This window comes from Lotus japonicus, chromosome 3 (genome assembly GCF_012489685.1).
Source record: "Lotus japonicus ecotype B-129 chromosome 3, LjGifu_v1.2".
Lineage (NCBI taxonomy): Eukaryota > Viridiplantae > Streptophyta > Magnoliopsida > Fabales > Fabaceae > Lotus > Lotus japonicus.
Window position 1 is genome coordinate 31,815,910 of NC_080043.1, and position 58,875 is coordinate 31,874,784.

The following is a 58,875-nucleotide window of genomic DNA, read 5'->3' on the forward strand; positions in this document are numbered from 1 at the left end:
CCCTGGTATTTCAAAACCCTAGAATCAACCGACAATGAAGACTTTTTCTATTCAGAGCTTCAAATGAAGATTCTACACGCTTACACCCATTTCTCTTGATGATTTCAATCTTTCGTCAGAAGGAAGTTTTCTATTCCGACATCCGATGCAAAAAGTAACTTATCGGGTAAAATAGTTTTACACCGACTTTGCATTAGTCAATTAAAATACTAGGGAACCTCTTTTGAGTTTTGGATTTATGTCGCCAAAACCTATCTTATAATTCACGGAGAATGAAGCCGGAAATATCAGATTCGCGAAACTTTCATTTTACCGCGTTTTGCCAACCTCTATATATAGCAAGAAAGGTGAGAAAAATCACAAAAACTCCTCCATTTTCTCTCCAAGGCCGCGAGCTCCATTGAAGGAAGAGGAAGAAGAGATTTACTTCATTTCTTGCTTGATCATCGATTAAACAGTTGCTACTTCAAGGTTTCGAGGTATAGTCGCTAATCCTTACCTCTGATCGCTTTTTCCATAGCTTTTCTCTATGTCTTTCTGTGCTCATAGTTTTGAGGTTTTTGCAAAACTATCCTGAATACTTCATTTTTGATTCTAAACATCTTCCCTACATTCTTCTGAGTATGTTTAGCTAATAATACTGCGCCGATTCTCGAAAAACTACCGTCGAGTTTCAATTCTGGTGAAAATACCCATTTTGGGGCAAAGCTTCGTCCTTTGGGCTGAAAACTATCGCCTTAGCTTAGAGCTAGTAGGATTAGTTGTCATAAACGTCGTTGGTGACGTCCCCATCCAATTTGTTTTTCGAAATTTCAGTTTTGAATTTCTGAGCTAAAAATCATGACCAAAATACCCCTGCGACAGTTTTTGATCCGATAATTTTTCCGAGTTTAGAATACCCTTAGTTACGGCTAATAATAACCTAGGAACCAAGTTTGATCGAAGAAAAATCGAGCTACCTAATTACCCAAAGTGGTCGAGCACCCTAGGGGGGAGGGAGGAAAATTCCTTTTTCGAAAACTTGTCCTTTCGCGCTAGATTATCGTACCTCGGAGTATGTATTACTTCGTGTAACCTTAGGGAGTATTGATTACTGAGTTTCTGATAGTTTTTGATGGAATTCTGTGGTTTTACTCTAAAGGTTCTTTTGAGGATTTCTCTGAAGAACAAGGAGCTGGTTGTGAAGGAACTTTCGAGGACAACCCTGGAGAATCTGCAGGTGAGGGCTACTCACTGAATCTTTAGTTAATGCTTATGGTCGATGCTTTCGACATTGATTTACTGTTTATGCACTTGTTTGTGGTTGATTGGAAAAATGTTTTCTGAGGCTTCGGCTGACAATGTAGATGATTCATCTACCGAATGTTTTTGAGATTGAATTACATGTTACGTGCTAAGTGGGTAACTTAGGATGTGTGATGCATGCTTTATATGCTAAGTGCTATGTGGTTATTTTAGAATATGTTGATATATGACATGTTGGTTGATGGTGCTAATTTAATTATGCCTTTCCAATGATATCTGTGATTCTGAGGAGTGAGAATAGCGGGCAGGTCATGCCGATTTTATTTTGAGAGTTTTGATGAGGTTTGATAGGACGAACGAGGATTCGGGCCTTGTTATGGTGTTTCATGGATCGAGACATTCTCTGGTGTCATTTGGGGATTAGGAGATCCCGAGAACTTATAATATTTGCGATAAGACTAAAAGGATATTATTTTGTAAAGAAAACTCATAAGACATTAAACAACCTCTAAATCTTCAAATAATGATAATACACTCGAAAGGAAGCTTAGGAGGCAAATCTTAGTTTTGGAAAGCGAGTAGTGTCGTCGGATCCCAAGTGTTGAGAATGTTAAGAAGTTTTGAGTATGTTGATACTCTTGTGCTCTGGGAGCAGTTTGTTTAGCCATCCAAGGGATGAGCCGAGAAGCTTCACTGAGGCGTGAGACCTTGTGAATGCGTGATACTTCACTGAGGCGGGAGACCTCGTGGAAAGCATGGATCTTCACTGAGGCGTGAGACCTCGTGAATAGCATGGAACTTCACTGAAGCGTGAGACTTCGTGCAAGTGTGTAAATTCACTGGGGCGTGAGACCCCGTGAAAGCATAAAACTTCATTGAGGCGTGAGACCTTGTGAATGCGTGAAACTTCACTGAAGCGTGAGACTTCGTGCAAGTGTGTAAATTCACTGGGGCGTGAGACCCCGTGAAAGCATAAAACTTCACTGAAGCGTGAGACTTTGTGAATGTGTGAGACTCCACTGAAGCGTGAGACTTCGTGAGAGCATTGATGACTCGAAGAGTTATCGTGAGTGGTTGCACTCATTTTATGATTATTGTATTTTGTCGCAGAATCGACATTTACCTTAGGGTATGCTTTTTAGAGACATTAAGTTAGCTAGAACACGTGGCGACATGTCGAGTGAGGTCGGAGACGTTGTTTGGCTAATCACATTGAATTCATGCATACATAGGAGGTTAATACACGGCGTGATACCGGACCTCGGTGAATTCCAAAATATCGTCGGATTCCAAAATGGTCATAAGACCCGGATTTCCGTGTAAGAGCGTTTGTAGACGACTCTTGTAGCAGACCGAAATGGCAGACCTACAGGTTACGGCTGATCTGACTACCGTTGTTGTTGGAGTAAGAGGCACGCGGGCAGAAATGGTCCCATCGTTGCTGGTGCTAGGATTGATCTGTTTGATGTCCATCCGTTCCGGAATGCATTTGGTTAACTGGGTTAACCGCCATATCATTTCATGCAACATGCATACTGACTTAGTTGCTGAGTGTGATTGATAATTGTTAATTCTATTTGATGCATGCTATTTGTTATTACTGTCGTTACATTCATGGTGGAATATGCAACCCTAGGATGTTATCCCTAGCTATAAGCCTAAGTGGCTATCCTATTATCTGTACCTATTGGGTTTAATATTTACATAATTCTTTGGAGTTGACCCTCGCGTTTGCTGTGTGTGTTTTGGCGGACTACGCCCTTTGTCAGATGTCCTTGGCGGGCTGGTTCACGACGGTTCACCCTTCGGGGGGAACTAGGGTTGGGATGCTGGAACAGGAGCGCATCGCGGTCGCAAGAGGAGGACGGATGGTGTACATAGACTAGGTCGTTCTGGATTTCGAATTCGGACGACGATCATGCTAGCATGTAGGACTGAGTGTTAGTGTGAGCTCCTCGAGATGAGATTAGTGTAGGAGTAGAGTCTTAGCTCTGAACATCATTTGTTTCTTTGGGGACAGGGTAGTTTCCCGCCTATAGCTTTTTTGTGTGGTTTCCTTACGGGAATCACAGAGAGTTGGTTGGACTTAGGAGGTCTTGTTTCAGGCCGATGGGTCAGTTCATTCTCAGTTTTGAGGGATGGTGTTGCAGACACTTACCTTTTTCTTTGGTTTGTACATATTGCCTACGGGCGTTACACGTTTCTTCTTTCCGTCACTGGAGGTTACTCGTGACGAGGTCGCTACTTACAGCGGGGGATGATATATATATATTGTATATTAGTTCTGTTGTCTTTCGCTTTTGGGTTTATTTATTTCAGTCTTGTTTATATTATCGACAAAAAAAAATATATTCACGTTTTTCCGCATTAAGTTTATTTTTGGTTACTAAAGTGACGCCACCGAAATCGGGGTGTTACAGAGATCTTATTTTGGGACTTAACTCACTTTTTGTGGGTTCGTACTACCACATAATATTTAAGACATTGATAGGTCCCGATGCACATTTTGCTCCAATGGTTTTAGATCTTACTTTACTTTTGGTTGGACCCTCAATACACAATATATTTACATTATTTATTTTGATTATAGTATTGAATGAGAGATAAACAAATATTATTTTATTTAAGATCTCCCTTTTAAGAGTAGCGAGCTAAGACACGAATCTTAGCTTTTGCTAAGATCTCATGCCATGTAGGATACCTCCAATGGTAAGATCTAATAAGATCCGGATCTTAATATAAGATCTCAATTGAAGATCTTCATTGGAGATGCTCTTATTGAAACAAGTTATTTTAGGTACAACACCTTAATCTGACTTAAGGTATCACAACAAGCACCATTTTTTTAAGTAAGCACATTATTTGTCTCAACGGAGTTCTCCCAAACCATTTCGTAAAAGAGTGCGGTCATGCTTCCCTTACGTGGCTCAATAGAGAAATGACTAGAGTCACTTTTTTTACATGTCATCAATTTGACTAGAAAATTTTTAATTGACATTTTTAGTCCAAAGACTTGCCTCAATTTCTCGTATTTAGCCCATACTTGTTTATAATTATTATTATTATGTAATTACATGGATTTTCGTTCCTTTTGCCGCATTTCACTCAAAGGGAGATAATAAATCAAGTTATTCGCATGGGCCATCTTGATCCTCTTCCTCGAGATCCCAGATGAGTAAACCCTAGAAGAGCCAATTATTCTCGGATGCACTAATATTCCCTTTTTTCTATGGTCTTACGACACGAAAATTGCTTAAATATGTTCGTATTGCTGGAAAAGCAAAAGGGTCAACCAATTATTGACTAAAACATAATGACATTGTTTAAGAAAATCAAACTTTTGTATGAACTACCTGAACACTAACATTTAATCTCTTATTCACTGTCAACTTTATGTTCATCTGAGTTCAATTTAGCAACCTCTAGAGTTCCCCCTTGAACCATCTAAATTTGGCACCCCACTCATTAGAAATGTCACCCCACTTACGGAAACTTAGTTTCCGAAATATTTCGGAAATAAGGTTTCCGAAGCATTTTTTCACTCAAAAGTGGGGTGTTACATGTATTTTGCACTACAAATCACGAATTAATTTCGGAATCTAAGATTCCGAAATACTTCAGAACTTGAAAATCCGAAAATTGAGGGTGTGAAATCTAATGGTTGGGGTGGCAAATCCAGCTCTCCATCTAAACCCCAAGTCCATAACCACCGAGCTCCCCCTCACTAGCCTAGTGTTGTTCACTTCTTCGTCTCATACATCAACAGCTCTGCGTTGTTCACATCACCTCCTCCAGCATTTGGGGCATCAATTTCGTTCCGTCTTTGTCAGAAGCACCCCCGTAACCAACGAATCCAGTGTCGCAACCATCGGTGCCATCAATAACGTTGCAATAACCTATTTCCTTCACTGAATCCTAAGCAAGCCGAACTGAAGTATCCATTAACCTAGAGCTCATCACTTCTATGAATCATAGTTCCTCAAACAACCACATCATGCGTTGAGCCTATACTGTTCTCAATCGGAGGACAACAAAAGTAGCAAAATCCTTGTACTCTTTTTTATCCCCTGCTATTTTTGTTTTAAATGTGCTTGCTAAATGGTATGAATAAGTTTGTGATGGCTTTGGGTGTGGTACTGTTTAATCAACTTTTATTTCTGATATGGATTTTAATGAAGTTTCATTTATTTTTTTGATAGGTAAATTTTAGTTGTTAGCAATGTTAGTAAATTATTAATCCTCAAGGTTCGAGCCCTGGACCTTTACCCTTCATCCTACCCCACCCTTATGTCCCTAGCTCTTACCACTTGAGCTATCCTTCAGGGATTATTATCCTAATTGGTGTGGATAGGTCTGTGATGGAGCTGCTTACGTTTTGCTATAGAAGATTGGATAGAGTGCTAATTTCTTGTGACATCCAATTGAAGTGTTTTCCTTCAAGTTGTGCATGTGTCTGGCTCAGAGAATGGTGGTGACCAAAAAAATGGTTATGAAGGAATCTCCAAGAAAGATCATGGTGAAGGGGATGACAGTGATTTGGGTGGGAGTAGTGATGACACAAACACAAATTCTTCAAATGATGAACACAAGAATGTATTATCTAACAACATATGAAATCCGAGGTTCGGAGTTTTGCAGTGATTTTGACGCATACACTTTTTATTGCGCTTATGCGAAAGGTGTTGGATTTGTGGTGATAAGAGATGTATGTGAATAAGATTCACAGGAGAAAATTGTTATGCGTCAACTTGTATGCCATAGAGAGGGGTTAAGGGAAAAAGAGGCACTTCATCACGGATAGGCAAAGAAACCATAGATCCCTAACTCGTACGAATTGTCAAGCAAATCTTCTGATACGCTTTAATTAACAGATGTTGAAATGGAAGGTGGTGTCGTTTGTGTCACACCCACAAACTAACCCCATCAAAATATATGCCTTTGATTGACTCTTACCTTGTGATGTGTGGAGGTGATAAAGCTCAAGTGGATATCCTTCACTCATTTGGTGTTAGAACATGTCATATCTTGGGTTATATGACGACACAAAAAGGGGGATTTTCAGGAGTTTATTTAAAAAAAAAGATACTTGGACAACAACAACAGGCAAAAACATTACATATTAAAGGTGGGGATGCTTGAATTGCCATAACTTATCTAAGAGCAAAGCATGATACAAATGCCATGTTTTATTTTTCAAATTACACAACCACCGCTGACGGCTGATTGAAAAAACTTTTATGGGCAGATGGTTGTAATAGAGCACACTTTCAATGCTTTGGTGATGTTCTTGCATTTGAAACCACATACGTGAAGACAAATATAACAATCCACTTGTTATATTTTCCGAATGTAATCATCATTTCTAGACAGTTGTATTTGCATGTGCTTTACTCATGGATGAGATTGTGGATACATACAAGTGGGCGTTGGAAACTTTCTTAGAAGCAATGTGCAATAAGCTCCCTAAATCTTGTGTCACAGATGGTGATGGTGCTATGAAGGAGGCCATCAAACAAGTTTTTTCGAATGCATCACATCGAATCTGTGTAAAATACTTGTACAAGAATGCATGTCGACAAGCCATTTATAAAAACACTTTGAGAAACACTTTATTCACATTTTACAATTGATGAGTTCGAGGAATATTGGATGAAAATGGTTTGTAAACACGGTCTTCATTTTCTTCTAATGAACCAACGGTTATGTAGTTGACTTTACTTTGTTTTCTTCTACCCCTAACACCCATGTGTTTCAACTAGAGAAAATATGTTTATTTTGATAACATATATTCTCATGGGGTGAAAATTTCATCAATTTGTACAATGATTGTTTGGAAAACTAGCAAGACTTGGGGAAACAACAGAGGGATGTAAAGACTAGTTTCCCTCCATGGTGATTTAAAGCAAGAGATCACCATGCTGCATCTTGAATGTCTAAGGGAAAAAGGTACAAACTATTTTGTCTCCAGATTGAAGTAACATGTGTCTATGGGTTGCTAAACAATGGTATATGAAATTTAAGCTTATCCACCTTTGTAAGAATTCTACCTTCCAAGCCTTATATTGAAGCACATTCGAATACCACTAGAAACATGAAGCGAGGAATTTCAAGTTACTGGTACTTGAGTTGAGAAGATCATGCAAATGATAATATGCTGATTTGTTGACAAATTGTTACCAAGGAAAAACCTTGAGACTTGCACATGATTGTCACCATGGTAGTGATTTACCTCACTTGAGTCATGTGGGAGATTTGTCAAGTAAGTCCCTCCCCAAGTGGCACCCACACTAATTTTAATTAAAAAAGAATTAATTGTTTAATGGGTTCATAGCCATGGGCCCATGGCCCATAGTTATAAATTAAAGAGAATAATACATTACATTAAGACAATGTGAATGAAAATAGAAAAAGATGAAGATAAGTCCACATATTCAAGTCCTTGAAGTGTTTCTCAGAACATCTTCAATGCAAGATTCTTAGTTCTTATTTTTATCTCTTATCCAAATTACTTTATTAGTTTATAAATTTTGTTTTATTACTTTATGAAAATAAAAAGTATAAATAATGTGGTTGGTGGGTCAAATGAATAGTGCTAAGAACTAATAACTCATGGTTTGAATAAAATTGTTTGAGAGTTGCTTAAGCACATGTGACAGTACGAGCCCACATGAATAGTGCTAAGAACTATGAATTAAGAGCTAGCATTAGAGATGCTCTTAGATAGTTGCTTGTGTGTAGGGTACCAAGCAATTATGATGAAAAAGAAACAAAACTTACAATGGATTGGGTCGAACGTTTGTTCGAGTTACAGTCACATTATTTCCCTCACTTATCCTCTTTTCCTTTTCTCTTTCTTTCTATCTATCCTTTTTCCACCTCTTTTCCACCAAAATTGAAGTGCTTAAAAAAAATCCATCACCGTACTCTAAACAAATATCAAAATGATCGTATCCTCTCACTTTCATTTCTCTGGAAATAAAAGTAAGTCCTATGTCAATATGAATTTAATATGACTACAATATCACACGGTCTAATTGCTACTAGTACATATATAAAGTTCCTACAATAGTCAAATTGTTAAAGCATCACTTAAAAATAACATATTCAACATACCAACAATACTTTTGAGTTTTCCTTTAAAATAATTACAACATATGTGGACTTGAAACACAGCGGAATGTAAAACACAAACTATAACTAGTAACATAAAAACCATTGCCAATCAACACATAAATTGACATGAAGAACGAAGAAAGGCACTCCACCTTGGATTAGTTTGGCTCTGAAGAATAATACATATTTTTCAGCTTTTACCTCCATTCTTGTGGCTCTTGTCTTCAATCAATTTTTGCTCCTCTAGCTTTGGAAATTCGTCTAAAGACTTCCAGAAATTTGAAATGCTCAGAATTGATTCCTTGAGCCTCAAGATTTGCACCAACCCATCGATATTGGAATGGTTTATTCCTTTTTTTCATCCCACCTTTTCATATCATCATGTACATCACCTGAGAGAGTTGCTTCTCTTACTACTTGATTATTGGATCCTTGGTCGCTCTCGGATGATACTTCCCTATTTCAGACAGAGCAATAAAATAGCAGAAGTTGTATCTCAAATATAAGCAATCAAATCAATATTGAAACAAAGCTTCATTATGAAGAATAAACATGCAATCATGAACTTCATAGGGAAATGAATAATCAGGACCTTGATTCAGAGTTATGGTTCAGATGGACCAAATATAAACCCAAAGGAAGGACTAATGTTCAACATATATTAAATGAATGATAGCCTTTTACTGAGCATGGATAACTTCTTAGGAAAACTTCAAAGGATATCATAAACAGCAAAAAGTTAATTTTAACATACAAATATTTTGTGGACGCAAAAGAAATGGGTTCAAACCTTAAAATGGGTTTATAACTCCTTCGCCGATCAGAAAAGCAGCGAGACCCGATCAAGATACCAGCCAGACCGAACCAGAAAGGCTGTGAAGTTAGAACGGCTCTAACTAGGGAAGGGAGTATGAAGAAGAGTCTACCAAATATCTAAAACCATAAACAAAGAGAAAGGGATGACCTCGTGAATGGAATAATGCTATTTGAAGAAATAAACTTAAAGTTCAAATGTGCAAAGTTTTTTATCCATTCTAGCAGTTGAAGCAGTTCAGTGTGTCCAACATACATGACCAGATTTATGAGGTTACATGCACAACTGTTTTACAGTTCCAATTCAGTACTGAAATTCTGCTTTGATAACAATATGAACAACCATTCATTTCGAATGCGCAAAATCTCAGACTATTATTACTTACATTTTCATCACCGCTGGAAACAACAGCATTCTTATCAGGCTCATGGTAGTGCTCTGCCTTTTTGTCAATTGGTTCATCATATATGAGATAAACTGTTGTATTCTTCACAGAGAAACTGTCCTCAAAAACAACCACCACCTTCACTTTGTTACCAGGTTCTATATTTGATACTACTTTCTGCCACTCCTCTTCATCGAAGGAGTCAAATGCATCTTTCTTATAGAGCTGAATGGTGTTTTTTGTGTAATTTATCAACATCACATTTTTAAGGCCTTCTGATGTGATTTTGTCTGGGGAAGAAGAATAAACAATGCACATTATTGCCCTCAAGTTGCGCCCATCCACTTGAGGGACTTTGAAAATCACAGAAGAACATTCACTATTGAATGTTAGCCAATCAGGATAGATGTTATTCGGAAGTAAACCAAACTCGATGGGAGACATTTTCTGTTCAATGAACATGCACACATATATAAAAAATAAAAATATTGAATATCTTGATACTAAAATTATTTAATTTAAATGTTAAACACATATTTTCCGTAAAACATAATTACCTATTTTCTTGTAAATTTAACTTGTACTCTATGCCATCTTCAGGAAATAAAAAAAAATTCATATTGTACTTAAAAATAGCAAGGGTCTCTTTGAACAGTTTATTTTTTAAAAATAGAAAATGAGAAAAAACTTGTTTGATATAGACTGCTTCAAAAAACTCTTCTTATAAATAGTTCTACTTAGAGTTTTTAAACTATAATCTCATAGCATCTCAGATGTTTTCAGTTTTTGTTCTTAGTTATCAAGTCACATTTCTTTACGCTTTGCAAAACATCTTGTTCAAACTTCAAACGGTTTTTCTTTTCTTCTTCTGTAAAACAAGTTTTATAAAATAGTATTTAAATGTACAAAACAGACAAAATCATACAAGCCCCAAGACTGTTACATATGCCCATTTGTAAGTACTAAGTATAAAGTTTTGATGTATAATTATTTTTTAATACCAATGTTAAAACATCAATTATCACAAGAGTTAATCTAAATTAAAAACTAATGTGATGTCTAACCAACTCTCAAGGTGGTGGTGTGTGTGTAAAGGCTAGCATTTCTCATACTTAAAACATTAATAAGGCAGCCCTAGTTCCATATACTTACTTTAATCAGGTAAAGGTGGTGTGTGTGTAAAGTGGAGAGAGAACCTGTAAAATGCTTTCTTTAAGAGTATCAGCAACACTGCAGTTCATTCCCATTTGTATCAGAAGAGATGTCAATGATTTTTTTGACCTTGAAATGCGAACTTGGTTGTGCCAATCAACTAAAGTGGACTTATTGGCTGAGACTTGAGATGTGCTTGGGGTTGCTTCTAATTCCCCACAAATTGTGGTATTTAAGGTATCCAAAATCCTCTCTATACTTTGATTCAGCTGAACATCTGAGTCACACTTCACCCATAGGCGTTGAAGCTTCTGAATATCTTTTAGAGCATATAATAGACCATAGAAACTACTGTTCTGTTCATCCAATAGATCAAGACATGACATACCCACAACAGATGTTTGAACTTGGGATAAAGCATTATTAGCTGGAGACAGCCAAGACTGTATAATTGAAGGAAATACATCTCGTGAGAATCCTTCATAGCCGCACAGAGATATATATCCAATGCTTTTTGATCTCACTACAGCAAAGGGAACTCTTGTTATACCAGTGTTATCTGCAACCAAGGTGGTTAAAGATACCATTTGTTCCATATCCTCTTCCAACTTGTCAATTTTTGAACACCCAGACAAAATGAGTGTTTTTAATGACTTCAACTTATAGATGCTTCTTGGAAGTTGACGAAGGCTTGTACAATTTTTCAAGTTTATAAGAAGCAGTTCATTGAGATTTCCAATAGTATGAGAAATCGAAGACAAACTAGTACAATCTTTCAGTACTAACTTTTCAAGATTTGGTAAGTTTGAAAAGTCTGGAGTTTGTCTTAAGTTTGGAGAATGACTAAGATTGAGAAATTTCAGCTTCATCAGCATCTGGCACAAAGAGATTTGAAAACCTATGTTAGAGAAAGCAGCGAAAATAGACGAAAAAGAAAAAATATCACCCAAAAGTCGGTTTAAAATGTCCATGTAAGATATGTAATCTTCAAACTCTATCTTTTAAAGAATATAAAAAAGAAACCTGAGACTTCTTCCAAACTTGTACCAGATTGGAATATTTGAAGTCGATGGCAACTAAACTTTGTTGATGGAAGTCTGCTGGTGTATATTTTAAAGGAAATCTATGCCAGCAAAGCCATCTAAGATCTCTTGAAAGATACTTATAATCTCCATCAAGTTGTGCGCCAGCAAGTTGAAGCAATCTAAGTTTATCCATCTTCCCAAATGCTTTGGCATCCAAATTATAAGTTGTATCCATTTCTGGACACTTCAAAGTCAGTCCCTGAACATCCACTGTTCTCTATGAGACAAAATCAACAGAAAAAAAATGAATCACAAATTGTAGGTAAATGGTAATTACAAATCTACTAGAGTAACTGACTACAACAGTAAGGTTTGAAGCCCATAATCTATTACTAGGAACCATGTAGCACAAAATGATTCACAAGCAAAGATCATTTTCACAGTTATTGAGATAAACAAGACAAGCAACTGAATGTTGGTAACAACTGAACTCATTTAGCAATCTGACTTTAGATAGTTTAGAAACAAAAACAATAGATGAAATAAGTTCTTACAGTGTATTTTGATAATACACGCTGCACATCCTCATAACACCATAATCTACTAGGCTCCTTGCCTCCTTCTGCTGATCTCTTGCGGACAATATCTCTTCCCATGTCTCGTAGCAAATCATGCATTCCGATCTTGTTCTTCCTATCAATAGTTACAAGGCATTGTTGTACGAGGACACTTATTCCAATTTCTGCAAAATTCCCACAGTCATTTAATATCTCAACCACATCATTTTGGTCCATCCCAATAAAGAAGAAAGCCATATCAAGGAATATTTCTTTAATATCATCATCACTTAAACCATCAAAACTTATTCTAAGCTTCTCCATCACTTCATTATTGGGAATCATTTTGAGTTTCTCCAGTACACTCTTCCACTCTGTTATCCTCCTCCTAGTCAACAAAAAGGACCCAATTACTTGAAGAGCTAGCGGCAACCCCCCGCAGTATTTAACTACATCGCTAGAAAGATTGGCAAAACCATCTTCAGGACTTGGTTGTTTAAATGCATGCCAACTAAACAGCTCAAGAGATTCCTTGTCGTTCATTTCTTTTATTCTATATACAATTTCAACTCCAAGCTCCTTTTTAACAATATTTACATCTCTTGTTGTGATGATAATTCTACTTCCTTGGCCAAACCAGTCACGACTTCCACACAAAGCACTTAGTTGGTCCAACTTATTGACATCATCGAGCACAGGAAATATTTTCTTTTGGCTAAGTCTTCTCTTCAATTCCTCTCTTCCTGATTCAACATTATCTATCTTTATCTTGGTTTTTTTGTAGATATCAGAAAGAAGCTTCTGTTGTAAAGTAACTAAGCCATTATTTTGTTCGCAAACTTCCCTAACATTTAGGAGGAAGCTCTTTGCCTCAAAATCACGACGAATTTGATTATACACGGCTTTGGCAATGGTTGTTTTACCCAACCCTCCCATTCCCCATATCCCAAGTAGTAGAGGATCTGTGGATCGTTGGCTTTTCAATAGTTGAATGACATCTTGAATGCGGGCTTCTACCCCCACTGGGTGCTCAGCAACAAATAAGTCTGTCTTGCCTAGCAAATCGGTAACATCTTCAACTACTTTCATGATATCCTCACTTTCATTTCTGTAAATTATGAACCAAAATATGAATCTAGAACAAGTATGGATAAACAAATATATTTCCATTTTACAACCTGTGGTGGTGTCAAAGAAGAGGAAAATTAATTGTGAAAAAATGACAGTTCCGCGTGTATCCTTGTGAACATTGTTTTTAAAACGTTAAATTCTGTCAATAAAACTACCGTGTAAACGATAGTCAATACTTAAGTGGCTTAAAAGATAATGAAACATATGTTTGATAAAAGATTAAACAGTACAATCCAAAAGCGGCCAGATCAGCCTTCCCTGAAGGTAACATTGTCGCTGTTACAAAATTGCACAGCAGACACCGGAAAACATAAGTTAAAAACTTAGAAACCAGCCTGATACTTCTCAGCTGCATGTCCCACTATCTCTTCAATCTCCAATGCATTCTTAGCCAAATCTACCTTTGGCCTTTAACTTAGAAAACTTTCAGGAAATCTTCTTTAGCCTTTAGCTGGAAAAACTCATGAATAAATTTTTCGTAAGATTGGAGATAAAGCGTGAAGATACTTGATCAGTTGATCCTTGACTAGTTTTGATGGAAACCCCCCCGACCATCAATTGTAAACCAAGACCTGCTTCCAAGGAGAAAAAGATGATGGCGGTGGGATAAATATGGAAGTGAATGCAGAGTATGGAAAAGACTTTCACAAACGCCCAACTATTTGGATGCATCTAGGATGGCGTGACATTAAGGACATGAAGGATAGAGCATCCGAAGGAAGAAAAGAGAAGTTCAACATGCAATTTGCCAAATATAGTCTTGTACATAAAAATGAAGTCAATAGCTTCCTCGGCCGGTTTGCCTACGCAAAGGTTGAACAAGTTTTTAGGTTGAACAAGTTTTTAGGTTGGCGTTGACTTAGGAGAAGTGTGAGATGAAGAAAAGTGGAGAACCTCTTTCTTCACCCACCAGTAAAAGATGGGTGGGGAAGGGGCAACAATCTTAGATTAGTTGGTCACCTTTTTGGCAGGATGTTTGGGCATGGTGGATCCTGTAGTGGTCAACATTTATAAATATTACAAGAACAAGAACAACACCCAAAGAGCAGTGTGACACCATATAACCCTCTCAACCTAAACTATCTAATCCACGATATGTTTAGTTGAATAAACACAAACCAAGGCACAACATACAAAGAGCAAAACACAACACCTTCACCAAACTCATGACATAAACCCCTATACAAGGTACATCCCAAAAACATAAAAAGGCATTTGAGTAGACCAGTAGAACACATAAAAATGGCAGTGGCAGCATAATGATAGGATTAGCATCAAAAGAGAGGCAAAAGACAACTTTGCTCCGACAGGGGACTAAATTCCGCCGACGATATTAGAGGGACCAAAAAACTTAGTTAACCCTTTTCTTTATTGGATGGCGAATTTCACGCACCATATGTGAGAGTGAGATTCTTCAAAACCATTTAAATTTGTTCACACTAAGTTTATCTTCTTCTTCGATCGAGGTTCTTGTACTAAGATTTTCAAACTCCTTTCCAAAATCACCTGTCTGATGACGTACATCTGAGGGATCTACCTCATAGAACACCGGAACAACCACCAGCCCTGTGGTTCTGCGATGTTTCATTATTTCATACAACTCTAGCATACACCATTTTGAATTAGCATATAATGTTTTGACAAAACCACGATACAAATTTTAGATTGACTGATAGCTCGCATTAGTGAGTATGAGACCCAATCTCCCCGTTCAATCTCATCATTGTCTCTGAAAACATAAATGCCAGCATTTTGGAGAGAGGCATAGAGATGTGAAATGAACTTTGCGCGACTGTCTTCTCCTCTAAAACTCAAAAACACATCGTACATCTTTCCCTAAAATTCGAAAATAAAATATCAAAGAGATCATAGATATAACGAAATTATGCTATTGACATAAAAATAAGGGAAGAAAAGCATACTTGGCGATGGTAGGCATGTCGGATAGCTTCCACTGGGTCGTCGAAGGTCTGCTGGTCCGTGATGATGCTCTCCATGTCGGAATCGGAGGGCTAAGGCTGCCAGTGAGTGTGGCGGAGACGGAAGTCGCGGAGAGAGTAGCTGTGCGGTGAGGGGAAGCAAATATGGGAACACAGAGATCATTGTGCAGCACTTTTTACAAGAGGGTCTCCACTTTCCAGTAAAGGCGCACTTTTTTATTCCTCTATTATTGACTTTGAGTGACTTTAACTCACCTCACCTTTTTGCTTTTGTCTTTAAGTGCAAATATAAAACAAAAGAAGAAACGACAAAAATTGCAAGAAAGATCCACTCCCAAGCATAGTCCAAAGCTTCAGTGCTCTTTTCTTTTTTCTGTAGTCGTTTGGCCAAATCTGCACTCTATTCAATCTGAGTTCATAATGTATGAGGTTCCTAGTCAACAAGGATCAGGCCAGTTGTTACACACTGTGAGAAATATTTCCCAAATATAAATTGGAAATATGTATATTGCTAATGGTTATAATATTTAAAGTTCGTGAGAATATCATTATGTTGGTAGTGGCCCAGCAGATGGCTAACAAGCCTGTTGGATTTGAACCCGCGACCTCCCTAAACGGTGCAAGCGTTGGAAGCCAAAAGAACCAACGCATTGGTTCTGATTATATTTCGAACATTAAATATATAATGGTTTCTAACCGTTAGTTTTTCAAGAGAATCTCTTCACCAAGGGATGTTAGTATATCTATATAAAGAGATACTTGAGCAAGGAAAATTAGACAAAATACATGTGCGAAATTGACATCTTTCTTACCAATTTCTCTTTCATTTTCTATATTCTAAATCATCCTTCTCTTCACTAATGCATGAGTGAAGTGAGGGAATCATATTTCCGTAAACTATTATCAAAGATACGCTTGGTGTGTTAGTGCAAACCACATCAAGGGATTCATAGTATCCTGAAGGGAATTCGCCGGTTTTCTCAATTGCATCCAATATATATTAATTGGTGGGGGCGAATTGAACCTAAAGGTTAGTGCTTAGGCACGCTTTGAATCTTCAAGTGCATCTGTCATCAACTTCATCAATTCAAGAGTTGCAGCATCTTCCCCAACACAGATTATTTCCCAACACACACTAGGATCAGGCATATTCAAATTGATTATGTTTTCTGCCCTTGGTGTAATTCAGAGTTAGAATCTACAGCACATTTATTGTTCACTTGTGCTTTTGCTTGGAAGGTGTGGGCTAAGGTACTTAATTGGTTTAACCTGTGTTTGGTGCTTGCTGATGATCCCAGTAATCACTTCTTGCAATTTGTGGAGAGCTGCTCAGTGTCAAAAAGGGGAGGCCTTTCTTCAGTTTGGTTAGCTGCTGTTGTGGCGCTTTGGAATGGGAGAAATGGCTTAATTTTTAGGGGGGAGGCTGCTGAAATTTCAGATTTGATGGACAAAATAAAATTAAAAGCTTGGAATTGGCTCCGGGCTAGACTGAAGGATTTTAATTACTCCCATTTTGAATGGTGCATTGAACCGCTGCAGTGCTTATCTTGACTCAATTTGCTGCTTACTGATGCCTGTTGGAATATTGTTATGTTTTGTTATTGTGTGCAACATAGGCTGGTTGATTTTGAAATCAAGTTGGATGGGTATCATGTTTTTTGGGACTTGGGAAGCTGCTCCGGGTAATATATTGTGTGATGGCTCGGTTTTTAGCTTTGGAAGTGCTTGGTTTTGGTTTTTCCAAGGCTTTGGGGGTATTTGAGGTTGGTGATTAAGGTGCAATGTGCCAGGCTTACTCTGCTACTTTGTGGAGATTGGTTTGAAGGCCTGTGATGGTCTCTTCTTTTTAGCAGTCTTGGAAAGTCTTAGGGGCTGTTGTGTTGTTGATGTATTCTGCTTATGTTGGTTTTTACTCCTTGGAAGTGTCGTTCTGATCTTAGTAAGATGTACTCTTTTTCCTTCACTAGGTTTTCCCAAGGGGGTTTTTCCTATTAAGGTTTTAATGAGGCTTCTTCCTTTGATCTCTCTTCCTTGGAGGGGTTGGGAGTGGGTTTGCATATGTTTCTGTCTATGCAATTTTTGTGCTGCTTTTTTCTTGTAATCATATTATATTTTCTTCCTCTTGTATTGGGTTGAAGTACCCCTTGTACTTCTATTCAATATATTTATTATATTGCCTATAAAAAAAAACTAGAACCTTCTTTTTTTTATTTTCTTCATTGTTAATTTTGTCTGTCTCTTCACTTATTGTATTACTCCCAAGCATAATCCAAAGCTTCAGTGCATTTTTCTTTTTATTTTTCCTATAGTCATCTTGTCAATTGATTTCCTTTCATAATTGTTTGTTTTGAACTACAAAACAATGAGGTAGTACTATTTTGAGAAGAGGAGGTGAACTTCGAAAAACTAAGCACAAAGTAATGAGTTTTGAGAAAGAAGACGAAATAACGTATGGTCTATTTTATTGGTCAATATTGTTCAAGGAGTGGATCTCCTTTACACCATGCAATAGCTAGGTACAAACTAATTTTCCCTAAGATACCTATTCCTTCTACAATTGGACTAACAGCTGCCCCTAACCACACTGTTAACTGTCGAACTTCCCTCCTAACTACTAACTTTTCTGTTTGTTTATTCTAGTGTACACCCTCCATAAGTCCTATTACATTTGTCCCTATCAGCATGTATATAATCTTAGCTCGAGTTTCATTTCATCTTACGGTCTTCACTTTATCTTTTCTCTCATTTATTGCATTTGAAATTTTCTAGAAATTTCAATCGAAGTTATACCTGAACTGTGTTTCAGAACATGATTCTCAGAAATCAAAGGATAAAATAGTAGGAGGATTAGCCCTGTTAATGGTGATTGTTTGTTTACTTTGTAGGGAATGACACTTTTAACATTTTCAGCTATTGTGCCTGGTCTAAAGCCTTCATGTGACGCTGATCGTTGCAGTCCAACGTCAGGACAAACTGCAGCTTGCTTTATAACACTCTACTTGATTGCTCTTGGAACTGGTGGTATCAAACCATGTGTCTCGTCTTTCGGTGCTGACCAATTTGATGACAATGATGAAATTGAGAGGAAAAACAAGAGCTCTTTCTTCAATTGGTTTTACTTCTCAATCAACATTGGCGCACTTATCGCTTCTATCACGACCCACTCTAGGTGCATGACCGGTGCACAGACTAGCAACAACCAAACTCTCTACTAGCCTGGCAAGCCTAAAGATAAGACCACACTATGGACGCATAAATCAAAGTATCAAGTTCTATTAAAATTTCGACAGAGTTTCCTTTGTATTTTCAACATCGACATCATCCAAATGATGAAAACCTGTCATAGCATATATCTAGGAACTTAATAGCCAGATATTACATCATAATAAAATAGCACCCATCATAGGATCCATCATAGGGTCTCAAGAGTACAAAGCAAACAAAACGCTAACATAGTGAGTTTAGTAATTACAACTCAAACAAGAAAACGACTCTCTATCCCTATGGCTGCGTCATACTAGAGTCGACCAAAAAGAACATAATAGCCACCGCACAATGGAGGCATACCAAAAACAAGTGATGACTCCTGGGTAACTCAGCAATCCCAGAAATCCGCTACACCGCTGCTTGTGAATCTAAAAAAAAATGGAAATAATAAAGGGGTAAGTCACAAAGACTTAGTGAGGCATAATAAATACAGTGCGCGGAAAAGAGAAGCACTTAAGGCACGATCATTAAAACCAGATCTTAGGCAAACCGTATATATACATAAGGGACTTTAAGTCAACATTCTCATGTACATTCTTATATTTCTGAAAGCTTAGTACGCTTTCCCACAAGCTTTTAATTCAAAAATAGAATAATAAAAATTGGGAAACAACTTCAACTTTCACCATTCAACAACAATCACCTCCATAAACTATATGCATATAGACCGCATTGTCTCTTCGTTGCGACAAACGGTGTGCTACTATAAAGCACGAATTTGCACAGTCACATTATCTCTTCGTTGTGACGAACGGTATTATACTATGACATAAAGTGCATAGGTCGTATTATCTCTTCGTTGCGACGAACGGTACATATGTCGCATTATCTCTTCGTTGCGACGAACGGTTAATATGCCGCATTATCTCTTCGTTGCGACGAACGGTTTCCCAAAACAGAATTCATCACTTATTTTCCGAACATAAGATTTAATAGAATATAGTTTTAGGTTCAGCTTAAATACCAAAAATATATATATTATGTACTAACATTCCAAACATCATTAAGCTTCATTTTCCTTCTCATGAATTTAATTTCTAAACTTTTACATAGTCATCACATCACATTCTTGAATCTTCTAAAATCCTTAAAAAAAAAACTTAAAGCTTAAATGTCACAACACATAGAGTAAAAAAAAAAAACATCACAAGTGATCAAAAGCCAAAGGTTTGCAGCAACAACAACAAAACTGAGCTTAGGCACCAATTAGTTCATGTGCTTCAAAACATGGTATAAAACTCATGGACATAAGATATAATATATGAAGAGCTTGAACTGAAAATATAGTTTTGTGCTTCTCCCATGAAAATTAAATGTAAAAACTTGCCACTTTATAAACTATACACTCACAACTATGAAGAGCAAGCTCAATCTCTTCCCGTGCCCTCCGCTGGACCAAGAAAAGCGCCTCCTTGTGAATCTAAGCATCAATAATGGGTAGCAAGGAGATTAGATAAAAACCACCAATTTATGAGACATAGGGTTTTAGAGAACTCATGAAAAAATCAAACTCTTGATTTTCTACTCTGCTATGACAGTACTCACTATCCACCCATGCTGCAAAAGTAAAATTCAGAGTTTTTGGGTTGTAGACTTTACCTCAAAGAACCCTAAAGAACCCAACTCAGAAGATGTGTAACCTTCAAATCACTCAATTTCCAAACTTAATCTATAATGGGTATCTGTGTTTTTGAGTTGATGATAGCACATAAATGATGAAGATGAAAGTATTAAAGGAGAAGAATGAGAATTTTGAGGTGAAGAAGAATGGAAACAGAAGGGGGAAGTGAGGTTTCGGGCACCAGAGAAAGAAAATAATGGGTATTCAACCCATTTCCCCTCCTTTACGTTGCTGTCTCTTTTTTCCCTTTTTTTATATATATATATATATTTTTTACCCTCATTTACTGAAACGGTGCGTTTCAGCTTCCTCTGTGTTAGTTTGGATTCAGATGAATGTTGGTTGGGGATGGGGTTTTGGAGTACCTGCAGTTGCAATGGTCATTGCAATTATATTTTTCTTCATCGGTAGTCAATGGTATAGAGTTCAACTTCCTGGAGGAAGCCCCCTTACCAGGATTTGTCAAGTTATAGTAGCAGCATCAAGGAAACCTAAAGTCCAAGTGCCGGAGAATGAGTCTCTTCTTTATGAGACAGCTGATGCAGAATCAAACATCATGGGTATTTGCATCTTTCATAAAATAAACTGGGATCAATCAATAATCATGATGGGTTAATATTCATACCTTTAAAGAAAAACTAATTATTCTTTCCGATGTACCAAAAAATAAACTAATCATGCGTGGGCTAGCTTCAGATTTGAGCCCAACACTTATTTTCTGTGTCGAGATAGTTAGTGTCGACTTCAACATTGAGGCTAAATGTACATTTGTGTAGGCTTTGACTACTTTAGCGCCGACTAATGTCCGACACTAATGAGACATTTTCTTGTAGTGCACTTATTCTCTCTTACTTTCATTTCACTAGAAATAAAAGGAAGCCTTGTGCCAATATGTATCCTCAATATGATTACAACTTTACACAGTCTAACTGCGAGTACACATATAAAGATCCTGTAATAGTTAAATTTTCAAGCATAGAAATTACAAATTCTACATACCAACAACACTTATGAGTTTATCAACGAAAGAAATACAGCATAAGTGGACTTGACACACAACGAAATGTAAAACACAAACAGTAACTACGGTGACATGAAAACCATAGCATGGACTTGATATGAAGATTTAAGGCACACCTTGGGTTAATTTGGCATGGAAGAACAGTGCCCGTTTTCAGCTTTTTCCTCCTTTTCTTGTTGCCCTTGTCTTCAATCAGTTTCTGCTCCTCTTGGTTTGCAAATTCTTCTAACAAGGGAAGCGAGTACAAAGAAGAGTCTACCAAATATCTAAAACCACAAACAAAGAGAAAGGGATGATTTCATGAATGGAATAATTCTACTAGAAAAAAAAAATGAAGTTCAAATGTGCAACATTTTAAATCATTCTAGAAGTTCATTGTGTCCAACATATATTACCAGATTTATGAGATAACTGACAACTGTTTCACAGTTCCAATTCAGTTCTTAAATCCTGCTAGAATGGCAATACAGAAAGAAAAAAAAATCATATAGAATGTGTATAAGTTTAGACTATTATTACTTACATTTGCATCACCACCAGAAATAACAACATTCTGATCTGGCTCATGGTAAGTTACTGTTTTTTTGCCAATTGGTTCATCATATATGAGATAAATTGTTGTCTTCTTCACAATGAAGCCGTTCTCAAAAACAACAACCACCTTCACTTTGTTACCTGGTTCTATATTTGATACTACTTTCTGCCACTCCTCTTCACTAAAGGAGTCTAATGCATCTTTCTTATAGAGCTGGATGGTGTTTTTTGTGCAATTTATCACCAACACATTTTTCAGGCCTACTGATGTGATTTTGTCTGGGGAAGAAGAATAGACAATGCACATGATTGTCTTCAAGTTACGCCCATCCACGTGAGGGACTTCAAAAGTTACAGAAGAACATTCACTTTTGAATGTTAACCAATCAGGATAGTTGTTGCTGGGAAGTAAACCCGACCCAATGGGAGACATTTTCTGTACAGTGAACATGCATATATAAATTTAAATTATTTAACACATTGATACTATAACTTATTTAAATTAATTACCAGATACATATTTTCCATATAAGATTATTAGGAAAATTGAATATCAAAACATGTGTTATGACTAAGGTGAATCTATTTCAAAATAAAAATGAGGAACTAAAGTCGGGTTTTTAAAAAAATGATGAACTGAAATGAACGATTTAAGAATTTTTGGGTCTAAAAATATACTTACCCCAAAAATTGGGAGTGAAAAATGGGGTTAACAAACTCTATTCAAATGGGAGCTAGGTTAGTTTTTTTTATCTCTAATTCCATATACTTAATATGTATAAAGCATAAACTCATATGTATGTCTAAATTTAAAAGCACATTATAAGGCAATGGTAGTGTGTGTAAAAAGGAGAGTTAACCTGTAAAATGATTTCTTTCAGAATATTGGTGAGGTTGCAGTTCATTCCCATTTGTATCAAAAGAGACGTCAAGGCATTGTTTGAGGCTGAAATGCGAACATGACTTGGACAATCAATGAAAGAAGAATTATTGTTTGAGACTTGAGATGTGCTTGGGGTATCTTCTAATTCGGCACAATTTGTGTATTTTAGTGTATCCAAAATTCTTTCTACACTTTGATTCAGCTGAACTTCTGAGTCACATTTCACCCAAAGGCGTTGAAGCTTCTCAAGACCTTTTAGAGCATATAATAGACCATAGAAACTGCTTTTCTGTTCATCCAAGAGATCAACACATGACATGCCCACAACAGATGTTTCAAATTGGGATAAAGTATTATTAGCTGGAGACATCCAAGACTGTATAATTGAAGGAAATACATCACGTGAGAATCCTTCATAGCCGCACAAAGAAATATATCCAATGCTTTTTAATCTCACTACAGCAAATGGAACTCTTATTATAGCAGTGTTATCTGCAACCAGGGTGGTTAAAGATACCATTTGTTCCATATCCTCTTCCAACTTGTCAATTTTTGAACACCCAGACAAAATGAGGGTTTTTAATGACTTCAACTTATAGATGCTTCTTGGAAGTTGACGAAGGCTTGTACAGTTTTTCAAATTTATAAGAAGCAGTTCATTGAGATTTCCAATAGAAGGAGAAATTGAAGACAAACTGGTACAATCTTTTAGTACTAACTTTTCAAGATTTGGTAAGTTTGAAAAGTCTGGAGTTTGTCTCAAGTTAGGAGAATGACTGAGATTGAGAAATTTCAGCTTCCTCAGCATCTGGCAGAAAGAAATTTGAAACGTATGTTAGAGAAAGCAGCACAGAAAAATATATGAAGAAAAAAAAAACATCATTCAAAACGTCGGCGGTTTAAAATGTGCATATAAGATATGTGTATTTCTCATTTTAGTCACTGCAATTAATACAGATATAATTGTTATCCCCCCAAGAAAAGAAACTATCAGTGTAGACCATATTTAACATCAAGAACAGTTTTCGTTTCCAGGATGAAAATGATGTTATTCATCTTAATACTAAATAATATCTTTTAGGAATAAAAATGATGGTCTGTACATTCGAAATTTTGAATGACAGGTTTCATCTTAATATTTATGAAACTATTTCAAAGATAGATATTTAAAATCAATGACTGTGAAAACATAATCATAATTTTGGCCTAGAACCCCAGTTTCCAACAAGCCTATCAAATTTCCAAATCATCGCATAACATTTGTTTATAGCGTAGTTAATAAAGTCGAAGTATTACACAGGACACTAAGATTTGTTGCATCAATATGCACTATTAGTATTCATACTCTATCTTTTAAAGAATATAAAAAAGAATTATAAATTGTACCTGGGACTTCTTCCAAACTTGTACCAGATTGGAATATTTGAAGTCAATGGCAACTAAACTTTGTTGATGAAAGTCTGCTGGTGTATATTTTAAAGGAAATCTATGCCAGCAAAGCCATCTGAGATCTCTTGAAAGATACTTATAATCTCCATCAAGTTGTGTGCCAGCAAGTTGAAGCAATCTAAGTTTATCCATCTTCTCGAAAGCTTTAGCATCCAAATTATAAGTTGTATCCTTTTCTGGAGACTTCAAGGTCAGTCCCTGAACATCCACTGCTCTCTGTGAAACAAAATCAACAGAAAAAATGAATCACATATCATAGGTAAATGGTCGTTACAAATCTACTAGAGTAACTGAATACAACTGTACGGTTTGAAGCCCATAATCTGTTACTGGGAACCATGCAGCACAAAAAGATTCACAAGAACACCATTTTCCTAATTATTGAGATAAACAAGACAAGCAACTGAATGTTGGTAAAAACTGGATTTACTTAGCAATCTGACTTTAGATAGATTAGAAACAAAAACCATAAATGCAATAAGTTCTTACAGCATATTTTGATAATACACGCCGCACATCCTCAAAATGCCATAATCTACTAGGCTCCTTGCCCCCTTCTGCTGATCTCTTGCGGACAATTTCTCTTCCCATGTCTCGTAGTAAATCATGCATTCCGATCCTGTTCTTCCTATCAATAGTTACAAGGCATTGTTGTACGAGGACACTTATTCCAATTTCTGCAAAATTCCCACAGTCATTTAATATCTCAATCACATCATTTTGGTCCATCCCAATAAAGAAGAAAGCTATATCAAGGAATATTTCTTTAATATCATCATCACTTAAACCATCAAAACTTATTCTAAGCTTCTCCATCACTTCATTATTGGGAATCATTTTTAGTTTCTCCAGTACACTCTTCCACTCTTTTATCCTCCTCCTAGTCAACAAAAAGGACCCAATTACTTGAAGAGCTAGCGGCAACCCCCCGCAGTATTTAACTACATCGCTAGAAAGATCAGCAAAACCATCTTCAGGACTTGGTTGCTTAAATGCATGCCAACTAAACAGCTCAAGAGATTCCTTGTCGTTCATTTCTTTTATTCTATATACAATTTCAACTCCAAATTCCTTTTTAACAATATTTACATCTCTTGTTGTGATGATAATTCTACTTCCTTGGCCAAACCATTCACGACTTCCACACAACGCACTTAGTTGGTCCAATTTATTGACATCGTCGAGCACAAGAAATATTTTCTTTTGGCTAAGTCTTCTCTTCAATTCCACTCTTCCTGATTCAACATTATCTATCTTTATCTTGGTTGTTTTGTAGATATCAGAAAGAAGCTTCTGTTGTAAAGTAACTAAGCCATCATTTTGTTCGCAAACTTCCCTAACATTTAGGAGGAAGCTCTTGGCCTCAAAATCACGACGAATTTTATTATACACGCCTTTGGCAATGGTTGTTTTACCCAATCCTCCCATCCCCCATATCCCAAGTAGTAGAGGATCTTTGGATTGTTGGCTTTTCAATAGTTGAATGACATCTTGAATGCGAGCTTCTACCCCCACTGGGTGCTCAGCAACAAATAAGTCTGTCTTGCCTAGCAAATCAGCAACATCTTCCACAACTTTCATGATATCCTCACTTTCATTTCTGTAAAATATGAGCCTAGAATAAGTACGCGCAAACAAATAAATTACCATTTTACGAACTGTGGTGATATCAAAAGAAGAGGATAATTAACTGAGAACACAAATGCACCTGCACGCGCGCACATATATAGTAAAATTTATTTAAGAAAATTAAACATTTTTTAGCAGTACCCAAGTATGCACCTATTAACTAGTTAAGAATTATCCCAGGACTGGTTGGTCATATTTGGCTCATCTGAGGTACTAGTGTGGAAAGAAGGCTAAGCTTCAATGTCAGCTGATAACTCCACGTTGAGGAGGGAGACAGATCATCCATGAGGAGCGGTCCTTTTCCTTAACAAGCGTTGATCATTATGAAGCATGACGAGGGTAGACCAGTCGAGAGGCAACAAAGGAAGGCCTACAACAGCGCCCATGATTAGGGTCAAAAGATCAAGAAGGCGACGCAATAAGGGACAAATAAGTATAGAATGTAATTAGGGAATGATTAGACTCTAACACTTAACATGGAAAGTGTTGCAGTCTGTTCAGTGCCTGTGGTAGAAGATGCTTGATCCTTGAAAGAAATTTAACCCACATACCATTCCTCTGTCTTGGCTGCCCTTCTTTATTCAGAGACTTGCGTCTCTTCATCGTCTTTGGTTGTTGATGGATCTTCCGATGCTTTCCCCACCGGGATCCAAGACTCACCCCATCACCTCTTCTTACAACCTCTGCTTCTAGATTAGGTCTTTGCATCTCAAAGGTTAAGCATTTCTCCGCCACTACTGTGGTCTCTGTCATCTCTGCTTTTTATTCTACTCGATGACCTTCTCTTGTATTTCCAAGACTTCATTTTTCCTTCGGCTTTCGTCCTCTCCAGAATCATGAACATATACTGGTGTGTCAGGATCCATTTATGGTTGGAATTTCTTCTGTAAAGCCTTCACAAAATCCCACCATTTTGCATTCTGGTTGCTTCTTTTCCAGAAATACCACCAGAAGAAAGCATCTCTCGTCAAACTAGTAATAGATTATATTTGTATTCTAAATTTCAAAATTATACTTTGATATTTATATATCAAATTTTATTTATTCATTTTAAATCTACAGGCAGTATGTGTAAATTTTCCCACACTAAGTACACAGATTCTAAATTAAAATTAAAGTACCTGGAATTTATGATGACAACACCTGCTACGCCACCAACTTCAAGAAGTGCTGTCCTCCAATTCCTCACACTGTCTTGTTCATCCACTGAGATTGTTGTTATAAGATCTTCAAAAGCTTTTCCAAACTGACCTGTCTGATGACGCACATCTGACGGATCTACCTCATAGAACACCGGAACAACCACCAGCCCTGTGGTTCTGCGATGTTTCATTATGTCAAGCAGCTCTAGCATACACCATTTTGAATTAGCATAATGTTTTGACAAAACCACTATAGAAATTCTAGATTTGCTGATAGCATCCATTAGTGAGTCTGAGACGATATCTCCCCGTTTAATCTCATCATCGTCTCTGAAAACATAAATCCCAGCATTTTGAAGAGAGGTATATAGATGTGAAATGAACTTTGCGCGACTGTCTTCTCCTCGAAAACTCAAAAACACATCGTAGATCTTTTCCTAAAATTGAAAAATAAAATATCAAAGGGCGCAGTGTTAACCAAAAAGAATTTATGCTATTGACGTAAAAATGAGGTTTGAGACTAGCATTTTTTTTTCAATTCACAACAAATTTCGAAGTTCTTATGATTATTAATCAATTAATTACGAAAGCAAATGTTACTACCAACTGACTCATAATATTCACCATGCTTCCTTTAGCATTTTTTTCCCTTTAAAAGCGGTGCTCTAACTTAGGCTATGTTTGGATTCGTAGGGAGTGGGGTATGGGATGAGACAAAATATTTTTATGTTCTGTTGTTTGGTAAGTTAATGAAGGATGAGATGGGATGGAAATGAGTGAGATAGATACCATCCCATTCCATTGAATCTCTTCATTTTAGTTCCCTCCTATTGTTTTTTTCTTCAATTGCTTTTTAGCATGTCTTGTTTTTTACATTTAAATGTCAAGTATATTATGATACTCTCTTGTTTTAAAACAAGGGTAATATAGGAATAAAAAGTTATAACTCATTCTGCTCCATTCACTATCCAAACAATGGAGTGGTAACTTTGTTCCGCTCCGTCATAAAATACCCAAACACTGGAATGAAATTTTTATTTCATTTGCCCCTGCTCGGAAACTCTGACGGCGTGGGAAATATTCCTATAAGAGTTTTGTCTGAGTGATGTCGATCGGTGAACTTGCTCGTCCCTGTTCAGTATCTCGGCAACCTAAACTTTCTAATTGAGCCGAGACGTCTAATTTGTTCGAAATCCCGTAACAGTTGTCCCTCAGCTTCGGTATCGAGCTTGTCGATGCCGAGCTAATATGCAATATCCGTAACAGAAGACCGTAAACATACTGCTCAGTTTGATTAGGAATAAAACTAATTGAACAATAATTCAGACTCAAAAGCATTCTCGGTTTTTCTATACAGAGATTGCTGGATAAATTAATTGAAACAAGGTGAAAAAATGGAATAAAATTAACAAGATAGAGGATATGATGTTGAAATTACCGTGTCGTTGATGATGTCAAAGAGGCTGGATCTACGGCGACGGCGATTGGGGTTACTTTGCCGGATAAAGTACTTCTGAGCATGACTTGCAACCTGCGTTGGAGTTCGCGTTTTGACGTAGTTCCTAGAAACTTCCCTCCAATCGCCTTTCTCAACTTGCTGCAATCCCACCAAGAACAGGTTGTGCTCTGCCTCCGTCCACGGTACCCCTGAACAACATCCAATGAATCGATTCAATCATCCACCAAAACCATAACACACACTTCATCTAGATTGAAAACGTACAAAAGCATGAAAATCCATGAGATTAATCAAACCTCGCTTGCGCTCACGGTCAAGGGGCTTGCCGGAGTTGGGAGGACCGGCATCGTCGTGGGAGAGGACATCTTTGTGGCTGTTGTTATTGTTGGCGTCTTGAGGATGCTCGTACTGTGAGAGGTTATTCATACTGACACTCTTCCTCACACCGGAGACGGCGGAGTCAACTCGGAGTCGGGGGAATCGGAGTTCGTACAAGTGAGTTTGTGACTCGGAGAAAGGAGAGTAAGAGAGGGGAAGAGTCGAAGACGGCGATGAGGTGGCAAACATGTGGAGATTAAAAAAAAACAATATCTGTATTTTGAATTTGAATTTTAACAGAAAATACGTGGATTTTGTGAGTGCTATTTGATACGTGGCATGCTAGCCTCGGTTCATTTGGCGCTGTTGTGGACTTATATGGCTTTTTCTTGGGTTGACTCATATTCCAAAGTCACATTTGTGAGATAGAAGAAAAGATGTTTTCCTCCATTGTAAAGTGAACAGAGAGAAGGGAAAACTCTGAGTTTGAGGCGAAGAAGAACAAGAAGAAGATGGTGGATAACGGTACAAATAAAAATAGTACACGTGGCATGCTCGGGTCGTTCTTGCGTTTCAGTTGACAATTTTCTTTGTTACATTTTCCTTTGTATTTTTGGTATAGATATTGTATTGTTATTGGGCTTAATGACTTTTTTAATCTCGTGGGCTTACCGAATTTGTACTATTGGATCAGGCGACCTATGATCCAAATGGGTCAAAACCTCATAATATATAAAGAGGACACCGCCCAAGCGGTGGGGGATCAAACACTTTTTACTCATTTTACAAATTTGTCATATTCTACTTTGGTTGTTTAATTGCTTAGCCCTGACCGGAGTTCTAGACCGGAACATTGGCGCCCACCGTGGGGCCGAGGAATTCAATCCTAGGCTTCAAACTCACTAAAAATGGTGAATCGATCTGGAGCAAACGGAAGGGACAATCATGTTAACCATGAAAATGTTCCGCCTGACATTTTGCAACAGATCATGGCTGATCTAACTGATCTTCGTCAACACAATCAACAACTGCAAACTCAACTTGCTGAAATTAATCAAGATCGGGGCTTGCATGAGGGCGATCGTAGAATGGCAGAGATGGTGGTAGATTTTCAACCGTTCACAGAAGACATTGCAAACTCAACCGTTCCAGATAACTTGAAGACTTTGGTCCTTGATTCTTATTATGGAGATTCTGACCCCAAGGATCATTTGGTGTATTTCAACACCAAAATGGTTATTGTGGGCACTTCAGATGCTCTGAAGTGTAAAATGCTTCCTTAAACACTTAAGAAGTCAGCCATGACTTGGTTTACAACGCTCCCACCGCGTTCAATTGCAGGGTTCATGGATTTATCGGCAAAATTTCTGTCCCAATTTTCAACTAGTCGCGCCCAGAAAGTGACTCCAGCAGCTTTGTTTAATTTTCAACAGAGGCATAATGAAAGCCTTCAATCCTTTATGGGGCGTTTCAATCAACTGTCAGTGCATTTGGAGGATAAAATGTCTGAAATCTGTATTGCAGCTTTTGAATTGGGCCTTCAATCAGGAAGTTTAAACAGTAGTTTGAGTCGTAAGCCCGTGGAGACAATGGCGGAGTTGCGAAGCAAGGTGCAAGGTTTCATTCGGGAGGAGCAAAGTGATCGCATAAAGAGAAACCGCAAGAGTGCAGCGGTTACTGGCCAACAACAACAGTCAGATTCGAAAAAGGCGGCGGTAAACGATCAGCGTTCGGGCGGAGCAATTACAAAAGGAGAGAGAAGTTACAATAATTCAAGTCGTTTCGATAACCGCTCTAATTTTCGAAATCGTGCTCAGCCCTATGGAAATCGTGGTTATGGACAATCGATGACGTGGACCAGAAACCAACAAGACAGGTCGACCCCACTTGCGGTTAATTTAACGGAAGCATTGCACATGTGTTTGGAGGCTAACACGATTCGTTTTCCTAAACAACCGAAACGCCCACCAGGCAACGTAGACAGAAGTAAATGGTGTGAGTACCACCGAATCGCGGGACACAATACAGACGATTGCTTTACCTTAAAGAAAGAAATTGAGGCTTTGATAAAGGCAGGTTACATGCGTCAACTGGATGGGCGAAAGGAGTCAGAGGGAGCTGAAACCTCAACGAAGCGTGATGACACAGGAAAGGAGATTGAAGAGTCTGAACCAAAGAAGCAAGCTAGAGGTGAAACTAAAGGGCGTATTCATTCTATATTTGGAGGATTTCGAGGAGGAGGTATGACTAATTCTTCAAGAAAAAGGTATGTTCATTCCATTAATGCTGTCTACGCAAATGATTGGGGAAACTGGGGAATCAATCAGCCCGATATTACATTTACTGTTAGAGATTTTGAGGGAGTTCAGCCTCATGAAGATGATCCCATTGTGGTGATGTTAAAAGTTGCTGATTATGAAATTGAGAGGGTACTGTTGGATCAAGGGAGTTCTGCAGATTTGATATATGGTGATGCATTTGAAAAGTTAGGGCTTACAGAAACTGATTTATTACCATATGATGGGGCACTAGTTGGTTTCTCAGGTGAGAAAGTATTTGTTAGAGGGTATGTGGAGCTGAATACCGTGTTTGGTGAAGGTAAAAATGAGAAAGCCTTTGCCATTAAGTTTCTTGTGGTACAGTGTACATCGCCGTATAATGTGCTTATTGGAAGACCATCGCTCAACAAACTTGGGGCGATTATTTCAACAAGACATTTAACAGTTAAGTATCCATTGGACAAGGGCGGAGTTGGAACTTTGAAGTCCGATTAAGTGGTTGCTAGGAGATGCTATTCCGACAGTTTCAAGCAGTATGGTCACATGGGGAAAAGAGTAGTGAAGGAGGGACATAGATTTTTTGGGGTTGATGTTGATCAAGATGAGGTTAGTCTGGACCCGAGAGATGGCTTTTCTGATTTCAAGATGACTCCAGAAGAGGAAACAAAGACAGTGAAAGTGGGCGAAAGGACTTTGAAAGTTGGGGTGAACTTAACTCCAATTCAGGAAAGCAGACTGGTGCAATTGTTAGCTGAGAACATGGACTTATTTGCTTGGAGTGCACGAGATCTTCCAGGGATTGATCCAGAGTTCATTTGCCACAAATTGGCATTGAATCCTGGTGTGAAGCCAATTGCTCAGTTGAAGCGTAAAATGGGCGAAGAGAAAGCACTGGCAGTGAAGACAGAAACTCACAAGTTAATTGATGCAGGTTTTATAAGGGAAGTGAAGTATCCTACTTGGTTGGCTAATGTTGTTATGGTCAAGAAGAGTAATGGAAAATGGCGAATGTGCACAGATTATACGGATTTAAACAAGCATTGTCCAAATGATTCATATCCACTGCCAAACATAGATAAGTTGGTGGATCGGGCTTCGGAATTTGGAATGTTGAGTTTGATGGATGCGTATTCGGGCTATCATCAAATTCGAATGTATGCGCCAGATGAAGAGAAAACAACATTTATGACAAACCAGGCAAATTATTGCTATCAAACCATGCCGTTTGGGCTTAAGAACGCAGGAGCAACTTATCAGCGATTGATGGACAGAGTCTTTGAAAAGCAAGTAGGGCGTAACATGGAAATATATGTGGATGATATGGTGGTCAAATCAGAGGAAATGGGTGGTCATTGTATGGATTTGGCTGAGGCTTTTGGAGAAATCAGGAAGCATAACATGCGTTTGAATCCGGAAAAATGCTCTTTTGGAATTCAGAGTGGAAAGTTTTTGGGCTTTATGATTACTCGAAGAGGAATTGAAGTTAATCTCGATAAGTGCAAAGCGATTCTAGAAATGCAGAGCCCAACATCAGTGAAAGAAGTACAGAAGTTAACAGGAAGAATTGCGGCTTTGTCACGATTTTTACCATGCTCAGGGAGTAAGGCGGCTCCATTCTTTCAGTGTTTGAGGAAGAACAAAGCTTTTCAATGGAAAGATGAGTGCGAGCAGGCTTTCCAAACTCTAAAGGAGCATCTAGCTAAGCCTCCTATATTGTCAAAACCAATTCCAGGTATTCCGTTGTCAATTTTCATTTCCATATCAGATAATGCTGTGAGTTCTGTCTTATTGCAAGAATGTATAGAGGAGTTGAGAATTATATATTTTGTGAGCCATGCTTTACAAGGGGCTGAGGCAAGATATCAAAAAATAGAAAAAGCTGCACTAGCCTTGATTATCACCGCCCGAAAGTTGAGGCATTATTTTCAAGGTTTTCAAATCAAAGTCAAAACTGACTTTCCCCTACGCCAAGTACTTCAAAAGCCTGATTTAGCAGGGCGTATGGTTTCTTGGGCTGTCGAGTTGTCAGAATTTGGTATAGTTTTTGAGAAGAAGGGACAAATAAAGGCACAAGGTTTAATAGATTTTGTAAATGAAATGTATCCAGAAGAAAGAATATCAGAAGAGGTGGAATGGTTTTTTTCTGTTGATGGTTCGTCAAATTTAAAAGAAAGTGGAGCTGGTATAGTTTTGGAGGGACCAGGCGGAGTAATTATTGAGCAATCTCTCAAGTTTGATTTCAAGGCGAGCAACAATCAAGTGGAATATGAAGCAATAATAGCAGGGGTGAGGCTTGCTTTGGAGATGAATGTACGCTGTATCGTTATAAAAACTGATTCTCAGCTTGTGGCAAATCAGATAAAGGGAAATTATCAGGCGAAGGATGTTCAGTTGGCTAAGTATTTGGTGAAGGTTCAAGAATTGTTGAAGCAGATGGACAAGTTTCAGGTAAATCATGTTCCAAGAGAGGAAAATACAAGGGCTAACATATTATCCAAACTAGCAAGCACAAAGAAACCAGGTAACAACAAGTCTGTGATTCAAGAGACTTTGAAGGGTCCAAGTGCGAAGGAGGATGATGTTGTGATGGCAACGGGCGGAGCAACTCTAGATTGGATGGATAGAATTCGAATGTGTCTGGAAGCGGATGGATCAGAGTTGGCTCTATTTTCGAAGGATCAGATTCGAGAGGCGAGTCGCTACACAATGATGGGTGGACAACTTTACAAAAGGGGCGTTGGAGTTCCATTGTTAAGATGTGTTAGTAAAGAGGATGCAGAAAGAATTATGTTTGAGGTACATGAGGAAGTCTGCGCCAGTCATATAGGGGGAAGATCTTTGGCTTCGAAGGTGTTGAGGGCAGGATTTTATTGGCCAACTTTAAAGGGCGATTGTATGGAATATGTTAAGAAATGTGAAAAGTGTCAAGTTTTTGCTGATCTTCATAAGGCGCCTCCCGAAGTCTTAAGTTCAATGAGTTCTTCGTGACCATTTGCGATGTGGGGCGTAGATATTTTGGGTCCATTCACTCCAGCGGGGGCACAGGTCAAGTTTGTTCTAGTGGCAGTGGATTATTTCACGAAATGGATTGAAGCAGAGTCAATGGCAAAGATCACAGCTGAAAAGGTTAAGAAATTTTATTGGAGGAAGATAATATGCAGATTTGGAGTGCCAGCAACCATTGTTTCTGATAATGGAACACAGTTTACAAGCAGGAAGGTCAGAGATTTTTGTGCAGAGATGGGGATTGAGAACAGGTTCGCCTCAGTGGAACACCCACAATCTAATGGGCAGGTGGAAGCAGCAAACAAGATGATTTTGAATGGCGTGAAGAAGAGATTGGGCGAAGCAAAGGGATTGTGGGCTGATGAATTGATCACAGTGGTTTGGGCTTACAACACAACACCCCAATCCACTACTGGAGAAACACCTTTCAAGCTTACTTACGGAGTTGATGCGATGATTCCAGTAGAGATACAAGACATGACTTTTCGAGTGGCTACATATGAGGAAAATCAGAATCGAGATAATGTTCTAGTGGATTTGAACTTGGCAGATGAGGTAAAAGCATAAGTTCGTTTAAGGGAGGTTGCAGTCAAACAAAGGTCGGAAAGGCGTTATAACACTCGAGTGGTGCCTAGGAGAATGAAAGTGGGCGATTTGGTATTACGCAGAAAGACAAAGAGTCCAGCTGATTCGAAGTTAACACCTAACTGGGAAGGTCCATATAGAATTCTGCGAGATTTGGGACAAGGGGCTTACCACTTGGAGGAGTTATCCGGGCGCAGGGTTCCAAGAGCATGGAACGCGCAACACTTGCGCTATTACTACAGTTAAAGTCGTGTTCTGTTTTCTTTCGTTTCAGCGTGTTTTATTTTGTTCAAAGACTACGTCGTGTTTATTTGTTTGGTGGTTCATGTATCTGTTTAAGTGCCAAGACTATGTGGTTGTTTAGTAAGACTCAGTAGCATGCACTCTTTTCTCTACCCATTAGGGAGAGTTTTTAACGAGGCATGATGTTAAATTTTAATGAAAAAACAGGTATGCACTCTTTTCTCTACCCCGGGCGGGAGAGTTTTTACCGAGGCATAACCTTTAAAAATTCCTTGAGTGCTTTGTTAGCATTTAAGTTACTTGTCAACTTAGGTCTATCAATTGGGCGATTCCAGACAATTGAGAAAGAGTAAGTCTCTTAAAACTAGAGCGTTTGGCCACGAATTCATAAGCAAAGCCTTAACTTGGATTAAGCTTGTCCAACTTAAGCACAAAGTCTCCAAGCGAGCAAATTTCTGTATCAGAACAAATTGCGCTTCTGATCCCTTTATTTTTTATTCAATTCAAAATTGCAAAGGCCTTATGAATTCAAAGAATAGTTGTTAAAGAAAAATCAATTTTTCTTGAAATAGAAAATTTTGATAAGCCCAGGGCTTCGAGTTTGGAAGAATTCGTTAATGCCTTTTTATAAAGTAGACAGATGGTTAAGACCAACTCTTTGCGGATAAACGAATCCAGACGAAAGGTATTTTCGCAGTAAATTATTTTCATATTCTCATACTATTGGTGCAGTACTTTAAGTTTAGAGAACACAATAACCTTTAAATTAGTAATTGAGTTATTGCCTTTTAAGAAGGAATGGGAAGATTTTAGATGAAGAGAGGTGATATTAAAGTATAGTGTAGGGATGACACTTAGATTTTAAACTCAAACTTTGTTGCATTAATATTAAAGGGGGGCGTTACATTTAAATTAAAGCGGGAGATGCAAGAAGTAAGAAAGCAAGAAACTAAGTCAACCATTTGGTATAAGACCAACGGGAACAAGACAACATTTCAACTTTTCTCAAGAAGGGGTCAATTGCTTTCCCCTTCGCCCTCTTTGTTGTTGTTGTTGTTGTTGTCCTTGTCTTCTTCTTCTTCTTCTTCCTGTTCTTCTTCTTCTTCTTCATCAAAGTTGGGCGTGACTAATTTTCCTTCAACAATCCTAGCATAAGGATCAATGCCTTCAGTCTTGATAGGCATGTCGGGATTGAGGAACAAGATTTGTTCTTTGCCTTTGTTGAAGCCAGTTTCAAGTTGGGACAGAATTGAGGTTTTCAGAGAGGCCGTTTCGGCAGTGAGGTCATCAACAGTCTTGTTCAAAGTTTGTTTTTCTGAGGCCAAGGAGTTCGCCTCTTCCTTCATTTTTTGTGTTTCTTCTTCTTTCGCATTTAGTAAGGCTTCATCTTCTTCCAGAGTCTTTTTCAATTTTTCAAGTTCTAAAGCCAGATCTGCGGCTTTCTTCTCGTTGGCCTTGTTAGATTTTTCTAACAACTTCATGGTGGACTTCAGTTTTTCATTCTCTTTTTCTTTATCTTCAAGTTTCTTAGCGCTAGAAAGCCCATCAAAGCTGTTGGACTCAATTTCTATCATTTTGGAAATAGCAGCAATTTCCAAGCTCTTAGTCATGACAGCTTGATAGGCCTCCTGAAGCCCAATTTTTCTTATCTTTTCCTTATCAGCTTCAAACACAAGGTTTGTTTCCACAAGGGAGTTGAAGTTGATTCGGGAATCCCATAAGGAGGTGACTTCCTCAGAAGTCATATCCTCAAACTCTTTCAGTTCGTACTTCCACGAGGGCGGTGGAGCGCTGGAAGAACCATACTGATTCGCCCCTTTGGCGGCGAATTTTTCCAGTGAAGTTTGTATGGTGATTTTCTCGGCGGACTTCTCAGAATTCTGATTTCTTTTTCTTCTTTTCTGGGCTGGATTCTTCTCAGTCTCAGAGTGACTCCCTTCAGGTTCGGTCAGGGACTTAGCAGGGGATTGCTTCTTCTTCAACGCCTGTTGCTCGTGGCGAAAGCGGAGAATGTCATCTTCGGAAAGGCGAGACATCTTCGCTGAAAAATGCAAAAGAAGAAAATTACAGTTAGGATTTTGCATAAATTTTTGGGCGAATCAAGTTAAGAAGAAATGTTCTTACCAACAAAATGGGCTAAGTTTCTTTTCTTGAATGCTTCATAGAAATCATAAAGGTTCAAGTGAATCGTGGACAAGAAATCAACTTCATATTTTTCATCAGGGCTGAGAGAGGATTCGGGAACTTTGTGGATAAGTTAGGGCTTATCAGTCCAATAGAAGGGGAATCGTGGGGTTCCATCGTCAAAGTAGAAAACATCTCTACTTTGTTCGGATTCTTTTAGTTTGAAAAACTTGGCCTTCCAGTGTTTAAAGTTGCTTCTAAAGAGGGTAAATACTCAGCGTCCCCTGGCAGAGGACAAGGAAATATATTCGCCCTTCACCTTCATTCCAGTAGTTTCAAAAAAGGAGAAAAACTTTTTGCAGGTTGGTATTATGCCTAGGCAGATGCATAATAATTCAAAGGCGCGAAGGTAAGCCCAACCATTAGCGGAAAGTTGGGTAGGGGCGATGTTCATTAAGGTTAGGCTGGAGCAGGTAAAGTCAGGAAGGGGAAGTTTGTATTCAAGGTCTTGGAACATAGTTTTAAAGAAGTAAGTGTGATTTTTACCATTCGGGTCAGGTTTACCGAAACAACAGGGTTCGTCAGGGGTGCAGGCAACTATATCTAAATGTGCGTCATTACCATCAGCCCTAAAATTATATTTGGTTATCAAATCCATCACTTTGGGGATAGTGCGGAAGTCGCTGTATCTAGTAGCAATTGTCCGCGAGATCCATAAGGAGTCAGCGGCTGGAGGCTCTTTACGTTTCTTAGGTGATTTACGAGGATTTTTTGCAACCATTTTTTAGAGCAAGGTTTCCTGAAAATTAAGAGGAAATGGGGTTTGTCAGGTAGGTGTTTTCTATGAGTAAGTGGTGAAGTAGGTTGGGTAAACAAGTTCTAAGTTTTGGGGAAAATTATTTATCTTCAGAAAGTGATAGGGTGATTTTAAGTTTAAACAGAGGAAGGGCTTAAGAGAAACGGGAGTAGACAGGATATGAAAAATAGAGAAAAATAGAAAAGATGAATAAAAGTTGAGGGGAAGAAGAGATTACCAGGAAGAGAGATGACAAGATCTGGAAGGAGATGGGAAGTGTTTCTGGTGAAATTCCCAGAAATTCTTCAAGCACTTGAGGCAAGGCAGCGAATGTTCTTTGGAGGTATAGAGAAAATTACTGGGGAATAAGAAGAGTAGAGGATGGTAAGAAAAAGGTTTTTAGGGTCAAGCTTTATAGCGTGGTGAAGAGCAGGCGCGTCGATTCACCCTATAATAGAGGTTGTAAGTTCCAAGACGTGTCTCTTGATGGTCCATCAATTTTTACCTACGAAACGTTTTCTAGAGATGAATGGGTGTGTAGAGTTTAAGTTAAATAATTATTACTTTTGTGCTGTTTGATAAAGAAATGTCAGTGGGAATTAAATGCTGAGTGGATATGGGTTTTGGGGAATTGTCAGGCGCCGTTTCATCATGAGGTGTAGTTGATAGTTTCAAGTTTCAAAATATTTGCATATCTTGTTTGTAATTCTGACAGGAATATGATAGTGAAGTGACGGGAAAAGATCTCAGTCAGAGTTTTGAAAAAGAGAGCAGGTGAAGTAACTGCGATAATCGACAAGGGCGAAGCTTCTTTTGCTTATTGAAAAAGGCGAGGCTTCCTTTGCTTGTTACAAGGGCGAAGTTTATGTCGTTTATTATGTGTCATCTTTTGCATGTAACAGTTATCTAAGTTTAATGTTGTTAGCTTTATATGTTAAGGGGCGCTGAGTATTGTATTTTGGGCTTACTTAAAAGACACGCTGCACCTTAAAAGGGATTTTAAGATTAGGTGTCTTGTGGGCTTGTGTACTGTTATTGGGCTAATGACTTTTTGTAATCTCGTGGGCTTACCGAATTTGTACTATTGGGTCAGGCGACCCATGACCCAAACGGGTCAAAACCTCATAATATATAAAGAGGACACCGCCCAAGCGGTGGGGGATCCAACACTTTTTACTCATTTTGCTACTTTGTCATATTCTACTTTGGTTGTTTAATTGCTTAGCCCTGACCGGAGTTCTAGACCGGAACAAATATTCATTATTGATGGAGTCTTGTTTACCACAACTTTTTCTGGTTGAAATTGATTTGAACAAGGATGGATATGTTTACAAATCAATTACACCTACGATTAGATGACATATGAAGAAGTTATATGATATATAATGTAATAGAGAATGCCGAGAGATAAAGAAGAAAAATGAGTGGAAATAAATAGAAAAAGTGAGATGTACCAAAACTTTTTGGCTTAATACATCAGAAGGTCCCTGAAATTGTAAAGGGAATCAATTCCAGGGCTTGAAAATTTTTCGCATCAAATTGGGTCTCTAAGAAAAATTTTTAATTCAATTAAGGACAAAGTGTGTCTGATGCTGAAGTGTAGCCTACTCAGCTTTTCCACGCGGCATTTTAATTTTTTTTTAATTGAAAAATTCCAAAACTTAATTTATGTGGCTTTTATCTTTTTTCTTTAATTAGAAACTAATGTTATTTATTTATTTTTAATTCCATCTCATTTCAATAAAAATAAAACCTATTCTAATTAAACCTTAAAACTAAACCTAACTAACCTAATCTGGAAGGGGAAAAAGCTGCAAGAGAAGGAAGAAGAACGCAGAAGAGAAGGAAGAAGGGAAGGAGAGTGATCCCGCCACCACCGTCGCTGGCTTCTACCTCGACATCAACGCCTCCTCCTCCGATCTCCACCACCACTGAGTAAGATTATGGATTCTGGGTTTCGATTCCATTGTTCCAAACCCTTCTCCTCTTCTCTTTCTCCTTCTCTCTCTTACTCGTGTTCGCTTTCTCTCTCTAGAGCAAAGCTTCATCGTCGTCGCATCCATGAACATTCCTTCGACAATCAGAATTTATGAATAATTAGTGATGCTTTTGGTTTGATTCTGGGTTGGTGGTTTTTGCAGGTGGGGTTTGGGGTTTGGGTCTTAATTGGAGCTGAGATGAGTTAATTAGGGCTAAGATGAGTTAATTAAGGCTTAATTGGGGCTGAGATAATATAATTAGGAATTAATTATGAAAACTAGCTGTTTAGTTTCTACTGTTGCAGCTTGTTTATCTGGTTTTTTCAGGACTGTGCTTTGGCTTGCTCTGTTGCTGTCGGTTGGTTGGAGCAATGGATAGGTTGTTATAATCAAGGAAAGCTGATGATGCATTATGAAGGCTCTAGGCTCTTCCGTCTTTGTTTAAATCTTAGTTAGATGTGTTTTTGCTAATTCCTTGCTTGTCTTTTTTCTTCTGTAGTTGTTGCGTTACTTCTTCCTAGTTATCACTTTTTGTAATTTGCTTTTTTGTTGTGTGAAGGAGAAAGATGAAGAAAGTAGAAGGGTTTGGTGAAGGAGAAGGATGAAGAACGTGTTTTGGATTTAGGGTTGAATAGTTTTTTGCTGCGTGAAGAAGGAGATGAACATTTAAAAGAAGAAGAAAATAAATTATGAATATTTTGCTTAATTAGAGCTGAGATGATTAATTAGAGATTAGTATTAATTTACAATTAATTTAAATTAGGGATTTATTAAGTTTTTAAATTTTTTTCTGCTTAAATAAATGAGTTGGAATTAAAAAATAAAGTTTTATATTTTTTTAATTAAAAAATGCCACGTGTAATTGATAACTAGGACAAAATTGAGGTCTGGCAGCATTTGACCTTAATTGAATTAAAAAAAAATTCTTAGGGACCCAATTTGATGCGAAAATTTTTCAGACCCTGGAATTGATTCCCTTTACAATTTCATGTATTAAGCCAAACTTTTTTAACAATTATTTCCTCTTTTTTTCTTTTACCTTATCTTTTAGTTGAAATTTTAATATGTTTTTAGACCTTTTTCTCTCTTTTGTGTATTTTTTTGTGGCATTGACTCTCGGCATGTATTTTTTGTGCTTGTGATATCATTACATGTTTATTAGGCTTTCTGATTGGGGTTTAACTACTCAAATATATTGTTTTGATCAGCTAGCCTCCCTTTCCAATTCCTACGTCATGATAAAACTCAAAGCATACTATGGCTGATGACTTGTATACTATAGAATATAGATGACGCGGAAGAAGAAGAAGAAGATGACTTGTATACAAAAGATGGAACAATCAACATCAAAAAACAACCTGCCAACAAGAAAGAGACTGAAAATTGGAGAGCATGCCACTTTATTCTTGGTATTCGATTCTTTCATACACATTCCTATATAAATAGAATTTGATCTCCCTAAAATGCTAAACAAAATGTTGTGACAGGAAATGAATGTTGCAAAAGATTGGCATACTATGGCATCACCGCATCAGTATGAACAGGGCCGGTCCAGACATTTTGAAGGCTCGGGAAAAATAATAAAAATGGACCCCTAATAATTTTAACGTTCGAAATTTCATCAGAACCATTATGTTGGTTCGTTTGGCAATTGACCTCTTGCAACCCGTCAAGCAACGCGACCTAAGTAACATACACAATTACTAACCACTAGACTAGCTCAAGTCATTAATAACATCTTGAACATTAATTATTATAACTAAATTTTATTTTAGGGGAAAGTTTAATGAGAATTTTTTTTGAGGCCCCTTCTTTTTGGAGGCCCTGGGCTGTGGGCCTGCTTGCACAGGCCAAGGGCCGGCCGTGAGTATAAACCTAGTGAACTATCTCTAGGAACGCTTCCACCAAGGAAATGCAACTGCTGCAAAAAATGTCACAACCTGGTCAGGGACATGCTACCTCACACCATTGTTTGGTGCCTTTTTAGCAGATTCATACTTGGGACAACTATCTATGTCATTGTAAGTTCATTTGAAAAGAAAAACTTTCTTGTTTGTTGAGGGCAAAAAATCTGCACTCTTCTCAATCTGTGTTCATATATTAATGTCTATGTTTCCTAGTCAACAAGGATCACTCCAGTTGTTAGACACTAAAACCTTCTTTATTTTAATTGTTTATTGTAAATTTTGTCTTTACTTATTGTATTACTCTCAAGTCTCAAGCATAATCCAAAGTTTCAGTTCACTTTTCTTCTTTAGTGCACTTTTCTTCTTTTTTCTGTAGTCGTTTGGCCAAATCTGCACTCTTTTCAATCTGTGTTCATTTTTTAATGTATGAGGTTCCTAGTCAACAAGGATCAGGCCAGTTGTTAGACACTAGAACCTTCTTTTTTTAATTCTTCATTGTTAATTTTGTCTGTCTCTTCACTTATTGTATTACTCCCAATCATAATCCAAAGCTTCAGTGCATTTTTTTTTTTTTCCTATAGTCATCTTGTCAATTGATTTCCTTTCATAATTGTTTGTTTCGAACTACAAAACAACGAGGATACAATTTTAAGAAGAGGAGGTGAACTTCAAAAAACTAAGCACAAAGTGATGAGTTTTGAGAAAGAAGGCGAAATAACGTATGGTCTATTTTATTGGTCAATATTGTTCAAGGAGTGGATCTCCTTTGCACCATGCAAAAGCTAGGTACAAACTAATTTTCCCTAAGATACCTATTCCTTCTACAATTGGACTAACAGCTTTCCCTAACCACACTGTTAACTGTCTAACTTCCCTCCTAACTACTAACTTTTCTGTTTGTTTATTCTAGTGTACACCCTCCATATTTCCCCAGTCCTATTACATTTGTCCCTATCAGCATGTATATTATCTTGGCTCTAGTTTCATTTCATCTTATAGTCTTCACTTTATCTTTTCTCTCATTTATTGCATTTGAAATTTTCTAGAAATTTCAATCGAAGTTATACCTGAACTGTGTTTCAGAACATGATTCTCAGAAATCAAAGGATAAAATTGTAGGAGGATTAGCCCTGTTAATTGTGATTGTTTGTTTACTTTGCAGGGAGTGGCACTTTTAACATTTTCAGCTATTGTTCCTGGTCTAAAGCCTTCATGTGACGCTGATAGTTGCAGTCCAACGTCAGGACAAACTGCAGCTTGCTTTATAGCACTCTACTTGATTGCTCTTGGAGCTGGTGGTATCAAACCATGTGTGTCATCTTTTGGCGCTAACCAATTTGATGACAATGATGAAACTGAGAGGAAAAAGAAGAGCTCTTTCTTCAATTGGTTTTACTTCTCAATCAACATTGGCGCACTTATCGCTTCCTCTGTGTTAGTTTGGATTCAGATGAATGTTGGTTGGGGATGGGGTTTTGGAGTACCTGCAGTTGCAATGGTCATTGCAATTATATTTTTCTTCATCGGTAGTCGATGGTATAGACTTCAACTTCCTGGAGGAAGCCCCCTTACCAGGATTTGTCAAGTTATAGTTGCAGCATCAAGGAAACCTAAAGTCCAAGTGCCGGAGAATGAGTCTCTTCTTTATGAGACAGCTGATGCCGAATCTAACATCAAGGGGATTTGCAAACTTGAACACACTACTAAATTAAAGTGAGTTATCAAAATCATGTTTGCATTAACTTTTAGACATCAGTGGTGAAAAGGAAATCTTCATATGCTATTCTGATTCAAATGAATGATATTGATTGTTAGAGTATCTAAAAAGTATATGTCACAATCTCTTAATTGGATGACTTAAGTTCCAATCCATTCCATTTTATTTTGACAGCATGAAGGATCTGCCAAACCCATGGAGACTCTGCACAGCAACACAAGTTGAGGAGCTCAAGTCTTTTATACGCTTGCTCCCAGTTTGGGCATCACTGATTGCCTTTGCAACTGTATACAGTCAAATAGGCACCATGTTTGTGTTACAAGGCAACACAATGGACCAGCACATTGGCCCTCACTTCAAAATTCCATCAGCATCCCTCTCCCTCTTTGACACTCTCAGTGTCATCTTCTGGGCTCCAGTGTACGACCGCATCATCGTCCCCTATGCGAGAAGGTTCACGGGCAATGAACAAGGACTCACGCAACTTCAAAGAATCGGCATTGGCCTCGTCATCTCCATCATATCCATGATCGTTGCCGGCATTTAGAGGTTATTCGCCTCGACATAGTGAGGAAAAACAACTACTATGATCTTGAGACCATTCCCTTTTCAATCTTTTGGCAAATCCCTCAATATTTTCTTATAGGAGCTGCTGAGGTTTTCACTTACATTGGTCAGATGGAGTTCTTCTATGGTGAGGCGCCTGATGATATGAGAAGTTTGTGTTCTGCTCTGTCACTCACAACTAAGGCCTTGGGAAATTATGTGAGCACTTTGCTTGGTATTATCGTAACAAAAGTCACAACAAGCAATGGAAGTCTTGTTGGATTCCAGATAACATGAATAGGGGTCATCCTGACTACTTTTACTGGCTTTTGACCATTCTGAGCTTGCTCAACTTCGTGGTGTATCTCTGGATTGCTGAGAGATATACATACAAAAGGGTTTCAGGAAATGCTCATTGAGATGTTGGTGCCGAGTTTCACAACTCCATTTGCTCCATAATTAAGTATATTGAATAATCAACTGTAAATATTTAAACAACTCTATGGTTTAATATGTATTCGTTCTAATGCAGTGTGGATTTTTGATCTTTCTCTAAAGTAAATTCTTTACTTTATTAGAGTCGAGTCTCCAATTGGAATTTGCTATTGATTTTTGGTTTTTCGGTGCATTTGTATATTGGCATTTAATCTTTCTCTGTGGTTGGATTGTATGGATGCTATTTGAAGTGTGTTCAATTAAAGGTTGTACAGATTTTTTATGCTTGGTCAAACTACTTGAAAATTGAGACTTGATTCAGCTGTAAATGTATGTGGAGTAAATCTGTTGCCAACATTGGGCTAACTTCTCCCCAAGATGATGCTTTTTGAAGGGCTCTAAATCCTCTTGAATGCAATTTGTATGCTATTTTGGAAGTTCAATCGCTATTCAATGTAAGTTCACATCAATTTATAATATATAATTTTCGAGTAGATAACCAATCTGTCAGTAACAAACAGGTACAATTTATGGGTCATAAAACATAGGAAAATTACTACAAAGTATAAATTTATTGATGAGTCAGACTGTAACACGAGGCAACTTTGTTTGGTTGGAGGGAGAGGAAAGGAAAGGGAAGGAAAACACGGAAATCGAGGAGTGAACTTGGACTGAACCTTAGTCCAAGTTCACTCCTCGATTTCCGCATTTTTCTTCCCTTTCCTTTCCTCTCCCTCCAACCAAACATAGCAGAAGGGAAAACTAAGACCATATAAAATGGTTAAACAAAAAATGTTTTGTTTAACCCTTTTCTACCCCACTTTTTCTCTTCCCAACACTCCACATCATCTTCTCTCTCCAATTCAACAAACTTTCAACAATTACACACTCCAATGGTTTTACTTAACTCTCAACACCCTACCCCACCACTCACCCTACCCCACCACTTTTTTATTTCACATTTTTATTTAATTTTATATTTTTGTTTTTATAATTACATAAAATTACAATTATCGATTTAAATTAAATTAAAACAATAAACACTTAACAAATTTGAATGTGATCTTCAAAGTGGTTGTGATTTTGGTTGTAAAATGGGTTGTTTGAAGAATTCTGGGTGTTGAAATGGTGATTGTTGGGATCCATTTCAATACAAATGCTAATAGATAGATAAATAAGATGGTGAGAGAGATAATAAGAGAGTGAAAAAACTTGGTTTTTTTTCTGTGTCCAAATCAAACGAACCAAGTCTCTATTTATAGAGAAAAAAAAATCATGAATTTTGGTATAATTTTTTTTTCAGAAAATATTTTTTTTGATGAAATAATTGAGTTCAAAAGATAAGGAAAAACGAAATCCGGACTGACCAACCAGAGGCTGCCACGTGGCAGGGGCAGAAAAAACCGTCTTCTCTCTCCTGCAGACAAGGCGCGTCACGCACCTTGTCTGTGCGTGTTGCACACGCGCCTGCGGTGGCCACTGGCCTCACGCCACGTGGCACACCGCAGGCTCTTTAAACATGTTGAACATTTTCAACAATTTGACACTCTCTCTCCCCTTTCAACCAATTTCAACAAACCATTAAACCTCTTCAACAACTTTCAACAACATCAAACACCTCATTCAACCATCCATTGTGGATGGTCTAAGTGGAGAGAATTGAGGGTGGAGTCTCTAGCAAGAGGTGCAACCGGAGAGAGACTTGTTGAGGTTGGAAAAAATGACATAAAAATTTCAACAAAAACCTAATCATCACACACGAATTTAATGTGGAAATTTTCCAGACTGGAGAAAAGCTACGACTGTTGTCCAAGACAACCAAATAACACTGCGATTTTTTTTTACAATACATAGACTTTTCACTGAAACACCTCCGAACTTCATAACAATCACTTTACACATTAATATCTAAATTATATCTCACAACACTCTTGTTTACATGGATTTTTGGTAAACAAATATCATCTTAGTTCGACTAAAGGAAGTTTAGATTCAGGGTCCTTTTGAGAAAACGCTTTGCCAAAGTGTTGTGTGTGTGTAAGTGCTTTTTCGACAACAACGAGTTGGTTTAAACAGAACTGAATTTCATTAAGCACGGGTCAATTACAAAGAAATCACATACATCAAAATAACACAAAAGCTACAAGAGATGAGGATCTCGACAGGAAAATGCATAAAGGAACTGGAAATTAACAAGCTTAAATACAAGAAAACTAAAGTGTTGGTTCTGCAACATACTCCTTCATCATCACGTTTTGCTCCTTGAGTCTCATTGATGCGGACATTTGGAGCTTTTTGGTGAATTTTCAGAGTTTGAGTTGGGAACCCCTTCTTCTGCTGCTGCTTCCTCTATTTATAGTTTTCTTTCTTCCCACGTTCTTGGCGGTTTTTCTTGAATGCATGATGGCTTCGTGGGTTTTGAATTTTGGCGCCTTACCCCACGTTTAGCCGGTGGTCTTCGCGCACGTGACTCTATTGCCACGTGGGTGGTCCTGAGTCGTGGGTAATCGTTGCTATTCGTGGCATCGTGGGTATATGCACGTGCTTATAGTTGCTCGTTACTCGGTAACTGCCTCTTCCGTTAAGATGATCGAGATTTCTTCATCTGCTGAGTTTGTCGAGATATAGCTCTCACTAACTTGACTTTGAGGGACACCATGTGCTGAGTTGCCGGTTTCGCCATAACTCTTTCTGTCGAGAACTCACCTTTGCACCATGATGTCGAGAATCGCAGTACTCGTACTTTTAGCTTAACAGTTGCCCCCCAAGAATGTTGGTTGTCGACTGCTTTAGCTTGAAGACACCAAGCATTTTTTATCGCACCCGTTCAATTTCAACGATTCAAATACTTTGTGCTTTTGACCGTTCGATCCTCAGGTCAAATCGATAGCCATAACGTCTACTGTCTTTCCACTAGCTGACAGTTATAGCCTTTTTTAGGGCCATGATTTCATCTATGTCAGAAAGTTGAGAGGTGACATGGGTTAACTAATAAAATAATCACTTGGACCCCAAATTTTTATAAATTACTGCTCAATGCGGCCTGGGTTCCGTTTGCCCTTCTGCTTATAAATACCCTATTGGTAGTCCTCGTCCAAACTTTACTCTTTTCCCAAACCTTCAGCTTCTTCCCCCAAAGTTCTCACTTCGTCTTCTTCCATTTTTTCCTGGAATACCTACCGTTTCCTTCAATGGCTTCCAATCCTGAGCAGACCATTCCGTTGGTCCCTCTACTGTGCATTTTACTTTATCGAAAAGGGCATTAAAGAGGTTTCTCTTGTAGGAAACTCAAGGTGCAACCTCTCCTATTCGCGAAGCAGAAGCTCTTCCAGGCAAGGATGATATCCCTATGCCTCCTCCAAAATCGACTGCCACTGTGCAACCTTCGCCTCAAGCCAAGGGTGGCTCTTCATCTCATGTGTCTAGTGAAAAGCTTGACACTTTATTTGAGGAGGACCCGCTGGCAGCTTTGGATGGCTTTCTCGATGGCACCTTAGACTGGGATTCTCCACCCCATCAAGCTGATGCCACTGCTGAGACTGCTCAATCTAGTGGGGTGGCCAACCTTCAGCAAATCGAGGAGAGCATCGGTCGGCTGAAGGCTATTGTTTTCGCCAGCGGATTTCTCGACCAGATTCAAGTTGATCCTCAAGCGAGTCATGCTGCTAAGGAATTGCTCGTCTTCCTACTTGGCCAAAAGCTTGATTCTCATCAGGCTGCTGCTTTGGCCAACCTTCAATCTTTCTTAGTGGATGCTTTAGCCACTTTTCATCAAGTCAAGGACGTTGGCCAAGCTGTCAGCTTTAAGGAAGCAAAAGTCTCTTCTGGTAAAGCTCAAGTTGCAGCGATGAAAGAAGACTTCAAGAAATTTACTGCTAGGAAGGTTTTGATTGCAGACGAAATTTCTGATGTCGACACTAAACTTGAGGAGCTGCATCGAGAGATTGCCAAGTTGGAGAAAAGGCTAGCTGATTTGGTCGAGGAAGGCCCTGCTGTGAAAGCTCAGTTGGATGCGCTTACTAAGGAGTCCAAGGCTCTGATCATCTCGACAAAGGATGTTATCAAGGAGTTGGAGATTGACCAGGCCGTGAAGAAGGATCTCGACGCCAAGATTGCCACCTTTGCTGATCGTTTGAATTCTTTTAAATTTCTGCTTTAGGACTTTCTCTTATCAATATGTAATGATGACACTATTCTAACCATGGCTTTCGATGCCGATTTGCATGTAATATTTCGACAATGGTTCTGGCACGTAGGCCATATAATTTGACGTTTAATTTGCAAAGTCTTTTCAGTTTCCACTATGCATTTATTCTGACGGCTATTCACTTATTGTTGCGCCGTTCAAACTCCATTGCACCCCCTTACGTAGTCGTTGCTTGGTTTCTGGGAAATAAGCCAATTTATTGCAATCTTATACCACGTTTTCTTGATTCAATGTAAGTCTTTGTTCATTAAAGGCCAAAGCTATTTACGATGATAATGGTAATTTACATGGCCTGTAACCATAAGATGAAGAGTTGGCAACTGATTGCCACTAATTAATGCACTCCTTTGTTGTTATACTATAAATAGAGCGTTTTTGGTTACTTCTCTTCAGTAACTTCTTCAGACTCTCCCTTGCTTCTTTTCCAGACTTCCTTCCCTGCTCTTACAAACCCCTTCAGCCATGGCTAGCCGTCGTGTTCTTAACCAAATCCGGGGCTTGGCCTTTGATCAGGACCTATTTTGGGAGTTGCACTCTTCTCTTTCTTTGGCTGAAGAGCTTACTGGGCTCATTAACCAGCTTCTTTCGAGGAATATTATTGCCTCGGTAAAAAATCCTCTTCAGGAGTTTTTGAGCCTTCTGCGTGAAGCTGTACCCCTATATGAAGAACACCGAGAGCTTACTGCTCGAGTGTTCTTTGCTGAACACCAAATTGATGAGAAGATGGAGGAATTTGAAGCGTTGAAGGCTGCTCTGAACCAAGCGGACCCTGAGGGGAGTGTGGGAGCTCTGAAAGCCTTAGTGGACAAGCTTTCTACCACCGCCCGTGAAGAGCTGGATATTCGACAGGAGAAATCGCGACTGGAATCCCAACAAGAAGATGTCTTAAGACGCATGGAGCCTCTTAGGGCCAGATACGATAGTTATAGGGCCAATCCTCCCTTTTAAAGTTTCTTTGCCATAGTTGTAATGCTCCATTCTAATTAATAAAACATTCGTGTTTGGCAATTTATTCTCTTTTACTTCCTTATTCGATGTTTATTTCATGCACCGTTGGCTTATACGTTTTTAAGTATTTGCCATTTATCGTCATTTGTCGATTTCGACCTCCTAATTCCTTAATCGAATAAGCGTTGTTTAGAAGTACTTTCTCGACTGTGAAAGGGCCTTCCCAGTTTGGAGCCCACTTTCCGTATCGCTTATCCCTTTTATCGATTGGTAAGACAACCTTCCATACATAATCACCGGGCATAAAAGATTTAGCTCTAACCTTTTTATTATAAGCTTTAGCAACGCGATCCTTTTGCCTGGTTAAGGTATCCAACACCAATAGTCTTTCTTCGTCGAGATCGACTAATTCATCAAGCATCATATTCCAATAATCTTCACTTGGAATTTCCTCTTGCCTTTGAATTCTGCATGACTGTAAATATACTTCTGTTGGCAATACCGCTTCTTGGCCGTATGCTAGTCGAAATGGCGTTGCTCCGGTAGCTTCCTTAGGTGAATTCCTGTAAGCCCAAAGCACTTGGCCTAACGTTTGATGCCAGTTTTTAGGTTTTCGACCGACATGTTTTTTAATCAAAGAGATTAATGCTTTACTGGCCGCTTCTACTTGGCCGTTCGCTTGAGCATAGTAAGGAGTCGAGGTTAGAAGTTTTATACCCCAAGATTCCGCGAATGATGCCACTTTTTGGCCTACAAATACGGTTCCTTGGTCTGTAGTAAGTGACTCAGGTAACCCGAAACGATACACTATGTGATTCTGAATGAAATCGATCACCGTGTCCTGGGTAACATTTTGTAGAGGAATTGCCTCTACCCACTTGGTAAAGTAATCTATAGCCACTATTATGTACTTGTGTTGCCTAGAAGAACATGGGTTAATTTCGCCAATTAGGTCTAAAGCCCATCCCCTGAATGGCCATGGTTTAATGATTGAGTGTAATTCACTTGCTGGCACATGTTGTATCCCTGCGTGTCTCTGGCAATCTTGGCACCCCTTGGCATACTCCATGCAATCTTTCATGATAGTAGGCCAATACATCCCTTGTCGAAATAGGATCCATTTCATCTTGATTCCTGCCTGGTGGGCACCACATAACCCATCGTGAACAGCCGAGATTGCTATGAACGCGTCGTCTTCGCTTAAACACTTCAGTAGTGTTCCGTCGACGTTTTCCTTGAATAGCTCGTTTCCCATGATGACATAGCTCATTGCCCTGTACTTTGTCTTTCTGTCTGTAGTACCCATAGGATTTTGCAAGTAATCGACAATTGGCTTTCTCCAATCATTAGGTGCCATATTGTCAATGACCAGGATGTTGAGGTCAGAGGGGTTTAGTTTTTCTTTGACCTCGATAATCTGTTTTAGCCTACATTTATCGACCATATATCCTGACGCGATTTGTGCCAATTCATTGGCCTCTTGATTGTCTACCCTGGAAACATGGCCTAGCCTAGCTTCGTCGAATTTGGCCAACAAATTATTAGCTTTCGTGTAGTACCTAGCTAGATTTTCACTGACGCATTTATATTCCTTGGTAAGTTGCTTTATTACCAACTCAGAGTCTCCTTTTACGACAACATTCTTTGCCCCAAAGGCTATCAGGATTTCGAGGCCTGATATCAATGCCTCATACTCGGCCTCATTGTTCGAGCAATTCTTCTTAATCCTAAACTTGAATTTCGTGGGGATGCCCCCTGGGGATACTATGAACATCCCGATTCCGGTGCCATTTTTATGGCTGGAACCGTCGAAAAATAGCTTCCAAGGTTGGATGCCCACATAAGTTACAATTCCTTTAGGCAAAGTATGATCTACTAGGAAATCAGAAATTGCCTGCCCCTTAACTGCCTTTAGTGGGGCGTAAGTGAGTGAATATTCGGTTAGGGCCAGAGCCCATTTGCCAATTCGACTATGCAAGATAGGTTTAGATAACATGTGCTTTATTATATCATAATGAGAAAAAACCATTACATCGATTGGCTTTATATAATATTTCAGCTTTACACAAGAGAAGTACAAGCATAAGCACAATTTCTCGATCATGGTGTATCGAGTTTCTGCATCATTCAACACCCTACTTAAGTAAAATATGGCTCTTTCCTTGCTATCTTCATCTTCTTGAGCCAACATGCTTCCAATGGTTCCATCCGTGGCAGAGATATACAGCTTCATTGGCTTTCCTCTTATAGGTGGTGCCATTACAGGTGGGCTGGACAAGTACACTTTGAGTTCATCGAACGCTTTTTGGTGCTCTGCTTCCCAGCGGAACGCATCTTCTTTTTTAAGTCGAAGAAGTGGGGAAAATGATTTGGTCTTCTCGCTGAGAGGGCATCGAAAAGCTGTCTTCGACACATCTTCTTCTGCTATGAAGATTTGGTTGTAGCCTGAATAACCATCTAACAGGCTTAGGTATTCGTGGCCGGCAGCTGAATCCACCATCATCTCGGCAACGGGCATGTGATACTCGTCTTTTGGAGTGGCAGCATTAAGATCGCGAAAGTCAATGCAAACCCTCATCTTTCCGTTTTTCTTGATCACTGGGACCACGTTAGCCAACCAATCCACGTATCGAGCTGTTCTGATAAATTTGCACTTGAGGAGTCTTTCGATTTCTTCCTTGATTTTCACCAACACATCTGGATGGAACCTCCTGGGTAATTGCTTGACTGGTTTCTTGTCTTCTTTGATGGGCAACTTCAATTCCACTAATTCTCGACTAAGGCCAGACATTTCATCGTAATCCCAAGCGAAACAGTCTTTGAATTCCTTGAGTAGTTTCACCATCTTATCCTTTAATTCCGGGTCGATAAGCGCACTGATGTATGTTGGCCTCTTTTCTAAGCCATCACCCAAGTCCACTTCTTCCAAAGGGTCTTGTGCTTCCATTTTCTTGGAAACGTCGACCACTGGCTTCTCGAAACCTAATGGACCGTCACCGTAGATGCAATCTAGCCTCGAATTACGAAGGTCATCGAATTCGCATTCATCGACACTCTGCTCGTTTTCTTCTATGCACGTGTTATCCTTATTTGTTGTTGCCTCCTCCTGAGATGTCATTTCGACAGGCAGAATAGTTACGGATGAAATCTTAACCGTTGAAATCCTCCGGCTATCTTGATCTCCTTCTGTCGCTGATGTTTTGGTTTCTCATTTTTCATCCGTTTTCATTCTTCCAGCACTTTTAATCGCGTCGCACGTTCTCCCTTCCGTTTTCCTTCGATTTCGTAACCCTTCAGTGGCTAGATGGAAATGGAATGAAGCGTTTGCCTTGCGCTTGCGTTTTCTCTTCAGCTTCCAGACCTATCAAGTTCTCAGCAGGTGCACTTCTATTTAACCGTTTGCGTTTTGCGAATACATACTAGGAGACGACAACGTGCGGCCACAAAAGGGCTCCCATGAAGTCCTCAGCAGGTGCGCTTCTTTCTCAGGCGCCGACGATTTCCGGAATTTTCGTCAAATTTCGGTAAGAATCCTTCACTCTGCGCCTTAAGTTTGATTTCTGTTCTGATTTCAGAGTTATCTTTGCCTAAGTTTTGATTTTGTCCAGCAATTAGGACTTTACGACTCTGTCTGCTATGAAATTTTCCTTTACAGGGAGAGTTGCCCGTGAAATCACCGTTTGGGGGGTTCTCTAACAGAACAACTATCTTCAGGAGGTGGTGATTCAGAAATTTTAAAGCTTTTGGATTTTCTCATGCGTCAATTTGTGGGTGTTTCTATATTTGGGGATTTTTTAAGCTTACTTATGTTGTCGGTGAGTGAAAGGAAAATAATTACATTCTCTGCTAATTTTTCTTATTGTACTGGTGACTGAAAGCTTTTATTTTCCAGTTGTTCGTGAAGCACTAGCGCCATTGGATGAATTGAAGCAAGGTAACATTTTCTCTATTAGTTGAAAACTTCATGTTGCTCTAAAAGTTTCAGAAAAAAAATGGCCCTTTGTAGGAATATTGGTACGATGATAGGTACTGGTGAGTGGTGACTAGTGACTAACATAAAATAGTTAGAAACAACTTGGTATACCACACACTTTTGAATAGTTATGTGAAAACGGAGTGGTGAACACAGTTAAGGTACCCAGACAGCACCATGGAGGTCAAGAAAATGGCAGTGAAGAATTAAGTGCAGAACATGAAAACTGACCTGCCAATAGCCATGCCCTTATCATTTTCTCTCCTTTTTTTGTTCCAGCAAGTTGTAGCAAAACCATATCAATTTACATCGGGCTTGAAGACTTAATCAACGTAATATTTCTCTGCTCCTCTTTGTGCGACATTGATCCGCTACTCTATTCATTAATCATTGGAGAAATGCATACCAGTTGTACAGTCTACTCCTCGCAGTTTCTCCAAAGGTATCAAAGTTCCTTTGTCAGAGATTGTGATTCATTGTTTTGTTATGGGTATGTAGAGTATTAGGGAGAGGGGCCTGAAGCTGTGTTTTCTTTGATCTGCTTCATAATTTCGATTCCTTTAACTACAAATAATAAATTACATAACATATGAGTTGAGAAAAAAATGCCCAAGCTAGATGATAATGGTGATTAGTTGAGCAGTAATGGTGATTAATCTGCATCATAATTTTGATTCCTTTAGCTACAAATTTTAAATTACAAAACATTAGTTGAGAAAAAATGCCCAAGCTAAATGTTAATCAATTAGTTGTGATATGGGAGGGGGTTGAATGTCTTAATAGGAGAAACTGGTCTTTTGATTTTTATAGCATTCACATAAAAGACTTAACGGTGATCTGGCTTTCCCGAACCTATGCAAAAGTAGGAAATCAATTATGTTTAGCCCCCTTCTATTGTCTTCTGTAGCAGATCGGTTAAGTGAAATGCTTAAAAATCGAATGGGCAAAATGGAAAACTTCATTGAGCAGGTTTATGATGATCTTGAATTTGGTTCAAAGTGACATAATGCAAGAAAACCAAGGAAATTATTTTAGAGAGTTAGTGATTCAGATTCTATGTATTGACAACACTCTAAAAATGTTTTATAGAAGTTGTATATTAACGTGAGTACCTATACCAATTATACTGATTTATTGATTTATGGATTTACCAATTAACTTCTCTTTTAAGATACATACACAAAGCTTCAAAAGTTTTTGTATAAGGCTATACTAATTGGTGTGAAAAATTCACAAAATAGTCTTCTGAGTGGTAATGTATCAATGCTTGGAATGGTTGCAATCGAGAAGCTATAATTGTTTACTGTTAGTTTGCACTCAGAGATTCTATAGCATTTTCCCTCATCCATTTGTTTGCTTTAATCAGGAATTACGCTAGGTTATGAATCCCTGATTTCTATCAAACCAGTCGCATTGCAGCTGATTCTTTGATGAGATTCGGTCGACTCTGGCGGTGGTTTGGTTGAATACAGTATCATTTTTGGGTGACTTTGGTCCCTGCGGTGAAACATCAATCTCACTTTCTCTATTTTCAATTTTCATTCCCTTCAATCTCCCCAATTTCAATAACTATCATCGCTCTTTGTGTTCATTTCAGACTCTCTGTTTCTCCTTATTTCAGATTTGGTTTTCAGTACTTTGTGTGTGTTTGGTTTGAATATGTTCCAGGGTCTGTGACGGCGAATTCTCTTTGGAAGCTAAAAATAGTTGATCGGAGGATGCAGGGTCGTTGCTGCAAGACGTATTCAACCATGGAGCTTCCTGTGACCGCGTGGAGGATACGACAGGGCAAAGGATTATCTTCATTAGCGCTTATAGTTACTGTCATTTAGGATAAATTTTTTAAGTGTTCTAAATTTGGTTTTAAAAATATTATATATAATTTTCTTTGTTTTGGGTAGTTTTGTTCTACCTAATGTTTGACTACATTCTTCTTCACATTTGCTTAATCTTCATCCCCTTTTGCATTCTGCAACAAGATTTCTGTCTATTTTATATCCATGTAAAGTCAGAACAGGTTGACAGCAAACCAACAACGGACATTAAATTCAATCACGAACAGCACAGCCAGCACCCCAACATTCCGTGAGCATGTTTAATTTTTCCATTTTCTTCCTTCCTTTATTTAGTTTCATTTTGAAATTCAGCACCAGTCATTGTGCTTTGTTTCTCCTTCTATTTGTTCAACCGAAATTTTGACATTGAGAATCCACACTGGGAAGGTAGGATTTAAGTTTTGATTATGTTAGAACTTCAATACTATTTCTTTGAATGGATTAAACTGATGCACCTTTGAATTTTAACTTTATTTCTTCTAACTGGATTATTTCATTCACGAGGTTCTTTTCTCTTTGTTTATGGTTTTAGATATTTGTGAGACTCTTTTCAAAATTTGATGTTTGCTGGATGAAGCTTCTAGCCTTGGGTGATCAAACTTTCTTCTGTCTGTATATCATTTTATGATCATATGTTACAGCATTTTATGATCATATTATTACATTTCTGATTATGTTGTCCCACTTATGTCATAGTTTTATTCTGAGTTTTTATATCAATCATTTTATGATCATATGTTACAGCATACACAAAACCAAATAACACCAAAAACACGCCATACTACAGGTCATAAGCACCTGACAATTAACAACATAAACAAAGCTTTTCTCTTTCACTCCCCGCACACTACCAACGGCATACACCCCCTTCAAAGCTACCCAATTCCTCAAAAAACCAGCAAGCCACGCACCAGTTAAAAAACATAAACCAGCAAACCAGTAATTACCCTGCACAAGCCAGTTCAATCCAAAACCTGCTAACAAATATCTGCAAAACCAAAATGTAATACACTCCCCTGACAGTTCAGCCATCCACAACTAAATACCAAATACCCTCAATGGTCTTTTGGCATATTTTGTACAGGTTGTTGTGAACGAGACATTGTCCATTTCCTTTCTTTTCCCCTTATTTTTCTTAATGTTGTTTTTCTTCTTGGATTGTTATGTTAGATTTAGAGATCTATATAATGTTGCAGTTCATGACAAGATGAAGAGAGTGGAGGATATCTAAAAAATCACCAAGGAATGAAGATGCAGCCTCCAAGCTACAAGTATGTTTTAATTTATGATCTACAAGCAAACTTGAATTGTAGTCTCCCCTTTTCAGACTGCAGTGTTTTTTTTTTATAAAATATGATCTATGTACAAAGTGTTACTATACCCGATCACAATTTCTTATTGTAAGTTTTGTTTTCTGCTTTAAATATTGGTTAAAGTGTCTTGAAGAGTCAGTTACAAAGTCTAATGTTATTGCACTTTATTAGGAGTCATTAGTGAGCTCTTGGGTTGCCAATAACTGTTAAAAATAATTGTTTATTGTCAGTTTTGTTTTTGTGCTTTTAATATTGATTAAAGTGTCTTTAAGAGTCAATAACAAAGTCTAATGTTGTTGCACTTTATTAGGAGTTATTGAGTAAGCTTTTGGGTTGCCAATAACTGTTAAAAATAATTTTTTTAGTTTCCTGCTTTAAATCTTGGTTAAAGTTTCTTTAAGAGTCAATTACAAAGTTTAATGTTATTACACTTTATTAGGAGTTATTGAGTAGGCTTTTGGGTTTCCGGGAGGTACATTTCAGCTATAGAGTGGTTTGGAATTTATATTATGGTGTGGTTTTGATGTGGCAAGGTTTGCAAAAGAAAGTGTTGATCTTGCTCTAGATGATGGCTATAGAGTGGTTCTGAAGCTACTTGATTGAAAATGGTTATGGAAGCTCTAATGCTGAACTCATCAAACTTTTGAAAAGAAAAGGAATATAATTATCTTTTTGTTTCATATTTATGTTCCATTTAATTTACTATGTACTGACATTGTATGATCAGCTTCAAAATTATTTAAATTAGTTTTTTTTAAGTTGACACCCAAATGCCTTATCGGATTGGTGCTAAGGTGAGTCAACAACTCATGAAACATGACGGAGGAGTTATGAGAAGCAATTTGGACCCCATAAAAAACTTGAAAAAACAAATGAGTGGTTGTTAATAATTTTATAAAATTATTGTTATACCCTTCCTCATATTACTATTATATCTCTTACTTTTTTATGTCTTCTCATGGTTACCATTACGAACATTTCCACATGCCAAACGACAGTCGGGCACCACGAGCAGGATTAGTCGAGGTGCGGGACAGTTGTCCTTGACACCTATTGTAATAACAAAAAAATATATCGGGTAAAAATATTATGCATGAATGAATAGTCTCCCATCTCTTTCGAGGATAATTTGTTTTTTGGTATGGTCGTGGTCATAGTGTGTTTTATTTTTATTCACGAACGCTCCTCACCTCATTTATGTTACCTCATTTATGTTATTTTATGAATTGGCTCTCGGGGTGTTGCGGTTCTATTTGTGGTAAAAATGATAAGGTGCTAAACTTTTACATGTGATTGAATTATTTTTAAAAATATCAAAATTTATATTTTTTTATATCTAAAATTAATTTCATTCTAATAATTTAATGAACGTGATAAAAATAACACTAAATTTGAAAAAAATACACGGTATCAACAAACATGAATATCCACATGCAACGCGGATCACAATAGATCCAGACTTGATCCCTGCATCATTTTCATTACGTGAAAATTGGCACCCACTGTGGGGCCCTGATGAAACTCTTCTCAAGCCTCAAGTATGGTGTGTTTTTTAAACTTTAAAACTATACATATTCTGTGTTAGCTTTAGTAAAAAAAATTTTTTTTTTTGAAAGGTAGCTTTAGTAATTCATTTCAAAGTCTTTGTGAGTAGTATGGAAGTAAAATTTAATAGGTGTCTTCAAATGTAAAGAATTTCATGGGTGGTTTAGGGGTAAACCACATTTTTTACCAATATATTATATAATTTTTTATTCAACGGTCTAGATCGCTTACCTGTTGCTTGCGTACAAATTAAGAAAATAGAATTTTGAGTCCTTTTTATATTTCAATTGAATTCATCCCCAAATTCTCCCCGATCGAAAATAATCCTCATATTCTCTAAATAGGAATTTATTCTCAGATTGTGTTAAATTTTAATTGAATTTGACACCAAATTTCCAACACTATAAACCCTAAATCGATAAAATCATCAACAAGACTATTCACATTTAACCAAAGCTAACAAGGCCTAAACAACACGGACAACCACACCCAAGGAGAGGGACGCAGGTTTAACACATGTTCTTTTATGAATATTAATTTTATGAAATCAATATAATTAAGTAAATACATAGATGATTTATGATTTAAATTCTAAACTAATTAGGATTAATTATTTCTAATATATAGTATATTTCTCATTTAATAATGAATGTATAGATTATTTTGATTTAAATTATGATTTGAAATGATTATTAAAAAAATACTTATTTATAGGAAATGTGGAACAATACATTCTCAATTTTATTCTTAAT

General features: G+C 38.0%; 3 protein-coding genes and 1 pseudogene across 4 annotated transcripts; 2 read left to right on the plus strand and 2 right to left on the minus strand.

Moving 5' to 3' along the window:
- Window positions 1-8,337: 8,337 nt before the first annotated feature.
- Window positions 8,338-15,609, minus strand: LOC130749345 (disease resistance protein RUN1-like). Its single transcript, XM_057602689.1, has 7 exons — window positions 15,345-15,609; window positions 12,289-13,399; window positions 11,733-12,011; window positions 10,754-11,584; window positions 9,558-10,004; window positions 9,149-9,291; window positions 8,338-8,815 (listed from the first exon to the last, which is right to left on the minus strand). Exons 1-7 carry the CDS (start codon window positions 15,359-15,361, stop codon window positions 8,704-8,706), a joined length of 2,940 nt encoding a protein of 979 aa, XP_057458672.1. The 5' UTR covers window positions 15,362-15,609; the 3' UTR covers window positions 8,338-8,703.
- Window positions 15,610-18,689: 3,080 nt separating this feature from the next.
- On the minus strand, window positions 18,690-29,160 carry LOC130749340 (disease resistance protein RUN1-like). Of its 2 annotated transcripts, XM_057602679.1 has the most exons (10): window positions 28,664-29,159; window positions 28,347-28,555; window positions 26,888-27,345; window positions 24,627-25,737; window positions 24,075-24,353; window positions 22,666-23,496; window positions 21,795-22,241; window positions 21,388-21,537; window positions 19,980-20,049; window positions 18,690-18,997 (listed from the first exon to the last, which is right to left on the minus strand). In XM_057602679.1, exons 1-8 carry the CDS (start codon window positions 28,932-28,934, stop codon window positions 21,460-21,462), a joined length of 3,684 nt encoding a protein of 1,227 aa, XP_057458662.1. In that variant the 5' UTR covers window positions 28,935-29,159; the 3' UTR covers window positions 18,690-18,997; window positions 19,980-20,049; window positions 21,388-21,459. The 2 variants fall into 2 exon arrangements, with proteins under 2 accessions (XP_057458662.1, XP_057458663.1); XM_057602680.1 differs by lacking the exon at window positions 19,980-20,049 and having other exon boundaries at window positions 28,664-29,160.
- Window positions 29,161-29,593: 433 nt separating this feature from the next.
- On the plus strand, window positions 29,594-31,459 carry LOC130743963 (uncharacterized). Its single transcript, XM_057596169.1, has 3 exons — window positions 29,594-29,920; window positions 29,981-31,030; window positions 31,172-31,459. Exons 1-3 carry the CDS (start codon window positions 29,594-29,596, stop codon window positions 31,457-31,459), a joined length of 1,665 nt encoding a protein of 554 aa, XP_057452152.1.
- Window positions 31,460-37,967: 6,508 nt separating this feature from the next.
- LOC130743964 (protein NRT1/ PTR FAMILY 8.1-like) lies at window positions 37,968-44,567 on the plus strand (annotated as a pseudogene).
- Window positions 44,568-58,875: the final 14,308 nt, after the last annotated feature.

Excerpts from the sequence above, each read along its gene's own strand:
- LOC130743963 (XM_057596169.1), top strand. The coding sequence starts at position 29,594 with ATGGTGAATCGATCTGGAGCAAACGGAAGGGACAATCATGTTAACCAT. Across the intron at positions 29,921-29,980 it reads TGTATTTCAACACCAAAATG|TCAGCCATGACTTGGTTTAC; the intron begins GTTATTGTGGGC and ends ACACTTAAGAAG. Across the intron at positions 31,031-31,171 it reads AGCCCGATATTACATTTACT|TTAGGGCTTACAGAAACTGA; the intron begins GTTAGAGATTTT and ends GCATTTGAAAAG.
- LOC130749340 (XM_057602680.1), bottom strand. The coding sequence starts at position 28,934 with ATGTTTGCCACCTCATCGCCGTCTTCGACTCTTCCCCTCTCTTACTCT. Across the intron at positions 24,354-24,626 it reads GTGTATTATCAAAATATGCT|AGAGCAGTGGATGTTCAGGG; the intron begins GTAAGAACTTAT and ends TTTGTTTCACAG. Across the intron at positions 22,242-22,665 it reads TGAAAGAAATCATTTTACAG|AAAATGTCTCCCATTGGGTC; the intron begins GTTAACTCTCCT and ends TTCACTGTACAG.
- LOC130749345 (XM_057602689.1), bottom strand. Across the intron at positions 10,005-10,753 it reads TTAAAGAAAGCATTTTACAG|AAAATGTCTCCCATCGAGTT; the intron begins GTTCTCTCTCCA and ends TTCATTGAACAG. Across the intron at positions 9,292-9,557 it reads TTTCCAGCGGTGATGAAAAT|ATATTTGGTAGACTCTTCTT; the intron begins GTAAGTAATAAT and ends TTATGGTTTTAG.